The 72,089-nt window shown below is 46.7% G+C and overlaps 1 long non-coding RNA gene across 1 annotated transcript; it reads right to left on the minus strand.

Moving 5' to 3' along the window:
* Nucleotides 1–15,012: 15,012 nt before the first annotated feature.
* On the minus strand, nucleotides 15,013–22,106 carry LOC139050211 (uncharacterized). Its single transcript, XR_011508811.1, has 3 exons — nucleotides 22,086–22,106; nucleotides 21,774–22,031; nucleotides 15,013–15,106 (listed from the first exon to the last, which is right to left on the minus strand). It is a non-coding gene; the product is annotated as an uncharacterized lncRNA (long non-coding RNA).
* Nucleotides 22,107–72,089: the final 49,983 nt, after the last annotated feature.

Consider the following 72,089-nt stretch of genomic DNA (forward strand, 5'->3'; position numbering starts at 1 on the left):
TGTATCAATATAGCTGTAGTAAATAGCTTTATGATGTTTGACGAGCATCATCAGCAGCATCCAGAAGTCCCAGAATTATCGCGAAGTTCGCACTTCAACCAGTTTGCCTTCAGGTTAGAACTAATCAACCAGCTGCTGGGATATGATGAACCACATTTTGCGGACCCCCCAGTTGCGCCTGTTGTTCCCTCTCGGAGCGCACCTTAGGTTCAACAGCATAAAACACAAAAAAATCTAAAGATATAGAAAGTGTAAACTGTGCTATGAAGAAAGAAAAAACAAATCTGCGAGACATGCAGCTAACCTCTGTTTCACCTCATCCAGAAACTGCTTCGCACGGTGGCACGATAGACGACACTGGGTTTAATGTTTTCTTGTGTACCTGAAGAACTTTTGTAGATACAGAGCTAATATTTGCAGGCTGATTTCATATGGCCCTTTTGTTCAGAATGTATATTTCGATTTTTTTTAATATTTTTTTTGTGCAAAGCAGCATTGATGTTTTTATCGATCTTTCTCATTTTTGTTGCAATTTTTTCGTTTTGCTTAATTTTTTCGTACTATTATTAATAGTACGGCGTTGAAACAATGAACGACAATATTACGGCCGCCATTAGGGATGTGCAATAGAAGTAGGTGGTAACTCCGTTAGACAGGATACCAGTAAGCTATCGCAGGCGACGAACGATATGATCAAGAAATGGCAATTTATGAAAGCCCCTAACCCCACAGCTAGAATAGAACTGGCAGAACTTTCGAAGTTAATCAACAAGCGTAAGGCAGCTGACATAATGAAGTATAATATGGATAGAATTGAACAAGCTCTCAGGAACGCAGCAAGCCTAAAAGCAGTTAAGAAGAAACTTGGAATTGGCAAGAATCAGATGCATGCGTTAAGAGACAACGCCGGCAATATTACTAATACGGATGAGATAGTCCAAGTGGCTGAGGAGTTCTATAGGGATTTATACTGTACCAGTGGCACCCACGACGATAATGGAAGAGAGAATAGTCTGGAGGAATTAGAAATCCCACAGGTAACACCGGAAGAAGTAAAGAATGCCTTGGGAGCTTTGCAAAGGGGGAAGGCAGCTGGGGAGGATCAGCTAACAGCAGATTTGTTGAGGTGGGCAGATTGTTCTAGAGAAACTGGCCACCCTATTTGCGCAGTGCCTCATGACCTCGAGCGTACCGGAATCTTGGAAGAACATTAACATAACCCTAATCCATAAGAAAGGGGACGCCAAGGACTTGAAAAATTATAGGCCGATCAGCTTACTGTCAGTTGCCTACATAATATTTACTAAGGTAATCGCAAATAGAATCAGGAACACCTTAGACTTCTGTCAAGCAAAGGACCAGGCAGGATTCCGCAAAGACTACTCAACAATAGACCAAATTCACACTATCAATCAGGTGATAGAGAAATGTCCGGAATATAACCAACCCTTACATATAGCTTTCATTGATTACGAGAAAGTGTTAGATTCTGTCGAAACCACAGCAGTCATGGAGACATTACGGAATCAGAGTGTAGACGAGCCGTATGTAAAAATACTGAAATATACCTATAGCGGCTCCACAGCCACCGTAGTCCTACATAAAGAAAGCAACAAAATCCCAATAAAGAAAGGTGTCAGGCAGGGAGATACGATCTATCCAATGCTATTTACAGCGTGCTTACAGGAGGTATTCAGAGACTTGGATTGGGAAGAATTGGGGGTAAAAGTTAATGGAGAATACCTTAGCAACTTGCGATTCGCTGATGATATTGCCTTGCATAGTAACTCAGAGGACCAATTGCAATGCATTTTCACTGACCTGGAGAGGCAAAGCAGAAGAGTGGGTCTAAAAATTAATCTGAAGAAAACTAAAGTAATGGCTAACAGTCTCGGAATAGAACAGCAATTTACAATAGGCAGCGAGGCACTGCAAATGGTAAGGGAATAGATCTACTTAGGCCAGGTAGTGACGGCGGATCCAGGATCACGAGAAGGAAATAATCAGAAGAATAAGAATGGGCTGAGATGCGTTTGGCAGGCATTCTCAGATTATGAACAGCAGGTTGCCATTATCCCTCAAGAGAAAAGCGTATAATAGCTGTGTCTTACCAGTATTGACCTACGGAGCAGAAACCTGGAGGCTTACGAAAAGAGTTTTACTTAAATTGAGGACAACACAACGAGCTATCGAAAGAGGAATGATGGGTGTAACGTTAAGGGATAAGAAAAGAGCAGATTGGGTGAGGGAACAAACGCGAGTTAATGACATCTTAGTTGAAATCAAGAAAAAGAGATGGGCATGGGCAGGACATGTAATGAGAAGGGAAGAGAACCGATGGTCATTAAGGGTTACGGACTGGATTCCAAGGGAAGGGAGGCGTAGCGTGCATGTGGTGACAGAAAGTTAGGTGGGTGGATGAGATTAAGAAGTTTGCAGGTACGACATGGCAACAATTATTGCATGACCGGGGTTGTTGGAGAAGTATGGGAGAGGCCTTTGCCCTGCAGTGGGCGTACCCAGGCTGATGATGAATAAAATGGAGGCACACATCAGCAGCCATCATCATTTCTAAGTGCCCTATAAAAAAGATCTATGAATTATCTGAACCAAGCCTTTTATGCAATATTTTTGATAGGTTCATTGCCCTAATGGTATACATATTGTCACAGTCGGTAATGTGGAAAGAAGACGACGCTGATGGTGGTCTTAGAGACGACGAAAAAGTGTTTAAGAGTATCGATGCTCTACGCTTGTTGGCTCAGCCATTAAAAGCCACTTGTAAATAGACGAACGCTTCTTCCTTCCCGTAACATCATTGGTGGAGGTGCGGGGTAATCACTTGAGCAAGACGGAGTTCCACGGCGGACGTAACCTGGCCGCCATGTCAAAAGTTTAAGCCCTTGCTGAGTACGGCTATTTGTCTTTGACTTAATGTTTTTGAAATGTCTATAACATTGGAGCGGTTTAGTTCGGTGGAAATTTCCTTCCTGTCTGGTACTTCTAAGCTCGAGGTCCCTCTTGTCTGCGTGTGGTAACAGCGCCCACTAATCTACCAAACTTGATCGAGCCGAGGTCCTCAAGCCCCGCCCGAGGATCACAACAACAACAACGCCTCTTCTTACTACTAAATTCTCAAACGCACTCCCAAACGTGAATAACATCCTAAGTAAATACTACCCGATTCTCACCAGCAACCAGAAACATAAGAAGATTTTTCCCGACCCTCCCAGAGTGGCCTACAGACGCAACACTAATTTTAGAGATGTCCTTGTGCACGCCAAACTACAGAAAAAGAAGAAGTTGGGAACCAATCCCTGTGGCCGCCCCGGGTTCTCTACATGCAAACACATTCAATCTACTACTACAGTAAAAAGTACAGCGTCGAATTACACACACAAGGTAAGTTCGGCTTTCACCTGCACATCAAGCAACGTAGTCTACTGTCGAGAATGCGCCGCTTGTAGCAAACAATACATAGGTGAGAGTGGACAACAAATTATTACAAGACTTAATGGTCTCCGCGCGGACACAAAACACAATTTACCCAAAGCAGTAGCCAGCCAGTTTAATGAACATGGACATATGTTTGACAAAGCAAGACTCTATATACTACAAACAAATTTCCGTTCCCCTCGCGAAAGGAAGTATACGGAATCATACCTCATACACAAGTTTAATTGCCTACACCCGACAGGAATTAATTTGGCACGCGGCAACTTGGAATCTTTAAAAGCTGTAACTTAAATCTGAAACTCTCATATCATGAACCAATACACAAAACACATTAGGCCACCAGCCAACTTTAATTCTTTACCTCACCTACTCTTCCATTTCGAAAAAAATTTTTCCTGCCTACTACTCAATTTAATGTTCTCTTTCAGGTTTTTACGTCTATACCAACTATACGATCCCCTTCTTCCATGTACACTTGCCCCCGCCCGCTTCTGCGCGCGGCACCCTCCTGTTTGTTATACCGGTAAAAGTTTATACGGCAAAAGCGAGCGGCGGCGAGTCGGTGAACGAGATGAATGGCGATATTGCTGAGGTGACTTGGCGTACCGGGTTCCTTCCACAGCAACATTGGGTGCTGAGGAGTCGGTGTGGGGCAGATAGCGGCTTGCAGTGCAGAAAGGACTTGAGTATACGGAAAATGGGCTAAGGGACTAAAATGGCAAGTAGGTGGGGCAAGAGCGAGCAATGTGTCCAGCTTGATGGCAGTGGATACAAGTTTGTCATCGGCGGTCTTCAATCCGACATGTTTAGTAAACAATGAAGGGCTTACGGTCCGCGACGAGGCCTAACCACAGAGACTAAGGTTGTGCCACGAGTTTTCATTGCGCAGACAGTAGAGCAGAGGCCGAGGCGAACAAGGGCATGCGTCAAGGAAACAGCTGGCGTGGAGGCACCGGATACCATGTGTTCATAAGAATCTGGATAGGCGGCCTTGAGTTCTCGGTGTATGATGCGCGTCACGTCATCTTATGTAGACGGCTGACAAGGAGTTGCCTCGCAGGAAGACGTTGCAGCGCTATTCGGCAGACACTGGAGCTGAGGCGAGCTGCGCCGGCATTTAGCTTGTTCTGGACGAGGGAACTCTGGCAGCACCACACTGCAACGGTGGCCACGTTAGTGAAGACAAGCTGATTGAAGGCGTCGTCGAGAAAACTTTGAAAATGTGGACGATCTTGTCAGCCTCGGATATCTTCTGGTCAGCTGTTTTTAGGCAGCAAGCTGTCGACCAAACAGGTTTCCAAAAAGATCGCCGAGCTACTGCTTGAATGTGTCCCAGCTTGTAGGAGCGCCCTCGTAGGTTCGAAACCAGACGCATGGGTTTCCGCCGAGGTAAAATATGACGTTGGTCAGTACTATGGTTGTATCCCAGCCATTCTGTTGGCTGCTCGCTCGTACTTCCTGAGCCACTCATTCGTCGTCAACAACGTCCGCTCTGGAAAATTTTCCGCAGTCGTGAGGCTGTGTGAGGGCGACAAACTGGGTAGTGTTCGCAGGCGTAGCTGGCGGTGACGCGTCATCACCTGGAGGCATGGCGGTAGATTCCGGGATGTGTCCGCTGCCACACTCCGTCGTGAAGAGTAGCCGGCACCTACACCAAGTAAAAGTTACGTGAAAGCACAGTAGCGATACTATTCACAGATTATGTACAAGTGTAGCAAGACTGGCCCAGATGGAAGCCAGCGAACATGAAGGAAGGCACGTCGTCATGGTCAGGTCAGCAGTGCCCACTTTTGGCTACGTCACACTAAATCAGTTGGGTCAACATCATCGTCATCTAGTAGCACGCCACAACATATATATATATATATATATATATATATATATATATACCGCGCCTTCCCTTCCGCAATGCGGGAGATCTTCGTCTTCCTCTAAGTGCCGCGTATTGGGTGTGGCATTTTTTTTCCTCCAGAGACAGCATCGTCCCGATGCTCCCCTGGCGGTAGGCAGATCTGTCCAACGAGGTGTGGGCACTTCATTCTAAAGAACAGGGCTTCATGCGCACAATGTGCATGACTTCTGGTGAACGCTGCCTCGCCTTGGAGGAAGCAGGTCTGTTTGGGATAACCTCATAGTTCAGGTCGCTGAGGGGCCGTAAAACCTTGTACAGACCAAAGTACCCTCTGAGTAGCTTTTCTGAAAGCCCTCGCCGATGCATGCGACTTCAAGCCCACACTTTGTCACCTGGCTTATACGTGGTGTATCGGCGCCGTAGATTGTAGGCGTCGAGCGTCGTAGTCCTGATGTTGGGCGATTCTGACACGGGCGAGTTGTCTCGCTTCTTTAGCACGTTGAGCGAAAGCTTCAGCGTCCGTTCCTGTATCGCCGCAGTCATGTGCAAACATCGCATCGAGCGTCATTTTCACTTCACGGCCATGACGAAGGCTAAAGGCGCCTTTCACGTTGTTTCCTGTTGAGAAGTATTGTAAGCGAATGTGATGCATGGTGGAAAGCTATTCCAATTTTTGTGCTCCACGTCTACGTACCTGCACAGCCTGCCGGCGATGGTCATGTTCAAGCGTTCCGTTAGACCTTTTGTTTGCGAGTGATAGGCTGTAGTCTTTCGGTGAGCCATGCCACTGAAGCTAAGCATTGTCTTTAGAACAGAAGCCGTAAAGGCAGTCCCTCTGTCCGCTGGTGCACCGTGCCTCAGTACCATGTTTTCAATAAAGAATCGCGCTACTTTGACTACGGTGCCGCTTCGAAGGGCCTTGGTTTCTGTAGAGCATGTCGGATAATCGGTGGCAAATATTACCCACATATTGCCAGTATTGGAAGTCGGGAAAGGGCTGAGGTCCATCCCACTTTGGGCAAATGCGGTCGTGGGCAATTGGAGTGGTTGTAGTAGCCCAGCTGGTTTTATGTGTGAGCTTGCGTAGCTGACAATCGAGGCACGTGCGCACGTAACGTTTCAGAAAGGTGGCGATCTTCGGGCAGTAATATTTGTTTTTGACTCGGACCAGTGTTTGCCTGCTGCCCAGGTGGCCAGATGGCGGTTCATCGTGGCAGGCTTGCAAGATATTATGACGGAGGCACGTTGTCACGACGAGGAGGCGGTTGCTTCTGCTTCCAGAGTTTTACTTGTCGAGGGCATCATTACGGAAGCAGAATGACGGCAAGCGTCTTGCAGATGTTTTGGGCGCGCTTGCAATCCGGCCTTCTAAAAAATCAATAAGCGGAATCACTCCGCTGTTTTCCCGCAGCTGACGAGTAATCGCGGCCGTGTCCAGAACACAGATAAAAGCCATGTCTTCGTCATCTTCTGTGACTTCCTGCTCAATCGGTGACCTTGAAAGGCAGTCGGCGTCATATGCTTTCGTCCGTACTTGTACACAGCTGTCATATCGAATTCTTGAAGTGTTAGGCTCCAGCGCGCTGGTCAACCGGACAGATCCTTCCAGTTAGTCAGCCAGCCAAGTGAGTGATCATCGTTGAGAACACTGAAGGAACGGCCATAGAGATACGGGTGAACCTTCATATCTGCCCATACCACCGCAAGGCATCCCTTTTCTGTGACTCAGCACGTGACACTCAGCACGTAATTTGACTCATCACGTGAGAGCGTCCTGCTTGGATATGCAATGACTCTCTCGGCTGAGTCTTGTCACTGCACAATCATGGCGCCTAGACCTACGTTGCTAGCGTCCGTATGAATCATGGTTAGAGCGTCCTCGTCAAAGTTGGCCGGTACAGAAGGTGTTTGCTGGCGCAGTCGCAGATCATTAAACGCTGCTTGTTCTTCATTGCCTCATATGAAGCCAACATCTTCTCTAGTAAGGTGTGTTAACGGTGAAGCTATATGAGAACAATTGGCTATAAATCTTCGGTAATACGAGCAGAGACCTCGGAATCGCTTCACTGCCCTCTTCTCCGTTAACGATGGAAACTTTGCGATGGCTGTGATCTTGTAGGGGTGAGGGCAGACACCTTCATGACTCACTACATGACATAAGAACTGGAGTCCGCCGAATTTAAGTTGACAGTTTTCTGCTTTGAGTGTTAAGCCGGTGGATAGGATTGTTAGTAGAACCACCAACAGCCATCTCAGGTGTTCCTTGAACGCTTCCAAAAAAACTATGTCCTCATCGAAGTATACTAGACATGTCTGCCATTTCAGGTCTGACAGACCCACATCCATAAGTCGCTGAAAATTTGCTGGAGCTGAGCATAAATCGAAAGGCAGGACCTTGAATTCGTAAAGCCCCACAGGCGTTACGAAAGCAGTCTTTTCTCTGTCTCTTTCGTCAACCTCGATTTGCCAATAGCCACTCTTGAGGTGCATCAATGAGAAGTAGCGGGCATGCCTCAGCCTGTCGAGAGAATCGTCGATACGGGGTAATGGGTATACGTCCTATTTTTGTCACCCGGTTCAGCTTACCATAGTCGACACAAAAACGTAGACTGCCGCCTTTTGCTTTGAACATCACTACCGACGGTGCCCACGGGCTTTTTGATGGTATCATAACGTCGTCGTGGATCATTTTCTTCACTTGCTCTCGGATCGCTTCACGTTCTTTTAATGCTACACGGTACAGGTTTTGCCGAATTGTTCTCGCTGTCTCCTCCGTGGTAATCCGGTGCTTCGTCAGTGGCGTCTGACCAACTCTATATGCCAATGAGACGCAATCTCGAAACTGGTGAAGCAGGTCCACAAGGCGTTGCCTTTCCGCTGGTGATAAGCTTGCGCTTACGTCAAGAACAGGCGACGGTGCCGAAACGTCTTGCTCTCCTTGTTGTAATGCAAAGCATTCACCGAATTCCGCAATCTCGTCCAGGTAAGCGACTGCTGCGCCTTTTGCAATGTATCGTCGTTGTTTGCTGAAGTTTGTCAGCAGTAGTTCTATTTGCCCATGGATTACTTTGGCGAGACTACTGGGCGTGGCAATAGCTTGAATGAACAAAAGCGTAATTATCTGCTCGGCAGTACCTTCCCCATCGTACTCCGTGTCGCACCTGACGAAAACGAGGCGGCAAGAAAACGTGGGCGCAGTCACGTCGTCTATGATGCTCCAGGACTTGTGTTGTAGTTTTCCACTTTCGTCCCAAGAAAAGGTTAGTATACCTTCTGCTATGTTGATGACGGCGCCGTACTCACGTAAGAAATCCATACCTAAGGTTACGCCTATGCTGCAGTCAGCAAGAATAACAAAATTTGCAACGAATGACAAATACCCTATGTTGACTCTTGCAGTAAACTTGCCAGTCGGTGTCAGTAGCTGAACTCCAGCAGCTCTAATGTGCAGCCCTAACCATTCCGTTTTCACTTTGGGAAGTATGTCTGCCAGTTTTTCACTTACGATTGAAAAGTGCGCTAGTGTCTACTAGTGCCGTCACGTCGTGGCCGTCAATTGATACCGTAACATCGGCGCTAAAAATATCGTGTGTTGTCAAATAATCCGGCTGTATCGGCTTCTCGTTCGACGGCAATGAGGGAATTTTCAGCACATCGACGTGTGGCAACCTTCCCCCCTGAGGTCGCGGCTTTCAGTTTCCCCGACGTCGGCTGGGAGACCGCCCTCGGGCCACGTCTGTGGAACTGCGTCTTGCAGCTGGAAAAAAATTTCTCGGAGAAGGGGAGTGCGACCGGTAACGGGGAGAGTCAGCTTTTCAGCTAACCGAATTCGCGTCGATGTTCGCTCAGCTGCCGTCGAAAGTACGACAAGAAGCAGTGGATAGAACTGCTTGGTACTCTTCAACGCGATAAGGGCAATGACGGCAGATGTGGCCCGCATCCCCACAGTAGAAGCACAAGTACCTGTAGTCAAGTGTGCACCAAATTTCGGTTCTGCGAAGTGGGGGTCGCGTCGGTTGTTCCCTATGGCAACAAGGTGATGCCAGTGTTGATTGCTGGTGATACTGTTGCGTCGGCAACGGAGCTGGAGATCGACGGACACCATCTGCGTAGCTGGGGAGCCACGTCTGGGAATTTGGCTGGGGAGCCGCAAACGCTTGCTTTATTTCATGGCGCTCAACTTCAGCCACCGACGCAGGTGTGCATTCATATGGCGTGGCAGTGAGCTTCTTAATTTCTTCCCGAAGAATTTCGCCTATCAGCCGGCGCAAGGAACCCTCGTCCTTGACCGTCACCGCTGCGGCGCTTGCCAGTCCAGTGTTGGCGGTCCATACTGGCAGATGCGTAGGTATAAGGCGCGCTCTATGGCCGCCGATTGTTGAATAAATTCATCGAGGCTCGTTGGCGGGTTCCTCTCAAGACCGGCTACCAGCTGCTCCTTTACGCCGTGCATGAGGTGGCTGAGCTTTTTGCCACGGGCATATCGGGACCTGCACGAAGACTAATAGGAGCCATGTCCTCCGCAAACATGGCAATAGTTTCATTCGGCTTTTCAATCCGTGATTCGAGAAGATGGTGTGCGTAGTCTCGTCTTTCCGTGCTCCCGAACTTTAATTCTAAACTGGCAGCGGAACTCATTCCAGCTTGACCGGATTCCCTCGCGATTTACGAAGCAAGTGCGGGCTCCGTCTTCAAGAGAGAAATACACATGGGATAGTTTCTGTCCAGCACGCTAGCCATTATACTTGACTACGCGCTCGCGTTCCTCGAGCCAGTCTTCTGCATCCTCGCAGGCATTGCCGTACAAGCTCATGGGTGTTCGAGGAGTCAAAAGAGTGACTTTTGCAGGGCATGGGTCTGCCATGGCTTGGGCACTCGTGGTAACAGGCAGGCTTCATTGTAGGGGACCAAGTTCTGGGTTGATTCCAACTAGGCAACGGCTGGCGCGGTGAACGCGTGTTTCGACACGCGGAAAACATCCTGGACTTGAAGTGAGGCTGTTGACAGGCGTCCCGAACATTTACCCGTACCTCCACCAGTGTCACGATTCATGAGCAGCAGGAACTGATAAAACAGGGCAGGACACCTTAATTGCAGTTAAACTGAAAACCGATCGCGCAGGGACCTCGTCTTCTCTTCCGCAATGCGCCAGATCTTGGTCTTCATCTACGTGCTGCGTGTTGGATGTAGCAACAGGCAGGGCAGGGCAGGGCAGGGCTGGGCAGGGCAGGGCAGGGCAGGGCAGGGCAGGGCAGGGCAGGCAGGCAGACCGACCGACCGACCGACCGACCGACCGACCGACCGACCGACCGACCGACCGACCGACCGACCGACCGACCGACCGACCTACAGACAGACAGACAGACAGACAGACAGACAGACAGACAGACAGACAGACAGACAGACGGACGGACGGACGGACGGACGGACGGACGGACGGACGGACGGACTCAACACCGCTGAAGTCGGCAAATAGCGTTTATCGGACTAAAGGCAAGAGATAAGTTATTGGGTTGCATTCATAACTTCCGCATGTAACAATACAAGGTCTTCACAAAGAGAGAAAACATAGAGGAGACATCGGCTAAATGCTAGATAATAAATATAAGTATAGTTGTTGGTTGCCTATATCGAAGCCCCGTATGTGGACACGAATGCATAATTGCCATACAATAATATTTGCAGCAACATGCTCGAAATTGTCGTGTTATTCTTATGGGTGATTTTAACCTTGCCGACCTTAACTGGTCTACCATGCAGTACACAACAAAGGCTTCAGAAGCCCTTCTCGATATGATGTTAAATTTCAACTTGCGCCAAATAGTGCAATACCCCACAAGGGTGCAAAACGAGTCTCGGAGTATACTTGACCTCATCTTACTAAGTAGTAACTTTCTCTTAGAACAAGTGAAGTTAGAAGTAATAGAAGGAATATCCGATCACAATATTCCGATGTGTATCTTACCACTAGATTACAAAATATCAGTGCAAACCACAGCCCAAACTATAATCAATTTCGACAAAGCAGATGACGCCCACATGCAAACCTATTTATCTCACGAATTCCAAGAGTTTTCTGCATTGGCCACAGATCCTTTGTCAGATATAAATGTTGTCTGGATGCGTTTTAAAGACATAGTGTCCCACTGTGTAACCCATTTTATTCCTGTTAAATCGAAAAAACCCTTGAAAAATAACCCATGGATTACTCGGGAAGTAATACATGAAAAACGCCAACTCGAAAGGTTACGCGAAGCGAGCAAGGCTACAGGCAATACTCCATCTGAGACCCCTAGGCTAGCGCTTGCAGCAAAAAATTTCAAACAGAAATCTAACGATGCGAAACACCATTACTTCAACACCGTACTCCCCAGCTTTATAAAGAACAATCCACATAGATTCTGGAACCACTTTCGCCAAAAAAAAACACACTCATAACTCAGCTCTCGTCAAGTGAAAAAGTGGATAAAGCCAACAGATATAACCAATTCTTTCGTTCGGTCTTCACAAAAGATAATGGCGTCATGCCGGACTTAGTTCCACGGACTGTTTCCACTATCGACCCACTCGTTATCACAGACGCTGGTGTTCTTAACCTTCTTCTTGCCCTAGACACTAAAAAAGGTCCGGACAATATACCCAGCCAATTTCTTAAAAGGTACGCACAGTGGTGCGGCAGATACCTCGGCTTTATTTTCCGTAAATCCCTATCGACATCAAAATTACCCAAAGATTGGAAAATAGCTAAAATTATTCCGATCTACAAGTCGGGAGATAAATCCGTTGAATCAAACTTCAGACCAATATCGTTAACGAGCACGGCATGCAAACTACTCGAACATATAATTCTAAAACATTTAACAATTTTTTTTGAAAACGAAGGCATCCTGTCCCCTAACCAGCATGGTTTTCACAGGGGTTTATCGACCATAACTCAATTAACAGAAGTCATACACGATCTCGCGCTGGGTATTGACAATCACGACCAAACGGACCTAATCCTACTTGATTTTTCTAAAGCGTTTGATTGTGTTTGTCACACCAAACTAATAAATAAACTAAAAAGCGTTATCGGAGACGCAGAAATTGTTGCTTGGGTTCGTGGGTTTTTGTTTAATAGGAGTCAGTTTGTTAATTTCGAACATACAACATCAGATATAGTATCAGTTACGTCAGGAGTACCACAGGGCTCCGTGCTTGGGCCCTTGTTATTTCTCGTGTATATTAATGATATAACCACTAACATAGACTGTAAAATAAAGTTATTTGCGGATGACTGTATCATTTATAGAGAAATTAAAAATAATCAAGATCACTACTCCCTTAACAAATCACTTAGTAGTATTACGAAATGGTGCTCAGACTGGCAGATGATAATCAATGTAAAAAAATCAGCATGTATGACCATAACGAGGAAAAAAATCTTCAGACTTTAGCTACACCATAAATAGTACAGTTTTGACTAAAGTACAAAAATATAAATATCTAGGCTTAACAATAACGTCAGACCTAAGGTGGGACGAGCATATTCACCACATTACCTCATCTGCTATGCAAAAGGTATTTTTCCATCGCAGATCACTTCAACTCGCACCCTTGTCAACAAAACTCCTAGCATACAAAACATTCGTTAGGCCGATCCTCGAATACGGAAACACTGTATGGTTCCCTTACACCCAAACTAACATAAAGAAAATAGAAACAATAGAAAGGAAGGCCATTCGATTTATCCATAACAAATTTAGACGTGAAGACTCTCCCTCTAACCGTCTAGCAACTTCTGGGCTCCTTACGCTCGAAGCACGAGCGAAACAGGCACGTTTGAAATTCCTTTATCAACTTCTGCATAATTCTTTCAAAATTGACATTTCAAATTAAATTTCTTATTCACAAACACGACCTACCAGGCACAAACACACAAACACCTTAGTAGAATATAAATGTAATAATAATGTGTTTAAATATTCCTTTTTTTCCGGTTGCCATCCGCGAATGGAATATGTTATCACCTCTCACCACTAACACAGTCACTGTCTCAGTTTGAATTAGAAATTGAAACAATTGTTTAGCAGGTTAAAATTGCTAGTGCTATTATTGATCGTGCAAACCACCATGTACTTGTGCCCTGTGTATGTAGTCGGGTATGCAGCGTAGAATACCTCAATTGCCATTTCTTACTTTTATTTTTTTTAAAGTCCGCATGTACATGTGTTTGGTGTATACATTTTGTAGTAAAAATTGTTTATGTTTTAAGGTGCAAAACTGACGTTATACATGTATTGATACTTAACATTATCAGTGTTCTTTGTTTATGTGTATATATATAGTGCCCTCCTGCTATGGTCTCAGTAGAGACTGGCAGTATTGTAAATAAATAATAAATTACCTGAGTATCCCAAGCCGGCAAGGATACTAGTTCACCACTGCGTTTACATTAGCAAGTGGCGTCTAATTGCGTAAAAAATTTCGCCAGAAAATTCTTAAGGTATGATTTACGCACAACCTTCAGACCTGATAGCGTCGGATTGTTATTTGAATAAACGAGACACGAGAATTCTGTTACGCGGAAACTCAAACACAAACCTCTTTTTTTAGCTGACGTTTCATTTCTGCTTTAGTATGAGCTTCATGAGGTGCACGGTGCGCGATTAAAAGACGGGACAAATGAAACACACAAGGACACACAGCGCTGTGTGTATCCCTGTGTGCCTTTTTGCCCCGTCTTCTAATCTCGCTACCGTACACCCATTGAAAATGCATTACCAGCACGCCCACATTGAAACCCTCGTGTACTTTAGTAGGAGCGCCGTCGCCTGCTCGGTTCCTTGCAGCACCGTCCAGATGACGCTCGCCTCCGAGCATCTGCGGCAGCAGCGGCGACCACCTTAGGGGGAAACAAAAAGAGAACCACAATGCTCGCTTTCGTGCATAGCGTTTGCCGCTGGAGCTTCCAAGAAATATTACTGTTAGATCGGCTGCAGCTGTTAAGAAGCGCGAGAAGCAGCCAGGGATCACTGACTGCTATTGCGTTCCACTCTTAAAGGCGAACCTTAACCATCCTCCAAGTTTTTGATTGCAGGCTCGTTTTAAGCCCAGTCATGACGCTTTCCACTTCTAACCTACTCCTTCAAATATTCCTTATTCAACACGCCGAGTATTTATCTGCCATGAATAAGTATTTTCAAAAGCAAATTATAGGTTGCGGTCACCTCACAATTTGCGTTAGCGCATCGCGGCGTCAGCTTGCGCCGCCGTGAACAAGTGGCACAATGCTTACGCATACTTAGACAACTCCCGAACGAGGTTCTGGGTTAATTACTTATGCTGTCTGAGTAGTTTCTGAGTGTAGATGGAAACGCATATATCCGATCAAGTATGTTTCTGAAAATTGGGTTTGATTACTTTCATCAAACTATAAATTTAGCATATAAATTTACTGTACTTTAGATCTTAAGACGTTACAATGCTTTATTTTAAGGTTCGGCAACAAAATAGTCTAATCAACTCTTGACGTCGCGCCAGACATGTCTAGGCACGTCACGATTGTCCTTGATAAACATAACATCGCCGTGCTTCTTCGCCTGGCGGTTCTCTTGCTCGACACACCGCGCTCCAGTGCCTTGTGCTCTGCTGGGGTCACTGAATTATATAGAGAGGAGTGCTGACTCGCCTGATAAGACCTTCCGCGTAGTGTCCAGCGCGGCCGTGTTTCTGCGATGAGGATCATAGATCACGCTTGGATTCATTTGTCCTCGTCTTCAGCGGTGCCGGCTGCGGCCAACTGCAGCGGCTCGTCTCCTGGTGAGGATGATAAGTCGACTGTATGCTCGATCACCAGGTCGCAAATGAAGGTATGCACGCTTGCCGCTGTGATACTCTCGCCACTCTATGCGCTTCCTCGCTGTGGCATCGCGCATATGTAATCCTTCATCTTTAGGCCGTGCACAACTACTAATACACTGAGTGGAACACATTGCGAGTAACAAACCTGATCGACTCCCCTCGCTAGCTCTCGCCATTTTGAGCTGCCAAATGCACTGGAAAGATTGTGCGTTAATGATCATGTATTCTAACTGGTGCACACCTATGCCCTGCGGAAGGAGCTTGAATTTCAAACTAACGGCTGCGTGCCCTTCTAGTTGCGGACGCCGCGCTCCTAGCCACTCAATTGGTGTATTCCCATAAGTAAGCCTACTTAATAGCAGTGTTGTGACATCACGACAGTCACAAGTGACCTCGAAATTATTCAAGCAAACATGCGTTATTCTTTTAATCAGTTTCTTCAATAGACCGTTTATATTGTTTATAGAAATAAATATGCACAAGGAGCGAATGTCTCAGTTGTATCACCTTTGGGGGGAGGGGGGCCTCAGCTGGAACTTAAGTCAACCAACCTCGATGTCCTATTTCCAGTAAAAAAGTGCAATGTATTTCACTAGAACTATGAAAGACGCAAAGCCTTCAGGGACGTCTACGAAAATGGCGAAGAGTAAAACGCCTAAGAGCTGCTGGAACTGCTAGTTCACAGGAGGCATGAAGACATCGAGGGAGAAGAACCAAGCACTTTGCTTGTGAATGAAAATGAGTCCATCTCACTTCTAAAGGGTCTTGATAATTTTGTAGGACCCTTATGATTCGCCTTTAAGAGTGAAACATGGTAACATTCAAAGGTCCCTGACTGCTTCACACACTTCCCAGCAACTGCAGCTTATGTAACCGCAATGTTTACAGTAAAACACTGGCGGCGAACGCATGGACGAAGGTGAGCTTTCTGCCACAAACACGGGATCTTGCGTCGGCCGCGAATGAGCTGAGGCGAGCGCCGTCATGACGGTGTCACTGCAAGGAACCGAGCTCAGCCCACCACTGTGTAAATAGTAGAAACGCTGGTGAAGGGCTTCATATTTGAGTTCCCGCGTAACAGAAATATGTTTTCTGGTATATCCAAATTACAGTCTGACGCCATTAGATCTGTAGCTTTTAAGTCATGCTTCAGTGTTTCTCTGGTCCATTTTGCTTTCAGAAGTTCAATTAGTTCAGTAACGCCTTTGCGCTACAGGGAGGGCCAGCGTGGTTGGTTTTGCGTCGTTCGGAATGGTTTTTGGATCACATGACGGTGAACACGGCACACGGAACGGCACGCCAGACTTTCTGCGACACGGTGCTTTTTAGAGCTATCCCATTAATAATCTACATGTTTGCGACACGTGCATCAAAAATTGCCGCAACGTGATCTAAACTCTTTTCCGCTAAGAACGAAGCCAACAATAAAAGAAACCGCTTAAAAGCGCGCAGCTTCCGACCGACCGACCGACCGACCGACCGACCGACCGACCGACCGACCGACCGACCGACCGACCGACCGACCGACCGACCGACCGACCGACCGACCGACCGACCGACCGACCGACCGACCGACCGACCGACCGACCGACCGACCGACCGACCGACCGACCGACGGACGGACGGACGGACGGACAGACAGACAGACAGACAGACAGACGGACAGACGGACAGACAGACAAGAAACTTTATGTAGTCCTAAGGGACTACGTAGCAGTAGTCGCGGGCCATACCCATGTCGGGGGCGGAAGACCATGATCTTCAGCCCTGTCGCAGGCCCTTTGGACAGCCCGACACCGCCGCTTCCAACAGAAAAAAATTTTACCAATGAATAGCGCGAAAACCGCTAGATATACGAGAAAACCACTCCAGTTTAAACGCTGACCCAGACTAGTGTATGCAACACTGCATGATGTGCACAAAGCAGCTGAGAAAGACTAGCCCCCGTATTCTTAAACACGCCTTCACTTGAAGCTCCTCCTCGACTCAGCCAAGTCGAGGCGACGGGGCTTCCTTCACTCAAGGCTCCGTTGCGCTTCATGAACACTACTTCACCTTTCCTCCGCCAAGGAACGCCTTGAAAATGCGCCCTCGACTCAAGTGAAGTGTATCGACCGAGAAAAGCGTCTGATATCGAGACTATTCTTTAATGTGCTTATTAAAAGTCCCATTAGTTAAGACAAATATGTGTTTCACTTCATTCGTCTTCCTAATCAAACAACTACATGGCGCAATGTACAACTTTAGCTCGGCAACGCTGCCACTGTGAGCGTTCTACTGATAGAGCAAGCGGGAGCTGTGTTTGAGGTCTGGCAACAATCGCATCCCAACAGCTGAGAGCATGGCGTAAGGCTGAGATCCAAGATAATTTGCGCCGGCATTAGTCCGCTGCTCTTTTCTCCCTAGTGTTTCATTGGTGATGGACGTTGCGTTTGGTAATCGCGGTTATGATGGGTGATTTTGTTCTTGTGCGTATGGTGACCGAGCCTGAATGACTTCTGAGGCCACAGATGGAACGGCCGATGGGCAGCTTTGTTTACCTTCAAGATCGAGTGGTGCTGTGAGTTTGCTGAAAGCAACAACAGGACAGAAAATATGGGTGAGTGAGCCATTCTTTCATGGAAGCACAGTGTGTCAATGCGGTTTTCTTTAGGTTGCCGCTGCGCTGTCGATAAACCGTTTCCGATGTATTTATTTATTTATTTATTTAGTTTAGCCTACAGGCTCGGAGGAGCATTGAGTAGGGGGGGTTACAGAAAAATGACAAATAATTAACGCAAAGAAGGGAACTGCATAGTAAGAGAAACAAATACGTTTGTACATTGGAAAAAAAAGAACACTGTTAAACATTGGGAAAATACATACAAATTCAAGGAAATACAATGGAAAACAAAGTCCAAAAACAATACAAAGGCGAATACAATAGAGTCGTACAAAAAAGTCAAAGGAACATGTGAAGTTCCAAATGTTCACGAAATTTCGCAGGATCTTTTATTGAGACAATATTATTTGGAAGGCTATTCCAAAGTACGATGGCGCGCGGTAATGCAGAGTTATTGAATGACTGTGTGCGGCCAAAAATGCGCCTGAAACTGAGATGATTATGAAGTAGAGTAGATGTGCGAGAAGGAGTTTCAAGCGACAGGCGGCTGGACCATGAGTTATAGTAGTATTTATGAAAGAGGCATATGAGAGCAACGGAGCGGCGGGAATCCATGTCCGGCAGGAGAACATCGCGTTTAATTTGGGTAATGCTAGATTGACGACTGTAGTTAGAAGTTATAAAGCGGGCAGCACGATTTTGGATGGATTCCAATTTATCTATTAGGTATTGTTGATGACGAGACCAGATCGAAGAAGCGTATTCAAGTTGAGGGCGTACAAAAGTTTGGTAGGCCTGTTGACGGATGGTAGATGGCGAGAGGTGCAGATGACGACGTAAAAACCCTAACGTTCTGTTAGCTTTAGCGCATATTTTCTCGATGTGAAAGCTCCAGGCTAGGTTAGTAGAAAAATGAACGCCAAGATATTTGTAAGTAGAGTCACGGGGAACTTCCGATGAGCAGATTTTGTAAGGGAAATTAGGATATGATTTCGTACGAGTGAAGGAAAGAACGCAGCACTTAGATGTGTTAAGTGTCATTTGCCAACGGTCGCACCACTGATTAACTAGGTGAAGGTCATTTTGCAAAGTTAGGTGATCATTATGACAGTTAATTGTTCTGTAAATGACACAATCATCCGAAAAGAGTCGTATGCAGGATGAAATGTTGCTCGGTAAATCATTTATAAAGATTAGGAAAAGAAGAGGGCCTAGCACACTACCCTGGGGTACACCTGATGTTACAACAGACGTGGAGGAGTTAAAGTTATTCACAAATACAAACCGGTGCCGATTAGATAAGAAATTGCGAAGCCAAGATAATGTTAATGAGTCAATCTTAAGAGCACTTAGTTTAGCTATTAGACGACAGTGAGCCACTCTGTCAAATGCTTTTGCATAGTCGAGAAAGATGCAGTCAATCATTTTGCTGTTATTCATGCCATAATGTAAATCTGATGCAAATTCCAAAAGTTGGGTGTCACAAGACAACGCTTTACGGAAACCATGTTGATTTTGAAAGAAAAAGTTATTAGATTCAAGATGGTGGGATAAATGGGAGGCAATGATGTGCTCGAGAAGCTTACAACAAATGCATGTTAGTGAAATGGGGCGGTAGTTACCAGGTGAGTGCCTGTTTCCATCTTTGAATATAGCAATAACTTTGGCTATCTTCCAGTCAGCAGGTAGAAGACCTGTTGATAAAGACTGCTGAAAGATGTAGCACAAAATCTGACTGGATATAGCTGACGTGTTCTTTAGAATTTTAGAATTATTATTGTCAATGCCACATGATGTAGACACCTTTAGATCGCGTATTAGTTTTGAAATGCCTTCAACACTAATATTTATAGGGGACATGAAGCGATAATGAAGGTCGGAGACACAGGGAATGGAAGAGCAGTCTTCATTGGTGAACACAGAGCTAAAGATCCAATTGAAAGTTGAAGCACACTCAGATGCAGGGACAGGAACATTGCCAGCGTCATGTAATGTTACTGTATTACTGCCACGATCAGTAGAGATAGCTTGCCAAAACTTTCTAGGGTTAGTGTGTAGAAGTGAGGAGAGATCTTTGGAAAAATACTTCTTTTTGGCTTCACATATTGCTAGGCAGTAAGATTTTAAACAATCCTTATATTTAGACCATGCCGAGGGACACGATAGCCGTTTAGCAGAAGCGTATAACCTTTTCTTTTTATTTCGGAGTGATCTAAGTGATTTATTAAACCATGGGTTACGTTTGTCATTAGATATAGTGAGTAGTGGCACATATTTGTCTACTAGGAGTGAAATAATATTTGTAAATGAATTCCAATTCACTTCAACAGAATTATTTGTAAATGATGGAAGAAACGTTTCCTGAAGGAAAACCTCAAGTTCATTGTTCATTTGTTCGTAATTAGCTTTGTTATAATCCCTTATAATCTTACGTTCAGCACCAGCGAATTTCAGTAGAATATAAATTGAGAACTGCAGTAGGTTATGGTCACTAAATCCATCAAGTTGTATGACAAGGCTTATGCTATGTGGCTCAGTTGTGAGAATAAGATCTAATATGTTAGTACCGCGGGTAGGCTCAGAAACAATTTGCGTAAGATTGAACTCTAAACACAGCTCAATAAAATCACCTGAATCAGTGCTCGATGAAGACAAGCGAGACCAATTAATATGAGGGAAATTAAAATCCCCAAATAGGTATATTTTATTAGTGGGAAACTGTTCAAGGGCCCTGGTAATACTTTTATGAAGATCAGACACGAACAAGCGGTCAGTGGCAGGTGGGCGACAACACACGCCCATCAGTAACTTCCCGTATAATGTAGGACAAGCCACCCAAACTACCTCAAGAGCAGTGTCAGTGTCAACGAGAAAAGAAGGAATAGTTTTATTGATGGCCACCAACACGCCGCCCCCCTTTTTATGTGAACGATCATGGCGATAAATGGCGTACTGATTAGAAGTATGAAATAACTCGGGGTCACCTACATCTGCATTAAGCCAGGTCTCGGTTAACAATACAACATCAGACATGCTATCTTCAAGATATGATTCAAGCATGACACGTTTTGGCAACAGACTGCGGATGTTGGTAAATGATACTGAAAGTGAAGGTGCCCGTGTAGTTGATAGCCGCTGGACTTTAGCACCGCGCACATCGGCAACTAGCTATCGAGCAGGTACTACGGAATCAGAACAACTATCGTAAATATACGTGGTATTATTGATACGAAGTTTGTCAACATTCAATTTGTAGGGACAATTACGTTCTCTGGCGAATTGAAGCAATTTATTACGTGCCTGTCGAGTAGCTAGTGAAAAATCTTCTCTAATAGAGATCCCAGTATTTTTCAGCTTATGTGCGCTAGTGAGAATTTCCTGCTTATCCTTAAATAACGTAAACTTGGCAATTATTGGTCTTGATTTATTTGAAGCAAATTTTCCCAGCCGGTGCACACGTTCAAACTGAGAACTGGCAGTTGTGATATCCAACTTATCTGAGCATAGGGCAATAATTTTTCTTTCTGTAGTCGACCAACTCTCTTTATCCTTGTCGGGGATTCCAAAGAACAACAGATTGCACCGACGCATTCTGTTCTCAGCATCGTCACACCTTGACGTTACTGCCCGAAGTTGATCGGCAAATGAGCCACTAGCATGATCAGAGCTGTTAGACAGTGAGGTGGCATGTGAAACAAGCTTTGCCTCCAAAGTGACCACTCTCTCGGTCAAGCTTTTAATTTCTTTATCGGTAGCATCTTGCATCTTGCATGTATTCTGACCAGCTTCTAGCCTACACACAGTTTCAAGAACAATGTTAAGTGTTTGTTCGACGGTAGGGCCGGGATTTGATTCAATATCGGCCGACAGCAACAACAACAGACATGCAGAATTTTTGCGCAAGAATGAAAAGAACAGCAGCAAACGCCGCATCTTATCATACAGTTCGGTCGGGCACGACACCGCAACAAGGCAGTAATGGCTGCATTTTATACAGGATGCATCTTTGAAGTAACCAACCTGGAAAAACAGCATCGGTAAGCGTCCCATCCTTTCAGCGGCGTCGTGCCCAACCGAAGTGGTGCCTTGCTGGCCTTTATATCCCGCTTCATAGCTTGCGAGGGCGTCAGTGAAGGGACCATGTTGCCAGCCACCAGTAGAAGAAGGAACCGAACTTGGCCATCCTTGCACTTTTGGAAACCGGGACAGGAATGCTTGATCAGCCCAGCGCGGCCAAGGTTCGAGAACCCGCGGAGATAAGGCACCGAGGAACGTAATCTGGAAAAACATCATCGGTAAGCGTCCCATCCTTTCAGCGGCGTCGTGCCCAACCGAAGTGGTGCCTTGCTGGCCTGGCTTGCTCACAATCATGCTTGCTCACACAAGCATGATTGACTCCAGTTGCTCATGCTGCGGGCATTAATTAGTACCTGAAACATATTCGGACAGCATAAGCTAGTCTAAAACATATATTATTATTACTTTTTTGCTAATGGGAACTTGTGGAAGATTCGGCACGACAATCTGTTGTTGGTTTCGCTTTTTTAAACGATAATGCAGAAGGTACGTATCGGCGCCTGCATCCAACGATCATTCCAGTATCGCGTATGAAATCTTTCGGTAGAGGAGAAGCAGTTATAGTATACATGTGGCAGAATGCGTATATGGTTGAGTGCGTAGCTCCGGCAAGTTGAAAAAAGAAACAAGCGTCTTTTGAGTCCTGTAGTTTGTTTTAGAAGCCGTGGTGGTCAGTCGGCTTGCTCAAATTGTAGCACATATGGTCAACGAACCAGCACTGGTGCCTGCATTTCCTGTGCTTCCTCACTTCACATATACGCTACGCAATGTTTTAATCTTCCGAAAATTCACTTGTCAATACTTCATCACCGCCATTTGTTTTTTTGTCCTAACTCTTTCAATGTGCTATGTGGTAGCAGCTGATGCACGTTCCAAAAACTGGGCTTTCAAGTTCATGCAATGCCGACATATTTTTAGTTGTGCTACGTTTTTTTTCATTTCCGTTGCTTAGGTATACTGTATTTACTTAGCGCGCGAGCGCCCTGTCTACATAAAAGTTTTGGCATTCTGGTGTAGGATGTGGGCCTTGGAAGGACCAGCTGATGAAAAAATCAACGCCTGTGCTGCACAGTAAGGCTTCTGGCAGACCTGAAAGCATTGATAGCTATGGTGCCTGCCTGTTGGAATTGCACCAGCTTGCTTCCCTGAAAGAAGCTAGGTGCTGAAGAAGTACTTGACTAGCCTAGCCGGTAATTAGTCTGTGCTTATTTTCATAAACTTTGTAAAAATATTCATGTTACGTGTCCCCACATTCACAAAATGGCGAAATGGACACCCTGTTATTTAGAACCACAAACATGAAACAGCCATGTTAATGAAATCAAATTAATTTTTTATTCCCCTTCAGCTGTCATATAATTTTTGTTTTAAATCGCATGAATATGATGGGCGAGGTCATCAGTTGTCCGTGGTGCTTTGCAGCTGCGACTTTTTGCTGCGCACAATTTGTGAAGCAACACTTCCGTAGTATTTGTAGCCAGCACTTCAGTATTTTGTGGCATGCTGAAGCTACTTTAGCATGAGCAAGTGTAGATTAAAAATATGCCATAGTTTTGATGGTTTATCTCAGCTTTTCTGAAATAACGGTAGTAATGCGCTCTATACTGTATTTTTCAGCATTGTCATTGTGACAGTCTGCAACACCATTTGGCCTATTTTGGTATCCCACAAGACACGCTGCTACCCTGGGTGTTGTACCTCGGTCAATTGCTGAAGTTCTGCAAGCCCCATTGAAGCCAACTGTCATCCGCATCCAATGGAAGAAACTCATTGTTCGGGTTGTAACAATTTATTTTAGGTTGAAGCTAGAAGCAGGGTAGAAACAGAATATATTCTACAAGAATTTACCACTGCATGCCATCGGGTGGCTACACCCGGCAGACTACTGTCTTGAACAGAGATGTTTTATTCTTGAATATATTTGTCAGCAGTACTACTCCTTCTGTTTATATCCTTGGAAACAAACAAGCGAAGACACCAAAGACACCAGAGGAGAAATTATTTCTACTTACTAATTGAATTAAAGAAATGACAAATTAATGGCAATGAAAGTGGTTGAGAAAACTTGCCATAGGCGTGCGATGCTCTAACCAATGAAGCTACCGCGGCACGGTTTTCCCATGCACTTTTTTGTGTATTTATATTTTACTAGTAGAACTAACTACTACTACTAGAACTACATCATTTCCCACCTGCGGCAAGTTGATTTTTCATCCACTTTCATTGCCATTAATTTATCATTTCTTTAATTCAATCAGTAAGTACAAGTAATTTCCCTTATGTTGTCTTTGATGACTTTGCTTGTTGGCTTCTCATGATATGATTATTAAAAACCGCGCCCCTTGGTCAACCCCCTTTCTTCTCCTTCATACTGTTTCTGTTTGTAGGAGCAGAGTTCACGCAGTATTGCATACTATCAAAGTACACAAAGGCGAGAATAATGTTAATTTATTGTTTTAGAAAAAAATTGGCACTTGAATTGACCAGAAATTATTAAGCGGTACGTACTGACTTAATAGATATGACTGAAGAAAGGTCATCTGGATGAAAAATACAATGACCTCAGCTACAACGTGTCTATGAAGGCAAATACATGAAGTCAAACTGCTTTTAGTGGTGACGTTTGAGCTGGTAGGATATTAGAAAAATGATAGATGTCTTAAGCAGAATATTTCGACGGCTATTATAGTGCAGCAGGACATTGACTGGACCTCTCCTCCACTTGCACACCAATGCAAGCGCAGCACACACAGCACAGTTGGAAAGGCAGTTGCTCTTCGTGCGTGTGTTGGCAACCTGGTTCCTGCAAAGAGAAGGGGTTGGTAATAAACATACAACGATGTTAAAGAAGTTCCATGAAACTAGCTTAGGTACTGTATTCGTTTTCTTTAGTTTGCATTTCGTAATAGTACATTAGTTTAAGAAGTTTGTGTTCTAGAGCGCAATTTTTTTTACATTAATTAGCTCATACTGTTTTTATTTATTTTTATTTGCAAAGAAACATTTTTCAGCTGGTCTACCGCTTGCTCAGCAAGACCGACAACAGCGATCTAACACTTACATAATGAACTCTATAGAGAGCTGGGATGTTCGCAATAAAGGTGTGCGAGATATATCTGCTACCACTTGCTAGCTCTGCCTGTATTAGGTGCTGTCACTACACTGCTACACCTTTATTTATCGGAGTAAAAAATAATGTGATGCACAAAACTCTACTCTGTTGTATTGTTATTCTGTCTCTTCTACTCGAACAAAACATTACATTAACCTGTGTATACGTGCAGGTATAATTCTGAATGCCATTTCATAGTTGGTGACTTCCTCGTTGAGCTTGGATCTTCATAGGGATGACAAGCTAATTAAACTGAATTGTTTGAAGCAAGGATTACGTAATTATTGCTTATGACTTTAAATTGCACCAACTGCACACGGTCCGCGCGAAATTACAGTCCATTTCTTATTTTCCTTAGCGCAACTAGCCGCATCAAATTAAAGAAAATTGCAAAAATTAAAGTGAACGCACCTGCTCGTTTACAAAGATGCTCGCTTTGCTGCGGTGTGTTTCGCCGTCCTTGGATTAGCGTAGGCAGTGACGATCTGCCCGAGTAGAAACAGCGCCGACGGGGCGACTGCCGCGCTCGCGCAAGCGACACACGCGCACAGGCAATACACCCACTGGTGACAGGAATCTTCGTAGCTGTTTTCTTTTTGCAAGTTCGAAGTCCACCGCAGTTATGTATCGCGCCGTGCTTGAACTGATGCTGCTTTCTACGATGAGCCGCGAGAAACACGTGAATGCACTGTCGCCGATAGTAGGTTCGGAGCACTGGCACGAAGAATACCAGTGTGCAGGTCATCAACTGGCTCAGCACGGAGTAAGACGACAATCGCTGCACTAGCTCGCAGTCTTCTTGACAGGACGGCCGATCTGTCTCGGCGCTGCAGTGGCATAATTCCGGTGCCGAAGCGCTCCAGAGGACTGCAACGGTCCCTAAAACGAAGCCCTTGAAAATGCGCAGCACGGTTAACCCAAGAAAAGCGATGGAGGCAACTGGCGTCCATCGGAAAATGCTGACGAGGCGAGCGACAGATCGCAAGGCAGCCATGTTTACGCACTAACTTCACTCGAGGAGCGATTCAAGGTAGCTGCGAGGCTACCTTGAGATTCTCGAGTAAAGCGCTCGAGCTTTCCTTCACTCAAGGCGCGTTTCAAGTGGAGGGCGATTTGTGAAATGAAAAACCGCCATCAAGGAGCATTTCGAGTGGAGGGTCAAGTCGAGGTGCGTTTGTGAATACGGGGGTAGGAATGTCTTCGGACGCAACGCTATTTACGAGCAGTGCAAGCCAGATGCATGACGGAACGTCCACGTGATCATGCTGGATTGCGCATCGGAAGTATCCTAGCGTGTAAAAGGCCGGTCAACGTAGTGGCTTTGCACGTGATGAACACAGGCTCTGGCGATTAGGCCAAGCCACTGCATGCAAAGCAATTGTGCCGGTTACCGTGCGTATGCCGATGATTGGCGGTGACGGGACCATACCAAGCAACTGATGGAGAAGAGCTTGTCATAAGCGACGCTAGGTAATATGGCAAGTAGAGTTGCTGTCGCTCACAATTCACTGCTTCTGCGTACACAGGGGCGTGGCGACAAGCTGTTGCTGAGCGGGTACCGACAGGGCCCCAGCGATCTTTTCCTGAATTGTAGGACGGGTGATAGGAGCCAGAAATGCGGGCTGCTGTTGCTGTTGCGGCTCCTGGCACTCCATGGATGGCACAAAACGTTCTTGGCGGACCACCAAATGGTTTTATTTGTTTGAGAAGCGGTGGAATGACCAGGCATGACTGCTAGCCTCGCCAGTGGCTCGTTTCGTCAGTGAGAACGTCGTGCCAAAGATTGTTGCTTAAGCGATTCTTCTTAAGCGACAGATTCTGATACTATGCGAAGTGAATTGACGCGAAACATCTTAAAGACACCATCGTGGATACCTAGCGTTTTCCACTGAATATTTTCAAGCTCTATCGTGGAACTACTCACACGTTTGCAGAAGTTGACGACGTCATCGACATAGCTTGCGAACACCTCGCCAGGCTCTTTTGTTCGAGCGCACCAACGTTGCTCGGCGCACATCTTACGTAGAATATGACTTTACTCAACCTCGAGGCGGCATCTCATTCGTTGTGCCTCGTTACCGTGTCCTACCTCGAGAACTAATCCTCGACGGCGTGGTTCTCCGTGCCATTCAACACAGCAGCGTCGCTCTGAGGCACTGTACCTGTACAAATGATGGCCGTTGGTGGTGGCAACTGCAGGTCTGCATCGGTTGTCATAATCAGCTGCATCGTGCTGGATTCGAGTTTCGGGGAACAGACGTGGTTTTGTTCCAAGCACTTCCACCAGATAAAACGAGGTGTGTTATACTGTAGAATACAGCAACAAGACTGCGAGTAACGAAACAGATTTATTGGACGAGCCCCTACTCGAAGAAGCAAGTGACACTCGAAGCACAACGATAGTGGCTAGCGATGTCGAGAATCGTCGAAGTGTGATCTGTGGATAAAATGACCATCCGGTTTCACACATGACTCGTGGAAGGTTCCAGTGTAGTTCATGCTCGCGTGCCTGCCAGGAATTACATTTAGGAAGATAGAAAAGTGAGCGAGCTGCTATTGATTCATTGCAAATAAGCAACACTGCATGCACTGAGAACGAAGACAAAAGAAAGCGCATACAGCGCTTTCACTGTTTGTATGTCTACCTTCAGTTTTGTTTTTATTGCGCTGTTGTTTATTTATTTACCTTCCGAAAACACTACGCAAGTAGCGTTGAGGAGATTCTCGCATCGCACGAGGTTCGGTGACGGCAGAGCATGGAAGGAACCATTGTTAAAATCATCGAAATTTCCGAGACATGAAGGCATGTCCTGCGAAGAGCGCTGACATTTAACCTTTCTTTCTTAGTGAAAGCGGTCGCCAGAAAAAGATAAATGCCTACGTGTGTAGGCAACAAATATCAAAGCTCAAGGAAAATGTACTCGTAGAAAAGGAAAAACAACAACAAAGCAACAAAGAAACAGTCGCAAAGTTCGTCAGCGGGCGTAGAAATGTTTAGGATGCACGAAGCAGGCGACTTCAGGTCGTGCGCTGCAGTTCTATGATTGCGAAACGCCGTCTGGCACGACCTCGTTGTGGAGCGCCCCAATATTGTCACGTGGTTGTGACGTCAAAGAACCCAGTAGCAGTACTGTGAAAAGGAAAACTAGCTTTTATAGGGCGAACCTGTGCCCACAAAACAGGCTACACTTAAAGCACAACGAGAGCGGCGAACACAGTCAGCGATCGTCGCAAATCTGATCAGCGGGTCAAGCGCGTCGGCTTTTATAGAGCAGTCGTCGAATGTTCCAGACTAATCATTCGGACCCGCGTGCCTTCCACAAAGTTCTACACCATTCGCGTGAGGTGATGAAATCAGATAACATAACGTTCGGCGACAACAGACAGCGGATAGAAGCATCGATAACGTTCCAGAAACTTCGGATACATAAAGGCGCGTCCCACGCTGTGCGATTACATTTGTTAGGCTGCGAAACGTGGTTACCCGATAAAGATAAGTATACGTGTCAATACCCCCCTCTTAAAAAGCATCGACCCGATGCTACAAATATAAGAGAGCGAAACACAAAAGGACACTTATTAAACATTAACAAAACTACGAAAAGAAACAAAGTCCAGAGGTCAGTTACGCGAAGCCCCAAAGTTCATTAACGCTGGTAGTACGGCTTGAATCGCACAACGTGGACTATTTCAGGTCGTGAGCGGCGCCACTGTGATAGCGAAATGCCGTCTGGCCCGACCTCATAGTCGAGCGCGCCAATACGTCGGATGATCTTGTACGGTCCGAAATAGCGACGCAAAAGCTTCTCGCGCACTCCTCGTCGGCGTATAGGGGTCCATACCCAAACACGGTCGCCGGGCTGGTACTCGACGAAGCGTCGTCGGAGGTTGTAGTGTCGGCTCTCGGTCCTCTGCTGGCTCTTAATTCGCAGGCGGGCGAGCTGTCGGGCTTCTTCGGCGCGCTGGAGGTAGCTAGCGACGTCAACATTCACTTCGTCAGTTACGTGCGGCAGCATAGCGTCAAGCGTCGTCGTCGGGTTCCTGCCGTACACTAGCTTGAATGGCGTGATCTGTAATGTTTCTTGCACCGCCATGTTGTAAGCGAATGTTACGTTTGGCAGGACCGCATCCCAGGTCTTGTGCTCGACGTCGACGTACATTGCTAGCATGTCGGCGAGGGTTTTATTCAGGCGCTCCGTAAGACCATTCGTCTGCGGATGGTAGGCTGTTGTCCTCCTGTGACTTGTCTGGCTGTATTGCAGAATGGCTTGCATAAGCTCTGCTGTAAAAGCCGTTCCTCTGTCGGTGATGAGGACTTCTGGAGCACCATGTCGCAGCAGGATGTTCTCGACGAAAAATTTCGCCACTTCGGCTGCGCTACCTTTCGGTAGTGCTTTAGTTTCAGCGAAGCGGGTGAGGTAGTCAGTCGCTACGACGATCCACTTATTTCCGGTTGTTGACGTCGGAAAGGGTCCGAGCAAGTCGATCCCGATCTGCTGGAATGGTCGGCAAGGAGGCTCGATTGGCTGTAGTAATCCGACTGGCCTTGTCGGCGGTGTCTTGTGTCGCTGACAGTCTGGGCATGTTCTGACATAACGGGCGACGTCGGCGGTCAGGCGCGGCCAATAATACTTTTCTTGTATCCTCGATAGTGTCCGGGAAAATCCGAGGTGTCCAGCGGTCGGATTGTCATGTAGGGCGCGCAGTACTTCTGGATGCAGCGCCGACGGAACGACAAGGTAGTTGGCGCGGCCTGGTGAGAAGTTCTTCACGAGTAGATTGTTTTCAAGCGTGAAGGAAAATAATCCGCGCTTAAATGCCCTGGGGACAACGTCGGTGTGCCCTCCCAAATATTCGACGAGGCCTTTTAGCTCCGAGTCTGCCCGTTGCTGTTCAGCGAAGTCTTCCGCGCTTATCATTCCAAGGAATGCGTCGTCATTCTCGTCATCTTGCGGCGGCGGGTCAATGGGGGCGCGTGATAGGCAATCGGCATCGGAGTGTTTTCGTCCGGACTTGTAGATTACAGTCATGTCGTATTCTTGTAGTCTGAGGCTCCACCGCGCCAGTCGTCCTGAAGGATCCTTTATACTCGCTAGCCAACACAGCGCGTGATGGTCGCTGACGACTTTGAATGGACTGCCATATAGATAAGGGCGAAATTTAGCTGTAGCCCAAACGATGGCGAAGCATTCCTTTTCGGTCGTAGAATAGTTGCCTTCCGCTTTTGACAGCGACCGGCTAGCGTAAGCTATCACCTGTTGACTCCGTTTCTCCTGAAATTCTGAAAAGGTCCAGCAAAGTCTACGTGAACACGCTGAAGTCGGCCATGACCACGGGTGAAGAGGTGCGTTGATTGTTGGAGCGTTACGTTGCTCTTTACAACTAGTGCAGCTTCTGATGCAAAGTTCGAGGTCCGCCTCAAGAGTTGGTCACCACACGTAGCTGCGTGCTAGTTCTTTGCTGCTCACGATGCCAGGGTGGCCATTATGGAGTTCATTCAGATCGAACCCTTGCAGCTTTGCAGGTACGACTACTCTTGCGCCCAGCATGACGCATTCCTGATGCACCGTCAGTTCGTTGCATCTGCGAAAAAAAGGCTTCAACTGTTCATCCTTGATCGACGCGGGCAATCGCTTATTTGTGAATTCCTTCACTTGACAAAGAATTCGGTCTTTACATGTGGCAGCCGCGATAGCTCGACTAGAAACAGGCAACGAGTCCAATCGCAACGAATAAAATGTTTCTTCTGTTTCTTTAGGTTCCGCTTCAAGATCTGGCAGCGGCAGACGCGACCAGAAATCGGCTTCCGCGTTCTCGTTCGATTTCTTGAAGATAAGATTGTTCGAGTACGCTGCCAACGTAATGGCCCGGCGTTGCAAACGAGCAGCCGCGATGGTGGGAATACCGGTTGTCGGGCCCAGTATTGTTTGAAGAGGCTAAAGATAAAAATAGAAGTGGAACTTCTTTATACCGAAAATAATGGCTAGCGCTTCTTTCTCCAGTTGACTGTGTTTGTTTTCCGTTTCAGATAACGTTCGTGAAGCGTAAGCAATGGGCTGTGCCCTTCCGCCATCGTAGACATGAAATAGGAATGCTCCTACACCAATACGAGACGCGTCGCATGACAGCCTAAGTTGTCTTTCAGGGTCATAGTGTTCGAGTGTAGGTGGTTGTGCCAATAGCGCTTTCACCTGGATGAAAGCTTCTCTAGCATGCTCGTCCCAATGCCACGCTACCTTTTTTTGCAGAAGTCTGAAAAATGGTTGAGCTACCGTTGCTAACTGGGGCACGAACTTGCTGTAATAGTTGACAACGCCCAACAAAGACTGAAGCTGCTTCTTTGATTTCGGCTCTGGTGCTTGGAGAAGTGCGTCAACTTTATCTGACAATGGGGAAATGCCATCAGCGCTGATTTTGCGCCCAAGGTAGTGAAGTTCGCTTTGAAAAAACGAGCACTTCTCTTTCTTTACCCTGACACCTCGGCTTTGAAGACGCTCCAGCAGCGCTTCGAGATTAGCTAAGTGGTCTTCTAGTGTTTTCCCAGTTACCAAAATATCATCTAGGTAGCAGCAAACACCCTTGAGGTCCTTCAACATCGTGTCCATTATCGTTTGAAAAATCTCCGGCACGGAAGCGATTCTAAAAGGTAATTGGTTGACGACAAACAATCCCTTGTGCGTGTTCAAGGTTAGGTATTGCTTTGAGGCATCAGACATGACCGCTTGCTGATAAGCGCGGTTCAGGTCGATCTTTGAAAAATGTGTGGCTCCAGACAGAGCCACGAATAAGTCATCGACCTTCGGCAACGCGTAACGTGTGACGTAAAGGCACAGATTCACTGTCACTTTATAATCGCCACAGAGGCGCATGCCACCGTCTTTCTTGATAACGGGTACCACTGGCGTTGCATAATCCGACGTGGCAACGGCCGTTATGACGCCCATTTTTTCCATCTTCGAAAGTTCAAGCTCAACCGCCTTTTGCAGTGCGAACGGCATGTTTCTTGCTCTGAGAAACTTGGGCGCCTGATTAGTCCTCAAATACAGCTCGGCCCTTTCTTCTGTACTCATACCTAACTCATTTTTAAATAGAGAGTCGTACTTTGCGATCAAAGCGTGCAGCCTTTCCTCTAAACGACAAGAAAAAGGCAGCTCTGACCTTGGCAGATGGAGGACGTTTCAGATTTTACTCCACTCCAGCTTAATTGCCTGAAGCCATTCCCGACCCAGCAACGCCGGTCCCTCCTAGTCGACGACGTATAGATGAAAGCTCGCCGTGTTGCCACCGTGCTGCACCTCGACTTGTAGGATGCCTTTTGGGATCACCAGGGCTCCTGTATAGGTGCGGAGCATCACTTCCGTCGGGTTGAGCCTGGCTGATGAAAGAAATTGGCGGTATTGTTTGAAAGGCATGACTGTGGCGGTGGCACCTGTATCTAGCTCCATAGGGACTGTCACATCATTTACTTTCATTGGTACCATGATGGGCTGAATACTGTTTGAATAGTTGTTTCCCACGCGACGAGCCGGGGGTGCTACGGCAAACTCGTTGTAGGTGCCCCCTTTTGTTGCACTTATAGCATTTGTCATTTACAGGGGACACGCTTTGCCGGAATGTTTCGGCGACCCGCAGCGAAAACATGCCTGCGACTGGACCCTCGAAGTCGCCTGTACCTTATGCATGGGGTTGGCTGTAGGCACCTGTACGGGCTTCCGCAGTGCATTCCGTTGCCGCCTCCATAGCCACAGCGCGCTCTACCTCTCTGAAACGTAAGCTTGCTATCCTCCGTGAACACCACTCGCTGTATATCCTCTCTTAACAAGCCGCAGACGAAGCGATCCCGGAGGGATTCATCTAACGCGCTTCCAAAATCACAGGTTCGTGCTAGCTTCCGTAGCTCAGCGACGTAATCGGAAATGGGCTCGCCTTCGACTTGCTGCCACCTGTGGAACTTTGCTCTCTCGCCAATGAACGACGGTTTCGGTGACAGATGGTCCCCCAGCATCTTCTTTAGTACCTCGAAGCTCTTGGCTGAAGGCAGCTCCGGGGCAACCAGCGATTTCAGAAGACTGTAGGCACTGGGGCCTACGAGGCTCAGGAATGCATGTACTCTGTCACCTTCGGGAATACAGTTGACGATAAAAAACGACGTCAGTCGTTCTTCGTACGACGCCCAGTCATTCGTGCAAACGTCGAATGGTTCCATCTGGCGCAGTTGAGCAGCAAACTGCGTCCAACCTGCACTGGCTTCTTCGTTCATGATATCAGTCAGCGAAGAAAAGAAAAAGCAGCACGCTTCAGCCGTCGATACTGAACTGAGGCTGAATGCCGAGTACACTTGCCTTTCTTTGACGCTGCGCAACTATTCAAAATTCCTTCCTCGTCGCCAGGTGTTACGTTTTGCGCCAGGCGTGCCGAAAGGATCAGACAAGTTCCGGGTGAATGACGTTTATTGACCCATGCTTGTGGGTTGAGGCTCGGCAAGAAAGGGCCGCTAACAAGGGGCACTCTGCTTTTAGCACTTAGTGGCGCATGCGCACTTCACAGAGTTCTCTTATCAAGATGGGCGCCAGCCGACACAACAGTATGAGCATGAATAAAGACGATGACTTGTCGAGAAGGGCGTGTGGGTGCGGGGGTCTGTGCCTGGCCGGTTCCGGTGCCCTAAGGGTTCCTGTGCTCTCAGAGTACCGGCACTACAAGGGTTTCTTCGCTCTCGGAGTTCCGGCGTTACAAGAGATCCTAAGCCGCTAGCCCAGCGGCTGTTCGCCGTGTCAGCGCAACTGCCTACCCATCCCAAGTCGTCTCCGCCGCGTATAGAGGGTCAATCATGATTGAAACCACACGTGGGCGAACTCAGTAACCGAAACCTCCGACGGCGGCACTTTGCGCGTTTGTGGGCGAGGAACGGGAACTGCGCAGTGAGCCGCGTCGTAGGATTCCATGCATTAAAAGAGAGAATTATTTGTGCTAAACTTTTAGCTATGTAAGAGTGCCGGGATGCGATTTCGTAGAAATGCCTTCTTATGCCAATATCTATTCGCGTGAGGTCAGCGAGTTTGGAAATGGTGGTTGCGTATGCACGATGTTTTTCGGATAGTCCAATCAGAAGCTCGCTTCATTGGCCGGATGATTCTTTCGTGTTCTGTTCTCTTTTTCCGGGGCTGTTTAGCTAATGTGTTTTGTAAAAGGACACCTAATAAACACGGACGTCCATGGTGCGTAAAGCTAATTCATTTTTTACCTTACAAAAAAACGAAACCCATGCGTGATGATACGAGGCAGCAGCAACAACCGGTCACTTCTCTCTGCTTCCAGCTACAATGCGTTTCCAGAGCTTGCTGAGCTATGGTCACGTGACATTCGACATTATAGCTGCGCGGGAACAGCGCTCACAAAGCCACAACCCACCGCGGCGTATGTAGGCTGCGTGCGCCGCATCGGCGGAATTCCATCAGGAGTGTCCCTTTGATTTCCATGGCAATAATAAAAATAAATCAGGAGAATTTCCGCTATAGAGCTTCACCAAGAATACAATAACAATACGCGGAGGCAACAGTCTCGCAATCTTTTACTGCACGTCGCGCACATGTATGCTAGAACGTACGCTGGCCCCGGTGATAGCAAATGCGGGAAGAAAGAAAACTGATGCAGCACGGTTGGTCAACCGCCCTGTGTAATAGGTGCTGCCATTGAGATACAAATGCCTGCGATATTTCAGTTATTAGGCTCTTCCGCGATTTTACAATTGCTCTCGCAGTTACGGTTCCGCAAAGAAAACTCAAACGGCAGACGACACTTAAACGGCACGATAAATCACCTCAGGCGCATGACAGAAATTTAGTTAAAAGCCAACCAATACAAAGGCTTTCCAATAATAAAAAAAAATGGCTGTGGCTTAGCTAAGGTTAAGCCCAGGATACGAAGCATACTAGCCTTTTTTTTAGTTGTTGAACCACTGTTTAGCCTGGTAAACTGCTGTTGCTTGGCTATATTTGGTTCGGCTAGACGAAGAAACAACTAATGCGTTACTCTGCTTCGCCTTCAAGAGTGGAACGCGACAGCGTTCTCGTCGACCCGCCAAGGGCTACAGCGCAGCGACTACGCGCCCCGCATTGGACGCGGTGAGCGTCGAGCAACGCAGCGTTCGGCGCGTCAACGAAATGTGCGCCTGAGCAAGCGACGCACGCCTGAGCCTTAGAAACAGCTCGTTTCTAAGGCAACCCCGCATTCACTAGAGGCGCTTTTGTACCGCTTTGAAGCATCGTACTCGTGGCTCAGTGGTAGCGTCTCCGTCTCACACTCCGGAGACCCTGGTTCGATTCCCACCCAGCCCATCTTGCAAGAGTTGAGCCAAAGCCACCTAGAAAATCAGTCTCTGTAGCACGCCGCAACCTTCGCTTCTCATTCCAACGAGCAGCTCTGTCTCCAGGAGGCATCTCACCTCGTGAGTGTCTAGCAGAGGCAAGCGCAGCTGCTTATATACCGCCGCGACGGCGCGAGTTGGAGCCCCGTTTCTCCACTGTCGTGACGTCACGGTGTCACGTGGTATTCAAGGCGACACCGCCGCGCCTGAGGAGCTGAGTTGAGCTCTCGTAATATGCTTCGCATAAAATACAGAGAACCTGCGATCTAAAATAGTCTAATATGTAGAGTAAACGTTTTGGTCGTTAAATGCTGCAGAGACGTAAGCTTGACCTCGCCATCATATTTGTATGCCCATGACGACGCGTCCAAAAACAACAGTTTTAGAAGTCACTTAAAAGTTTCGTTACTTACACGAACGCACATGTACGGCATTGTTTGGCAAGAGCAATATACAGGCAGAAAAAAGGCCGTGGAAAAGTTCAGCTGCGCGGCCGGCCAACGATCACGTGCCGAAAGTGGCCTGATCGTGATACCACTGCCTATAATAGTTTAGTGATTCTAACCTTTCTTGTTTTACGATTACTGTCGGAATCGAGCCTATAGAAAGAAAACTCAAACGGTAGAAGAAGCTTAAGCGACAGAGTAAATACCCGAACGCGTGTGTCAGAAGTTACCAGCCAACAAAGGCAAACGCTTTCCATTAATAAAGATACGACAACCTGCAAACGAGTAAGTCTAAAAGTAGCGTAAACCCTTCCATCGTTACAGGCAGCCGAGACGTAAGCTTAACCTGACCACTGTACTAGCATGCACCTGATTACACACAATTAGGCCGCATCCTAACAAGTCGTCGAAAATTTTTTTTTATTCAGAGAAACGCGCATGACACTGTTTGGCACAAATATACTAGCCGTAAAGACAAGTATGGTAAAATTAGGCAGCGCAGTCGGCCATTTAGCCATCATATGCAGCAACGCAAACATTTGAGCTCTATAGAGATAAACCATCAAGTTGACCTTAACGTCCTACTAGCATGTATCCGTTCGCGTGTAAATAACCAGAAGTCTAAAGATTCGCCTAAATGTTTCGTTATTCCGATAACGTCCACGACACTGTTTGCCGAAAACAAACACTGGCTCTAAAGTCACGCGTGGATAAATTCAGCAGCGCTACCTGTCATCCCGTGCAGCGAGTTCGCGGATCGTGATACAAAAACCAAGAAAATTTCTGTTATTCCAACCGTACACTTTCGCAATCGCGTTTCGCAAAGAAAATGCCAACACGCACAGGTACGAAGCTTAAGCGACACGGTTAATCACTACGATTGCGTGACGGGAACAATCAACTGTGGAAAACTGTCCCTGTTACGTGCGACCACGCAAGAACGAGCAATTGAGTGCGCACAAACCTTTCCATCGACACAAACAACTGAGGGGTAAAGTTGGTCTCACCACCATACTACCATCTGGCCGCGTGTACATAAGCAGAAGTCTAACCACTAGTCCAAGAGTTTCATTACTCCAAGAAACGCGCATGGCACTGTTCGGAAAGAACAATATTCCAGCCCTGAAGCCAAACGTGGCAAAATTCAGCAGCGCGGCCGGCCATTATGTACAGAAAGTGCTCCGGCATTGATAGATATGGCGGTAGGTTCCTTGTTGGCGTTGTATAATTGTCACACTGGTGCGGTAGCGCAGCGTCACGAGTTGGTGCCTGGTTGTGAATATTTTTCTTTAATAATTTACACTTGCTAGTTGTAAGAACGTGTCTATATTTGGTGTTATTGGTGGCGTCTCCAGGGCACTAAAACGGCAACGGGAACACCAAAAATAGAACCCAGGCTGGTCTTTTCGTTGGGCCCCGCCGATACCGGAGTGTGCCAGGGGGGTGCAGCTGTCCGCTAATGGGGTGCAGCTGTCCGCTTATGACAGGGGTGAAGCTTTCCGCTAATGAAGACGGCCAATTTTCTACTTTAACACTCTCTCGAACGCTCCGGCCTCGGTGGTCGCAACCCACGGACCGCCCTGCTTCCAGCTTTGATCCCCCCACTGTCCCTTGGGTGCCCTGAAGATCCGACGCTGCCTGATTTATTATAATCTCAGGTGCACTCCTGAGGCCTCCGTTTCATGGTCACATATTCTCTCTTGGAGCAGTACTGATAAAAAGCGTATTATATTGTAGCGTCGACAAAAGCACCCGCAGCGAAAAAGGCGCTCCGGGATTTCTGCAGAGCTATCGCGCCTCTGCGGCGAGAATGACTGAACGCCAGCGAGGAAACAGCTCAAATGCATACGAATGTTCAGCAATTACAACCGCGCACAGATGTACGATTGCATTCGCAATCGAATCGCGGTTGCGCACAGGAAACGCCAGCGAAGCTCAAGCAAAGCTCTTCCGGGCAGTGCGTGTCGGGAATATTTGTTCTTATTTGTTGGAACGACATTTATTTGCCCCACGTTTTCAGCGTCGGACCAGCAAAGCCACACACCCGATGATGATGATCCCACAGCACTGGCGATGATGATTCTTCGCCTTGTAGCGAATCAAAGGCGTCGTTAATGCATGGCATATAAATCACGTCATTTGGAGTGATCTCATTCAGGGCCATGTAACCGACTCAAAAGCGCACAAAACGGTCTCCTTTGGTGGACCAAAATAACCGGCAATGACGAAATGACCAATGGCCAGCTAAGACTTTCTGCTGACTTTCTGCTTGCTTCAGCAGAAATGACTTTCTGCTGAAGCGCGTCCTCGACAATTCTTCGAATATTTTCAGCTCGGCTAGAGATACGCGATATGGGCATTAACGTGTTATAGACGCTTTGTCTGTCTGGAGACGACGCGCTGCAACTTTGGTTTGGCCTAGAGTCGACGAGCGGAAATAAAAAGAATTTGTTCAACAAAGCAAGCAGCTGCTGCATCTGCGAAGGAGGCAAGTGACTACGGTTGGCTGCATACTGGTGAAGGGCAAAGCAGTAGCAAAAGTAGGTGGGTCAGTGGCGGATATAGCTTTTAGGGACGCGGCGTATACAGGCCCTGCGCCGGCCGCGCAAGCAAATGTGGTGCGTCGCGGGGGTAGAATTTTCCCCATTTTATTATTCGCAGTGGTGACGAGCGCAGAACCCTTGTGAAATTGAACCACATCTGGTGCAAAAGCCATACTTTATCAAGGCATCACTTCTCACTGCCTTTATGAAGGCAACGGAAAAAAGGTGAGACCAAGACTTCACCATAGTCGATATCGTGGGACAGAATGGTAACAATCCGCTGTCGGCCGGGATATAGTTCGGTATTTTCCACAGCGATCAGGTGCATCGACGTGTAGGTTTCTTCCCCAGGTGAGCAGTCTGTGTCCGTAAGATGAACGACGCGCTGCCCTCCACAAATTGCCGCGGAAGTAGAAGAGAAAAAATCCCACGAAGAGTACGTCGATAAGCGCACAGGGTCAACACTGCTAACTGTACTTGGTGCAGGATATCATCGATTAGGAGATGGGTAGTATGAACAGCAGAAGGGCGAACAGTGTTCCTTTGGGCTGCAATTATCATCGGTCCATCGGCGACGTCGTTTTCTTGAGGCGGGAACATAAATCAGCATAGATAATTATAATTGTGGTACCTGTTGTCATGATATATGGTACGCGGGAATGGAAACATAAACATACGAAGACAGTGCGCCGTGCGGGGGCGAAGAGGACAGTGAATCTTGGCAAATACCCGCAAGAGAACCATCATCATCATCGACGCCGACTTGGGAGCGTAGGCAGTGGCGCCTCAAAAAGCGTGGCGCGAGAGTGTGGCCCGTGGCAAGTGGCGTGAGCAGTGCGCGAGGTTCGGCGGTCGACGGAAAGCAGCTTCCTCGCTGGGCGTCTGGCCCATAGGAGCTATCGCCGGCCGCGCCAATACGCCACACCTGAAGCAACACTGTCGCCCGCTGGGAGGTTACCTCGCCCCGCTCTTCCGCTGGGCACTGGTCCAGGAGGGCTGGCGGTCCGGAACCGGGGCGCTCGAGCGTTCGGGTGAGCGGCCACAGGGCTACCCCGCCAGCTGTGGACGCGACCCAGTGACTGCGGCCGGCTACCTGAGCGCCGCGAGGCGGTCCGACCCGGCCGTCCAACCCGGCTGTCCGACCCAGCCGACCGTCCCAGCCGTCCGACCCAGCTGTCCGACCCCGCTGGTCACGGCTGTCCGACCCGCCGGCCGGCACTGTTGTCCGACCCCGCTGGTCACGGTTGTCCGACCCGCCGGCCGACACTGTTGTCCGACCCCGCTGGCCGGTACCAGTTCAACGAGGACTCAGACACGGCGACACACGCTTACGCCGGAACTGTAGGCCAAACATAATCCACCGTTCCATAGATATAGTGCATGTCGCCTATGAGGCATTTTGGGACATTGTCACGTGTGTGTGCCGTTATCTGTGTTGTGTACGTCAATACATGTCTGATGTGTGTTTTTGCTTTGGCGTGCTGCTTCTCCCTTTTTCTGGAGTGATCCGGCCCAATAACATCACAAACTGGCGAGCCTGCCAGGATTCACTCGTAAATACAGTGAAAGGGGGCAGTTTCGCTTGAGCGCAGACACACATTAGTAGACGGCACCATGGATTTAGAGAAAATCACGGCTATAGGACTTCAAATAGGATTGTCAGGCGCAGAACTTTGCAGATGGATTGAGGCCGAACAGGTAAAGCAAAGGGACGAGAGAGCTGCGGAGTGAGAGGCAGTGAAGGAAGCTGCTGAATTAGCGCGCTTAGCTGACGAGAGGCAGCGTGAGATCCTCCAGCTAAAGCTGCAGCTTCAGGAAGGAGCTCGGAATGTGCCGGCAGCGGCTTCTGAACTTTTGACTGCGCCCAGCACCTCCTCGTCATCCCTCAATCCACAGAAGTTACTTCCTTTGTTCGACGAGAAACGCGATGACTTACACGCGTATATACAGCGATTTGAGCGCGTAGCAACAGGGCAGGACTGGCCACAAGAAAAATGGGCTCTTGCTTTGAGCATGTGTCTGACTGGGGAAGCGTTAACTGTGATCGGTCGGATGACTGCCACCGATTCATTAGATTACCCGAAGGTAAAGAAAGCTTTGCTACAAAGATTTCAATTCACGGCTCAAGGCTACCAAGAGAAGTTTCGTAAAGCACGAGCAGTAGAGGGCGAAACTGGAAGACAGTTAGCAGCAAGAATTTCAGCCTATTTTGACCATTGGATTGAGATGGCTAATGTGCCTAAAACATATGAAGGTATACGAGATCACATGATCTCTGAACAGTTTCTGCGTTGTTGTGAGCCAAAGCTAGTCATTTTCTTGAAGGAGCGAGAGTGCAAATCCCTTGACGAACTTGCTAGCTTGACGGATCGCTTTCTTGAGGCGCAGAACTGGACAAACCTAGGAAAGGGTCCCGATAACACAAAGGATTCTGGTGGAAAAGACATTGAAGCTCCCAGGAAACCGCAACTTATGTGCACCCTTTGTCATCGGCTTGGACATTTGGCTCCTGACTGCCGTGCCCCACCTAAGCGTATGCTGAAGTGTGAGTTGTGCGACAGAACGGGACACACAGCTGAAAATTGCCGAACTCGGTACGGGGACAACAAACCAAGTTCTGCGTGTGCATGCACCGAATCTCGACCAGTCCGGACTCGTCCAGTGAAAGAATCAAAGCATCCAGGAAAGAAGATTCGCCAATCAAGTGACAGCGAGGACAAGAACCCTGGGACTGCTGTAACTTTTCCCATCGACGGGATGCCAGTGGTTGAAGGCCGGCTGCTGGGAAGAAGTGTTCGTGTATTACGAGACACCGGTTGTAATACCGCAATTGTCAGACGGGAACTCGTTCCAGAGGTATATATGACGCGAAGAAAGAGGAACGTTGTTCTTCTGGATGGCTCAACAAGCTACCTGCCTGAAGCTGTCGTGCCAGTGAACACGCCGTATTTTACAGGCAAGTTAACAGTGGCATGTATGGACGAGCCGCTCTACGACCTTGTTCTGGGAAATCTTCCAGGCGTCAGAGGACCATACGATCCGGACTCTGACTGGAAGCACCCCGCTGCTCCCTACGCTGAGTCGTCGCCGATAGAAATGAAGCTGAATAAGGCGCCTAGGAAGCCTCAGCATGTATCGAGCGTGGCTGAAGCCAGAACTGAAGAACAAGGCAAGATTCGTCCCTTGTGCGTTCCGACAATCGTCTTACGCGACGTAACAAAAGGACAACTCATTGAAGAACAGCGGAAAGACCCGACGCTGAAACATATTTTTGCGAAAGTAAGCAAGTCGTTTAACTCGGGAAAGGGCCACAGCTACGAGTTCGTGGAAGAAAAAGGATTGTTGTATCGCCTTTACCACCGGGCCACTGGCAGAACCTTTAAGCAGGTGGTCATACCAAAAGCATTTAGATCTGGCATATTAGAAGGGGCACATGGAAACATCATAGAAGGGCATAAAGGTATCAGGAGAACAACCAATCGTATCCTACAAGAATATTATTGGCCAGATGTACACAAAGACGTAAAACGCTTTGTGAAGTCGTGCGACAAGTGCCAAAGGACAACAGCTAAAGGGAAAGCACAGGCCGCTCCACTTCCTCGTCAATGTGTGCTTGTGTGTGCGTGCAAGAATGCGACAAGTTCGTTCGGTCCTGAAGTTTTAAACACGCCGACACAAAGGCCGCCGAAGTTGAAAAAGCACCGGAGACCAGGCCAGCGAAACCAAGCCCACAGAGGAGCACGCCAAGAACGTCAGCAACAGAGTGTTGCGTTGGAGTCTCCTTTTGCAGGAGTCTTCTTTTACAATTGACTATATAAAAGATTGTGACAATGCCGGAGCTGACTACTTGAGTAGAGTCACACGTGGTCACCTGTTCGTATATCAAAATGTGATTAGACAATGCGACCATTCAAGCGCTTAGTGTTTAGTACAGACTTGTGTGTTAGTACTTTAACTGGGCGCAACGCCCTGTGAACAGTGTGTTGTGAGCTCATATGAGCAATCGGACAAAAGTGCATGACAATTTTCCTTTTTCTTTCTTTTTTCATCCCGCGTCCATGTGTTAGAATAGTTGTAAACAACTTTCTCGAAAAGGGGGGTATTGTCATGATATATGGTACGCGGGAATGGAAACATAAACATACGAAGACAGTGCGCCGTGCGGGGGCGAAGAGGACAGTGAATCTTGGCAAATACCCGCAAGAGAACCATCATCATCATCGACGCCGACTTGGGAGCGTAGGCAGTGGCGCCTCAAAAAGCGTGGCGCGAGAGTGTGGCCCGTGGCAAGTGGCGTGAGCAGTGCGCGAGGTTCGGCGGTCGACGGAAAGCAGCTTCCTCGCTGGGCGTCTGGCCCATAGGAGCTATCGCCGGCCGCGCCAATACGCCACACCTGAAGCAACACTGTCGCCCGCTGGGAGGTTACCTCGCCCCGCTCTTCCGCTGGGCACTGGTCCAGGAGGGCTGGCGGTCCGGAACCGGGGCGCTCGAGCGTTCGGGTGAGCGGCCACAGGGCTACCCCGCCAGCTGTGGACGCGACCCGGTGACTGCGGCCGCCTACCTGAGCGCGGCGAGGCGGTCCGACCCGGCCGTCCAACCCGGCTGTCCGACCCAGCCGACCGTCCCGGCCGTCCGACCCAGCTGTCCGACCCCGCTGGTCACGGCTGTCCTACCCGCCGGCCGGCACTGTTGTCCGACCCCGCTGGTCACGGTTGTCCGACCCGCCGGCCGACACTGTTGTCCGACCCCGCTGGCCGGTACCAGTTCAACGAGGACTCAGACACGGCGACACACGCTTACGCCGGAACTGTAGGCCAAACATAATCCACCGTTCCATAGATATAGTGCATGTCGCCTATGAGGCATTTTGGGACATTGTCACGTGTGTGTGCCGTTATCTGTGTTGTGTACGTCAATACATGTCTGATGTGTGTTTTTGCTTTGGCGTGCTGCTTCTCCCTTTTTCTGGAGTGATCCGCCCCAATAACATCACACCTGTTTCCTCGAAAGCATCACTGGGCACCTCTTGGACAAACATCGAAAGCATATAGGGCACACGCGCTGCAGGAATTTGAATCCTGTTTACGTATGCAGTTCTTCCTCCAAAAGCTGCATCTCGTAGTTTTCCGGGTGGACGGTGGAGTTGGCTGAGACGCAAACGGCAGCGGCGTCTGGCTGAAGCTGTAAGTGCTTCGCTTTACCTTCGGAGAGGGCGGCAATGTAGAACGGAGCGGAGGTGAAGAGAAACGCTGGCTGTGGGAAGAAGCTCCACTGGATAAGTTGCGTTTAGACATGTCGTACTCCGGATGCTCGTCCTGCTGGCACTTGCGGCAGGAACGTGAAATATGGGCGCGATAGCATCACTAATAGCACGTGGGACGTTACGGAGGCCGAGGTGGGTGTAAAGAGTTATGGAGCCAGTGCAGTCATAGCGGTCGATGAAAGCTCTGTCGGCATGAATGGGATGTTCATGGAGGAGCGGCAGCAGAGGCCATGTACGTCGGTAGCAGCGTCGTTGAGTATACCTTGCCAGGAAGTGAGGCCGAAACTTACGCGTACTTTGGGAGGGAATGAGAGAAGGAGTGCTGTACCTTCACGCAGTACATCAATGTCGCCAGTTCATCCCTGATAACGTTGTACAAAACCGCGCCACAAGGCGGACTGGGGCTCACCGACGGCGATGACCAGCCCATTGCTTGTAATTCTTCACCTATCATTGTTCTTATCATGATACGCAACGGTAACTCCGCCGTAGGAGCATATTTGCCAAGGTCCAGCAGAACGCGCACTGACTCAAGTTCATCCAAGCGCTGAGATGTTTTGATGATGTCAGCGATGATAGCGGGTTTCTTTATTGATGGCAAGTTCATTGAAGGTGACCGTTTAGTACCTTTCATAATGTAGCGTACTTTGACTCTGTCATATACAAACTTACAGGGTAGCAGAGCGCAAGGGCATATTTGATATACGTGTAAGACTACTGGCTTTTTTGGCGAGTATCGAGGGTTTTCTTTGCGATGGTGGAACGAACCACCGGTGCGTGAAATATTTTGTGGAGCTCCTGCTTAAGGGCAGCGCAGTCAGTAAGGTGTATCTCGTGGTTGAAGAACCAAGTCTTCGCCACACCTGTCAAGTAAAAGGAATGTGTACTTCAACAATGCCAAGGACCATCAAAGTAGCCCTAAGCTACAAGCACTGCCGCCGAATCAAGGACCTTTGCTTGACACGGCCAGAAATATCGTGGTTAAATCAACAACCACAATGACAGCTTCAGCGTCCCCCATCCTGCTTCAACAACCCAGAGAACCTCCTATGTTCCATGTATTTTTGTTGGAGGGCCTGCAAACATTCTTTGAGCCTTTCGAAAAAATCTCAGCCTTCAACAACTGGACATCTGAGGAAAAGATACGTCAAGTGCACTTCTCCTTGGAAGATGCCGCGAGGACGTGGTTCGAGAGTCGGGAGTCCCCCCTGCATCGTGGGAGCTGTTCTGCAGAAGCTTCCTGGGAACCTACACGAGTGTTCTCCAAAAAGAAGGGGCCGAAGTTCTATTGGAAGAACGAACAAAACTACCTAATGAGAAAGTTGTCATTTAATCTGCCAGACTTACCTGGAAATGACTGAGTAGACGAAACTTCGCCTACGCATGCGTTTTGTGAAGCAAGAACTTTTCTGCCAGCATGATACAAAACCAGCCCAAAACCATCTAAGCAATTACGTGATAGATTCCAAAATATGGACCCTTACGTGAGGAATGGAGGTAGTCGCCTAGATAAGAAAGCGAGTATCTGGCACACGGCAGAATAATGTTGATTTTCCTGGTAGGTACACAAATACAGTATTACAAAGTATGGAAACAATAGTTTAGTGAAACTGGCACCGAAAGAACACGCCTGGAGAGAGTGTAGTGTACTAAAATAATAAAGAAAACGAGAAGCGAAAACAAAAAACTTTATAATCATAACTTGAGACAAGAAAACAAGCTAATAGAATGTTACTATTTTAATTGTATGTGTAATTAAACACGAGAAGGAGAAGAACACGATTAGCTGATTTTTCAAAAATTTGAGTCAAGTATGTAACCAACACTACGTCGACATCCCTACCAAATGGTGTGCACACCAGGCACAGCTGAATTTTTTATGCTTGCGTTCGGCCAAATGGAGATAGAACAGTATTTACTATTATTTACACGGATATAAGTGCGATATGACCGGTTCAGCTTTAGTGAGTTTGTATGGTCGCCGCCTAATATTTTATGCACTAAGCAGGTAAGTGAGAAATTTTACGACGCTCTAAACATGGTAGTTAAAGTAATTACAATAACAATATATTTTCGCTTTACTAGAAAGTCTGTCGTAATCGCGAGTATTGAAGCATGCAGCATATCTCTGGACATATCCAAGAGATTTGTCGAGAAAATCCTGATGAAGTGACCAGATGACAGATGCGTATTCGAGGTATGAGCATCCAAATGATTGGTAAGGGAGCTTTCCAGTAGATGTAGGTTGGCTCTCAGTTTCATTTGAGGTAGAATAATCCTTGCGAAGCTTTGGCGTTTATTTTTTCTTTATGTGAATCACGCAATGCTCCGCATCAAATGAATTCAGACGTTCAAAAAGGCAGGGCGACAGGCCATTCGATCAGCAGAACTTTTTTGAGTTTTTGGGTTTTTGGTTAAACGCAGTCATCAACAGTTATGAACGCCTTCATCGCCAGACAATGCGAAAATGAATCAGTGCTGAGAATTTGAGTGAATGAGAGCACGCGCCAGGTCATATTCTACGAAACCTTGATCCTAGCGATGGTGAAGCACATGGCACAAATTAAACCCCGACTGTCCCTCTGCGACTGTCCCTTCATTCGTTTTGGCGAAACGTGCATGTGCGACCTGTCTCGCCCAATTTCACTACCACCATTCGAAGCGAAAATCGGTAAGGAGCAACCACAGTGCTCCTTACCAAGTGCATGAAGCGTTATTACCTTAAACGAGCACAATGGAGTCGGTGCTTTCATTCTTGAAATAAACTGCCTTTTCTTGCGGATGCCATATATCTCGGTAATTTTAATGTAATGAAAGAGTGTTTAGAAGCGTTCACTAGTCAACGGAGGGGTTTAGGCTAGCTGATACGTCACGTTTGTTTTGACATTTTGTTTTTCTTTTGCTTCATGCTACCATTCTTCCGTTGGAAATTCTAAAGCGCATGAGAACTTGCTAGGAGTCCCGGTGAACAGAGGCTCGGCAAAAGTGGTTTCTCAGCAGGACCGCTCTTGTAGATACCATCCGGACGGATGCGCAAGCGCGCAAAAACCAGCGCGTATGTTTTCTATAATACTCGTATTTGGAGTAATATGCAATGGACTTTAATTATCCACTGTGCGATCAAGGTGAGAGTTTCATTCTTTCGTCCGGAATAGCCGTAGGGTGAGGATCGCTGATGCAAGCAGTACACAGGCATTTCACACCTATGCCAGGCAAGATGCCGTACGCTGCCACTGCAAACAGATTATTACGCACTTTGAATATTCCTTATTACTGGTGGAGCCTACCCGGCTATTCTGCCCTGCAGGATACCGTCGCCACCACCACCACCCGTATCATGAATTCACCTGCTTTCCCTTTGGATGCTTCTACTTTGGCATGCTCCCACCTCCCTGCACTTTTTGGCCACCACTTGCCCTTACGCCAAAAAACCCTCTACAACATCATCACACTCATTACTAAGTTTGATCCTTCCAGCACGAAAGCGTGTGCAATGCGCATCAGGGCATGATTAAATATATTCATGCTATTGGGCTAGAACCATTACGGTGCTAGCATTCGCAGTGACCGTCTTGGAAAATTCTGATTTGCGAACTGCGTTGCCTGTAAATCTACCTTATCTTGTACGCAATTCGTTAGCAACAATTTGAGCTTGGTTGGAAAAAAGAGCATGAGTTGGCTAATAAAACAGGTTTATAATAAATCTTAAAACCGTTTCTTTTCTTATAACATAAAAAGGAGGCTTGATCGCAGTCGTCAATGTGAAACTCCAAGAACACTGTATGTTTGCAATTGCAGAAAAGAACCTTTTAGGCATCCATCCAGAATGAAAACTACAACGCCTAATCGAGACAAAAACTGTTCAAAGACATGTTCAAACACTAACCTACAGGAAGAAACCTTCTCTCTTCGTGCGAGAGAAATAAAAAAAAAACAGTGAACATCTCTCTGCTTGACTATTGACTAATTGGTGTAGCGATGCTGTTAGCATGGTGGCGGTGGAAACTTGTGAAAGATGACATTTGTAGAAGAGTTACTGCCCCATTCCACATGTACACATGCGAGAGCACATTCTACCGCTTTCACGCGCCAAATTCTCATGCCGTCTTTTTGTATGACGCAGTCCCAACGGCTTTCTCGGAATACCGCATTATGCGCTCGCAAAAAACAATGCTTTCGACTAAAACATATTCTATATTATTGGTGTTGAAACAAATCAAGAAATTAAAACTACGAAAGACAAGCACACCTGCAGACTATCCACGTGTTGTTCTATGAGGATACGAATTATGATAACAAAAGCAATTTTCTGCAGCTATGTGCAAATAATGCATCTAGCCGAAGTGTCAGGTTATGTTGGTTGCCAATGCGCACAGCATTCGCTAATATACTTGCAAAGCGCGAGAGTCATAGAAACAAGACGAAGCGGTTTTACAGTGAAGGTGTAGTCCTCTCGGTGGTTCTAAGTTTTGTGTCCGTCCGAGGGCAAAAATTATCCTCAGCAATAGGTCGCGCCCCCCTAAGCAAGCAAAAATGCAATGGTTCATCCCCCTCGTATTGCGGAGGCAGCAAGTACATAGAAAATGAAGCAAAAAGTGCATGCATTCATTGGAATCGTGTATAGAAGGTAGCGAACAGCGTAGGTCTTAATAATTAACAAGATCAAAATAAGCACACATCATCGTCAGCAATGACATATACACCCGTAAGCAAGCAAAAAATGCAATGGCACATACCCCGCAAGCAATGGTTCTTACCCCTGTAAGGAAGCGAATGATGTAATGGCTCATACCCCCGTAAGGCACAGGTAAATGCGATCAGCAATGTAAAGCGAACATTGCATACATTCATTGAACCCACGCATACAATCAATGAGCTGCATACACTTTAAACAAGAATCCGAACCATCAATAAAGCCTTTAATACCCCCTTCAGCAGTTTTGTGATGGTTTCGCCATAGCATCGATGGGCTTCGAATTTTGCAGGGCCGAGATAGAGAGGCAATTTGTCGCATTGTTGCACCAGGGTTGTCACTGAAAGCGTTCCACAACAAAAGAAGTAAAAAGGTATTGGCAATGCTTGTGCGATCCTGAATCGTTAAAGAAGTTCTCTGCTATTGTGCTACAGTAAGGAAATTGGCCACTGGTAAGAGAAAGTTTTTGCGTAACTCATGTCACGATGAATTTCGATGCTAACTCGTAAAGAATTCATGCAATGAAGTGAGACGCCGTATTGCTTAAGTTATATTTTTAACACTTATCTTAATAATTCTGAAGCACTCCTTGCTTTGGGTATGTGCCACAAACTCCAATATTGTCCGATTTCACAGTGAGTGACTATCCAGCGCTTTCCAACCATATTTTCCAACTATAAGCGGTTTCCAACCCCACAGCTATTTTACGTGCAGCTCAGGACTATTGTTTTGTGGCACGTCTCGCCACTGAGAATTTGTCTTTGAGCGAAAGTCTCCGTCAATGCAACCTCCTCTCATCCGACCGCTCAGCCTTGCTCGGCGCATCAGCACCAGTTTTGTATCATTGGGAAAGACTACTCCGATGCATGAGACAGGCACCCGAGACCACGAACCATCTGGCGTACCTCCCTCCAGACAAGACTAGTGATTGAGCGGTAAGTGCTGAAGGTTTCTTCATTTTCAAATTTTCTTTTTTCCACACTAGCTTTGTGTGCAGTTTAATTCCACCGAAAATAAATCGTGTATCTAGCCGCGTTCACGGCCGCTTGCGTACGGAGGCTCCAAAGTCACGGTGTTAGAACTATTGAGAAATACTATGCCATGCCACCTGTCGCGGTCATCAAAACCCGTATACTGCGGATAATTCAAACATTTTTCAGGCATTTCAGATATACTAAATGGAATGAAACTGACTACCGACATGCATCGTGCTGACTTTCTAATGAGAGCCCCTCCCTCCACCAATAAAAAGATTGCAGCGTTCAAGCAATACAAAAAGTGATGAGGTTTGGAGCAGCAGGCAAACAATAAGAAATGAATAGCATAACGTCAACAGCTACAACGTTCACATACAGATTTTCAGCAAGTAAAAAAAAAGTTGTTTGTGTCTAGTTATTTCTTCTACATTTGCACTTATATTCACTTTCGCGGGTTTCCGCTTGTACTCCTGTAGCTCACAAGCATGTATTCGAAACTGTGAATGGTCGTCGGTACGCCTGTAGGGTTTGCCTAGCCGAGTTCATGGCCGTCTACGCAAGTGTGATTCCAGAACTACGAGGCAAGGACCATTTAGAAACTGTTCTATATTGAATTACCCATCGCGAACAGGAAAGCACAGCTCTCGCAGATACCTCAACAAGCTTTTAGGTAAGTAATATTTACGAAATGGGTTGAAGAAATCTCCGAAACGCATTACCGATATCTGGCTACAGAGATGCCCCCCTTTTTGTAGTCGAAGCGAGATGATCGTGTACATTGTTATTATTTTAAACGCGAGTAGCGGTATGAGCTCTGTGTCAGAGAACCCACTAGCGGAGTCTTCCGATTTGTACTCCTGCAGATATGAGCATGTGTTGGCAAATGCACGTATTTCAAATTCGGCGGCGAAGGGGGACCTCAAAATTCTTCCCTTGCGAAGTGCACAAACAATCTCTAACTGATCACAGGCAGAAGCTTACACTGTAGAAGCTTACATTGTAGGCGTCGAATATGTACTTTCCATCGAGAGAGCAAGGCCGCGTGCAAGGTTGCCTATTTATGCGCGGCTCAGAAGTATTGTTTGGCGACTGTTTCGCCACTGAGAATTTGCCTTTGAGTGAAAGTTTTCGTGACTGCACCCTCCTCATATCGGACGTCTCAGCCTTTCGCGGCCAACCGGCACCAGTGCCGTCTCGTTCGGAAAGTCTTCTCCGATGCATGAGGCAGGGAGCCGCGACCGCAAACTGTTTGGTGTCCCCCCCCTCCAGACGCGACTAGCGAATTCGCGGTAAGCGCAGACATCTATCGCGGATAAACCAAAAATTTTTAGGACTCTAGGGCTCTCTCGGCTGTACTTGTCGGCGATAAGGAAGCCTAGCCGCCTGTGGGATTCTCTGACTGAGCTATGCTGAATGCTTAGTTGCCATGTTCGAATCTTTATATAACGCTTTTTTTACGATGGTGAGTTTAAAATTCACCTCCTCCAGTGCACGACACCTGCAGGCTTGCGATGACGCCTGTCACCAGCAAAAGATGCCGAAAGGGAGTGGGGCAATACTATTCCAGGTACAACCAAATTCGGAAGGCCCCCTAAGCTTCAAAAAGACACTCCCTCTCCAGAACAGGAATTGGCTTCCCGAGTGCAGTATTCGGCCACTCCCTCCCAAATGACTCACTCAATTACCGAATGGCGCTCAGTCCCTAGCAGCTACGGAGCACCGGAGAAAGGCGGCGGTCAGACCTGCAACGGAGCCGAGGGTGCTAAGAATCTCTAGGTCTGGACAGGCCGCCAACGGAAACTGATCCTCGCAACGTTTAACACCCAAACCCTCTCGAGTGAGGTTAGCTTAGGAGGACTCTTTGAGGAACTATCAGCAATTGCTTGGGATATCTTGGTCCTTAGTGAGATTCGAAAAAAACTTGTGAGGCTTATACATACATTGCTGAATAACGGACATGTGCTCTGCTATAGAGGTCGCCTAGATAAGAAGCAATACAGGGTAGGATTCTTAATCCATAAGGACATAGCGGGCACCATTGACAAACTCTACGGCAACAACGAGAGGGTAAGTGTAGTCGTGATCAAACTTAATAAGAGGTATAGATAAAATAGCACAAGCTTACGCTCCGACATCTAGTCACGATGATGAGAAAGTAGATCAGTTTTATGAAGATGTAGAATTAGCTATGAGGAAGCTGAAACCTCAGAATGCTGCAGTAATGGACGACTTCAACGCATGAATGGGGAAAAAGCAGGCTGATGTACATGCAATTTGCAACTACGGCATCGATTCAAGGAACGCTAAAGGATAGATGCTGGTTGAATTCGCAGAAAGGAATAAGCTTCGAATAATGAACAACTTTTTCAGGAAGCCTAGTAACAGCAGGTGGACCTGGAAAAGCCCTAATGGTAAAACAAGAAATGAAATTGACATCATACTTTCTGCTGATCCATGCATAGTGGAGGATGTAGAAATGACAGGTGGCGTGAAGTACAGGGATCGTAGGTTAGTGAGGGCTAGAATTCACCTGAATTTGAAGAGAGAAAAACCAAAATTGGCCAAGACGAAAGAGGTCAATCTCGAGGCAGTAAGCCTAAAAGCAGACAAATTCAACGTGGTACTTGTAAACAAACAAGCAGCCTTGGAACAGAGAGATGATGATGACATAGAGCTAATGAACGAAACCGTAACTAAGTTGGCTTCAGAGGCAGCAGCTGAAATAGGAGGCAAGGCACCAAGGCAACCAATAGGCAAGCTCGCCCAAATGACAAAGGATGTAATAAAGAAAGGACAAAGAATGAAAGACTCCTACTCAAGAGATGATTGAATTCGCGGAACTGTCAACACTCATCAGCAAGGCGAAAATTAGTGATATTTAATACTGTAACGTGAGAAAGACTAAAGCAGCCGTAATAGATGGACGCAACCTTAAACCAGTGAGAAACGTAACATAGGACAAAACAAGATGTATGCGCTGAAAGGTAAGCAGGTTAATATCATCAGCAATCTCGAAGATATAGTAAAAGAAGTTGAAGAATTTTGTTATGACCTGTACAATACCCAGAGGAGTCAGGATACCTCCATTGGAAACAGTAATGAACAGTACACCGAAACTCCTCCTATAATTAAAGATGATGCCAGAAGGGCCTCGCAAGACATGAAATGAGGAAGAGCGGAGAAGAAGATGGAATAATAGTCGATTTAATCAAATGTCGAGTGGACGTAACGCTTGGATAACTGGCGGCTCTTTCTAAGAAGTGTCTATCGACTGCAAGGGTCCCAGAAAACTTGAAGCATGCATACATTATACTAATCCACAAAAAGCAAGATGTTAAACAGTTGAAAAATTATAAGCCCATTACCTCACTCCCAGTATTATATAAAATATTTACCACAATAATCTTCAATGAAATAAGGGCAACACTGGACTTTAGTCAACCAAGGGAACAGGCTGGCTTCAGGAAGGGACACTCTATGATGAATGACGTCCAAGTCATCATTCAGGTTATCGAGAAATCCGCGGAGTACAATAAGCCTCTCTATATGACTTTCATTGATTACGAAAAGTCATTTCATTAAGTAGAGATACCAGCCATCATAGAGGCATTACGTAATCAAGTACAGAAAGCTTACATAAATACCTTCAAAAATATCTACAGAGCTTCTAGAGCTACCTTAATTTTACACAAGAAAAGCAGGTAGATAGCTATAAAGAAAGGGAAAGACATGGAGACATAATCCCTCCAATACTATTCACTGCGTGCTTGGAAGACTTATTCAAACTATTAAACTGGGAAGGCTTCGGAGTAAGGATTGACGGCCAGTATCTCAGCAACATTCGGTTTGCCGATGTCATCGTTCTATTCAGCAACAATTCAGACGAGTTAAAGCAAACGCATCAGGACCTTAACTGAGAGAGTGTAAGAGTAGGGTTGACGAATAATGTGCAGAAGAGAAGGATAACGATTAATAGCCAGGCAATGAAACGATTTCAGGATCGCCAGTCAGCCTCTAGAGCCTGTGAAAGAGTTTGTTTAGCTAGGTCAATTAAATACAAGGACCCCTGATCAGGAGAAAGAAATTCATAGAATAAAAATGGGCTGGATCCCATACAGCAGACACTGTCAGCTCCTGACTGGAAGCTTACCATTATCATTGAGAAGGAAGGCGTACAATCAGTGCATTTTACCAGCGCTGACATATGGGGCAGAGACATGGAGACTGACAAAGAAGCTTGAGAACATGTTAAGGACTGCGCAAAGAGCGTTGGAACGAAGATTGCTGGACATAACTTTAAGAGACAGAAAGAGGGCACTTTGGATCAGAGAACCAACGAGTGCAGACGATAGTCTAATTGACATTAAGAGAAAAAAATGGAGCTTGGCAGGTCATGAAATGCGCCGGTTAGATAACCGTAGGCACATTATGGTTACAGGATGTGCGCGAAGAGAAGGTAAACGAAGTCGAGGTCGGCAGAAGACTAGGTGGAGGGATGAAATTAGGAAATTCGCGGGTGCTAGTTAGAATCGGTTGGTGCAGGTCGGGGGTAATAGGAGATCGCAGAGAGTGGCTTTCGTCCTGCAGTGGAAATATAGCCGGCTGAGGATAATGCTGATGATGATGATGACTATCCACGGTCACCTGTGAGCACCGCGGCATGACAACTATATGACACCGGCGTACTGTTCTCGCATGAAGAAAAATAAATGTGAAATCGTGCCTCTCGGCTCTACCACGTCTCGACCTTTCACCGATGCCATCCTGGCCACCCGCTTCAAGCAATACCACTAGGATGGTCTAGGAAGCACTGCGACAGCGCTTTCGTTGCCGGGGGTCATGTTACAAAGGGCTGCCAGAGAGGAAGCTGAGAACAATACAGACGACGACGATGCTCACTGATTTTGTGCGGACTGCGTAGCATTTTGCATGCCTAATATGCAAGTGGTGGCTTTTTAAATATTCTGATATTTTAAGCCTCTCTTCCCACGTATTAATGTGATAAAGCAAAAGAATCGTTATGACGACGACAGCAAGAGGACAATCAAATGACGTTTCCCAAATTGTCGCGAGAGTGTAATGGCAATAACGTGAAGATGGCGAACTGAGAATAACAAAATGACGGCAACTGTATCATGCCGATTGTATAACAACGATGATGTGACGAAAATCGGATGATCGTCGTCATACCTTTGTCTTCCTTTACTAGTTTGGTGCCAACACGCCAGGACAAATCCAAGACATCAGCTGCCAGTCCATGTAGTTATACATTTTGTGTAGTATGCCTGACTTTAACATTGTGTGCTGGCCAGAATTCAACAAACGCCGAGTAGCATTAACAACTTCGGGAAAGAAAAATTTTGGGCCAATTGTTATGCATATTAGAGTAAGGTGAAGTGAAATAGATGGGACAATGCGAGGCCAGAGAGACGGGACCAGCTTTACTGGCAATGGTGAACATTTGTTGGAGAATTTCACTTTTTGGAGAATTTGTTGGAGAATTTCAGACACCCCGAAACCTGCAACAAACAGAGCAGGCGCAAGAAAACAGAGAAATACCGCGGAAATTAATAGCGTTACGTGCACAATCTCTTTATGAAACAAGAAAATTGGGAAGCATGTGTACACTGACAACTGCGAACAACTCGCACAAGAGGAATAATGAGCAAAACAGAAGAACTAGCTTAGCTGTGACTACCAATCAATAGCGCGTCTTTGATCAAATTGTCCACGAAGCCATGCTTACGCACATATCAATTCTAGAATATTAGACTCACAGTGCTTCCAAAAGATCACTTTCTAATTTTGTATTTGCACGGCCTTCAATTTGTACATTCTTCAGCCAGGGATAGCAACCGGAAATTTTGTAGTGTAAGGCAAGATTGAACACTTCTCCCAAATTCAAACACATTAAGTGCTGTCGAAGCCTGTCATTGAGACACTGTCCAGTCTATCCCAAAGAGATACGACCGCAGCCTAAATAAATCTTGTACGTGACAAAGTAACGCATGGGTCATTCTGATACTCGTACTTCATCGTACAGTATTGCCTTACTTCACTACCCGTGACGCGTTTGCACAGTTGCGCTAACTTTCATGGCGCAGAAAACTCGAGATTCAGCCATACTTCCCTTCGACTTTACTTAAGTTGTATGCAACCTTACGGTCACATGGCAGAAGATCTGATAAACGAATCTTCTTTGCGAATTCTATAACATCCACCGCAGGCTTCTAATTCTGTAGGTTATTTTGCATTGTCGTGGCTCTATAATTGCTCGAGCGAGGTTACAGAGGAAACCAGCCTCCTGCAACCTTGCTACTAGGTAACCGGATCTTTCTGTTATACTGTGTGGGCGGGACTTCAACAGAGCCGACCTGAAACGTGATATTGTGAATCCTCTTTCAATACATTTCAGATGCGAGGAATCAAAAGACAGAAGGGCTTCCTTGGATCTCTGTATGTTAGCCCAGCAGACGTGGTCACTTTCATTAAATGGTCTGAAAATATCCAGAAACGGAATAATGTAATGGGCCTTCTGGAACTGAAACAGGAACTTCAGTGAGGAAGAACACTTGCTAAATTGTTCTATAACCGACTTAGCCACCATTGTTAAGCAAGTCGGTGCGTGTGAATTTAAAACGACTGAAAAGTCTAATCACCTTTGCTATGCCTAAAAGTCTAATCTAATCTCCTTTTCTCTGCCTATTTCGGCTGCATCGAGCTGTTTGAATCGAGGGTGAAAGCTGGGGAGGAAAATTTCACGGAGGACCGGAGCTATGCAGGAGCGTATACAAATATCGTACTTCTGATTGCGCAACTTATTTTCAAAAGAACGTAATGTAGCGGCAAGATAACATCTCAGCAGATCGAGGAATTGCTTTCTGGACATGACGCATTCGTTTTGAAAGGGAACGGTGCTGGTAAGGTCGATGAGTTCAGATCACAGGTGGAAACAGCTCGTCTTGTTGGACGGAGTAAAATAGTTCCCGAATGTCGATGGACATACCGCACTTTGCTCCTCTGATGCCGGAGAACATATGTCACACATATTGAGTTCCTGACCTTGAAGGGATCGACTGGTGAAAACTTGTTCAAATGCTTTATCAGGTAGCTGCTGTAGACACATTGCTAGCTCTGTTTCTAAGAGAGAGTGGTTCTCCAAGGACACAGGTCCTTGTGTGTTTTCATCGAAAAAAAAAAGAATTTTAGAGCCCCTGACATTATACGCCTCACTTGCTTCTGCAATGCATGGAGATTCATTTTATCAAGGCGTATCAATGCAGCTGTTTAACCTTGGTTGACTGCAGTTTCGTGGGTGCGAATTTCTCGCTGACACATTTGGCAGCTTTCTTACAATAGAGCTCATAGGGCAGGACCGTGAAACCTCGCTCTTTATGTGAAAACGCCAGTGCCACTTCTTTCTCCTTAAAGTATTGTACCACTTCCTGGATAATCGCGCCGCTGTGCTGCATTGGGGTAGAATCATAGCACTCCATCTACCGACTCAAGGTGACGACGTTTATGTGCCTAAAGTTTCGCACAATATAAAGAAAGTAGGAGTGAAGTATGGGGAGGATCTTGTGTTTTCTGCAGCAGGCAAATTGGCACAACTGGGCAAACGTGTCATCGGTTGTCAACTAAGGAAGTAGTACTTACGACGAAACATGGGTATCAGTATGTCCCATGTATTAGTTCTGTCATGGCAGAATTATCTTATGCTCCTGTCGTGTTTACTTGGGACATAGTCGCCAGTGCCTAGAGTTTGGTCTTCGACAGAAATTTAGCTGTTTGAATTCAGGAGAAGGGTCAGATCTTGCCTTGCACTGCAAAACTTGCAGTTGCTTTGCGCGGTTGAAGAATGCGGAAGTTGCAGGCAGTGGAAAATCTAAATTAAAGCATGAGCTTTTGGAAGCGTTATTATTGAACATTGTGGATTTCATATGTGAATTAGCGTGGTTTCGCGACACTTTTAAAGAAAGCTGGATTGATGGGTAGAAACAGCCAAGTTGGCTCTACTACTTCTATAAAATTTTTATCACTCTTGTGCCTTTTGTGGGCAGTTGACAGCGTTAACATGCTTCCCAATTATCACGTTTCAGGAAAAGATTGCGCACGTGTTGTTAGCAAAATCTGCCATATTATCCTGTTTTTTCGCCTGCACTGTTGTTGCTGGTTTCGGTGTGTCTTTGGCACATTCGCACATTGTTATGCTGTAGAAACATTTTCCAATAAACATTCACACTTCTCAGTAGCGTTTGTCCTGCCTATTGCACTTCACCATACTGTAATAGCAGTAAGAACAGTAACGAACTGACCCAAGCAGTAATCACAGCCCACAGAAGTAGAAGGATAAATGTTTCAGTACAGCATCTCGGGCGCGATCGAAGATCTTTGTTCTAAACACGCGTTCAGTATGTGTTCAATTTCGTGTCACACGACAGGCGTAGATCGCACTGGCAGGCGCGGATCACGACGTTGGCGTGCTCTAGGCCAGTGGTGTGAATACAAAATGAGGCGAAACCAAACGCAAATTGAATGCGCATTTCGAACAACAATCTCCGATCGTGCCCCTGTTTTGATAAGCGATAAGTAGGTGAACCTTGCAACGTTTAACGCTAGAATGTTATCTAGTGTGGTGAGCCTAGCAGTGCAATTGGAGGAATTAAAGGGCAGTAAATGGGATATAATAGGGATCAGTGAAGTTAGGAGGACAACTGAAGCATATACAGTGCTAAAAAGCAGGCACGTCCTGTGCTACCCGGGCTTAGCGGAGAGACGAGCACTAGGAGTCGGATTCCTGATTATTAAGAATATAGCTGGTAACATACAGGAATTCTATAGCATTAAAGAGAGGGTGGCAGGTCTTGTTGTGAAACTCAATAACAGGTACAAATTGAATGTCCACGCTCTTACATGCAGTCATGATGACCAGGAAGTCGAATGCTTCGATGAGGACGTGGAATCGGCAATGCGTAAAGTCAAAACAAAATACACTATACTGATGGGCGACTTCAATGCCAAGGTAGGCAAGAAGCAGGCTGGAGACAAGGCAGTGGGGGAATATGGCATAGGTACTAGGAATAGCAGGGGAGAGTTATTAGTAGACTTTGCAGAACAGAACAATATGCGGACAATGAATACCTTCTTCCGCAAGCGGGATAGACCAAAGTTGACGTGGAGGAGCCCGAACGGCGAGACTAGAAATGAAATAGACTTCATACTCTGCGCTAACCCTGGCATCATACAAGAAGTGGACGTGCTCGGCAAGGTGCACTGCAGTGACCATAGGATGGTAAGAACTCGAATTAGCCTACACCTGAGGAGGGAACGGAAGAAACTGGTACATAAGAAGCCGATCAATGAGTTAGCGGTAAGAGGGAAAATAGAGGAATTCCGGATCAAGCTACAGGACAGGTATTCGGCTTTAACTCAGAAATAGGACCTTAATGTTGAAACAATAAACTACAATCTTATAGGCATCATAAGGGAGTGTGCAATAGAAGTCGGTGGTAACTCCGTTAGATAGAGTAACAGTAAGCTATCGCAGGAGACGAAAGATCTGATCATGAAACGCCAATGTATGAAAGCCGCTAACCCTACAGCTAGAATAGAACTGGCAGAACTTTCGAAGTTAATCAACAAGCGTAAGACAGCTGACCTATGGAAGTAGATAATGAATAGAATTTAACATGCTCTCAGGAAGGGAGGAATCCTAAAAGCAGCGACGAAGAAATTAGGAATAGGAGTGAATCAAATTTATGCGTTAAGAGACAGAACCGGCAATATCATTACTAATATGGATGAGATAGGTTAAGTGGCTGAGGAATTCTATAGAGATTTATACAGTACCAGTGGTACCCACGACCATAACGGAAGAGAGAATAGCCTAGAGGAATTTGAAATCCCACAAGTAACGCCGGAAGAATTAAAGAAAGCCTCGGGAGCTATGCAAAGGGGAAGGCAGCTGGAAAAGATCAGGTAACAGCAGATTTGTTGAGGGATGGTGGGCAGATTGTTCTTGAAAAAGTGGCCACACTATATACGCAATGCCTCATGACCTCGAGCCTACCGGGATCTTGGAAGAATGCTAACATAATCCTAATCCATAAGAAAGGGGACGCCAAAGGCTTGAAAAATTATAGACCAATCAGCTTACTGTCCGTTGCTTACAAAGTATTTACTAAGGTAATCACAAATAGAATCAGGAACACCTTAGACTTCTGTCAACTAAAGGACCAGGCAGTATTCCGTAAAGGCTACTCAACAATAGACCATATTCGCACTCTCAACCAGGTGATAGAGAAATGTGCGTAATTTAGCCAACCCTTATATATAGCTTTCATTGATTACGAGAAAGCATTTGATTCAATCGAAACCTCAGCAGTCGTGGAGGCATTACGGAATAAGGGTGTAGACGAGGTGCATGTAAAATTGCTTAAAGATATCTATAGCAGCTCCACTACCACCATTGTCCTCCATAAAGACAGCAAGGAAATCCCAATAAAGGAAGGCCTCAGGCAGGGAGATACGTTCTCTCCAAGGCTATTCACAGCGTTTCTACAGGAGGTATTCAGAGACCTGCATTGGAAAGAATTGGGGATAAGGTTTAATGGATGAAATCTTGGTAACTTGCGATTCACTGATGATATTGCATTGCTTAATAAGTCAGAGGACCTATTGCAATGCATGCTCACTGACCTGGACAGGCAAAGTAGAAGGGTGGGTCTAAATATTAATCTGCAGAAAACTAAAGTAATGCTTAACAGTCTCAGGAAGAGAACAGCAATTTACGATAGGTAGCGTGGCACTGGAAGTGGTAAGGGAATACATCAACTTAGGGCAGGTAGTGACCCCGGATCCAGATCATGAGATTGAAATAATCAGAAGAGCAAGAATGGGCTGGGGTGCATTTGGCAGGCATTCTCAGATCATGAACAGCAGGTTGTAAGTGTATAAGTGTAAGTGTATAACAGCTGTGTCTTACCAGAACTCATGTACGGGGCAGAAACCTGGAGGCTTACGAAAAGGGTTCTACTCAAATTGAGGACGACGTGACGAGCTATGGAAAAAAGAATGATAGGTGTAACGTTAAGGGATGAGAAAAGAGCAGATTGGGTGAATGGACAAACGCGAGTCAATGACATCTTAGTTGAAATCAAGAAAAACAAGTGGGCATGGGCAGGACATGTAATGAGGAGGGAAGATAACCGATGGTCATTAAGGGTTACGGACTGGATTCCAAGGGAATCAAAGCGTAGCAGGGGGCGGCAGGAAGTTAGGGGGCGGATGAGATTAAGAACTTTGAAGGGACGACATGGTTACAATTAGTACATGACCGGAGTTGTTGGAGAAGTATGAGAGAGGCCTTTGCCCTGCAGTGGGCGTAACCAGGCTGATCATGATGATGATGACGATGATGAAATTACTGATTGCATATTTGGCACTCACTACAACGAAAGGTCACTGCACGCACGATATTCAACTAAACATGAAACCCATGCTGAAGTATCTGCGCAGAACACAACTCATGGACTATTATAGAATAAATAACTATGGGCACCCTGTTGGGAACTATGACAAATCTAGGTGTAAACTAAAGGGCCAGGGATTAAGTCCTTGCCACGGCGGTTGAATATCGATAGGAGCGAATTGTGAAAACGTCCGTGTAATCAGATTTACAAGCACGTTAAAAAACTCCAGGTTATCCGAATCAATCCGGAGTGCCTCGTTATGACGTGCCTCATAATCAGGTGGCGGGTTCGGTTCGTAAAACAGTGATCATCATCATCATCATCATCATCATCATCATCATCATCACCACCAGCAGCCGATATTTAGGCCCACTGAAGGATGAAGGCCTCTCCCTGCAACCTCGAATTATCCCTGCCCTGCGGACACAGATTCAAACTTAGCACCTGCGAATTTGCTACTTTCAGCCCACCTAGTCTCCTGCCGTCCTCGACTGCACCTCCCTTCTCTTGACACTCATTCTGTATTTTTAGTGGCCCACCAGTTATGTGTCTTCCGCAATAAATGGCCTGTCTAGCTTCATTTTTTCTAAAAATGAAGCTATCCCTGCTTGCTCTGTGTTCCGCACCGCTCTCTTCTCTCTCTGAATGTTACGGCTAAGATCCTTCCATCGCTCTTTGCGCGGTCCTTAACTTGTTCTCGAGCTTTTTTGCATTCTCCCAAGTTTTCGCCCTATATGATAGCATCGCTTGAATGCGCTGATTGTACACCTTTCTTTTTAAAGACAATGGTAAGCTTCCAGTCAGGATCTGACAATGCCTGCCGTATGCTATTCAACCCATTTTTATTCTTCTGTAAATTTCATTCTCATGACCAGGGTCCCATGTAAGTAATTTACCTAGAGAAACGTACTCCTTCACATACTCTAGAGGCTGCCTGGCAATCATGAACTCTTGTTCCTTTGCCAGGGTATTGGTGATCATTATCTGTTTCCTGCATAATAATCTTCAACTGCACTCTTACACTCTCTCTTTTCAGCTTCTGAATTATTGTTTGAACTAATATAAATACGACGAGATAGCATAGAATATTATAATTTATTTTAATAGCTGGGTCGGAATTGCTGCACAATAACTAGACTACTTACTTTAGTTCCTCTGCGATGAGTGCTAATTTCTTAATTTAGTACCTCGGCATTTATCACCGTTTTATTCTCATCTATGCAAAACATCACTGATATCGGTCTCATCATGCAATACACGGTGAATTTAGGTGGCTTAGGCTTGCAAGCTCATTATATAGGCGGTGAAAAAGTGTGTAATATCTGTAGCATGTAGGAATTGAAACACATTGGTCTAATATACAGCTCAATCTGGGACGAGATAAGATTTTTTTAATTAGCTTTTGCTTCGTTTCCTAATTTGTGTTACGACATGTGAAACACTTGTGGCTGGCATGTTTAAAATATGCTGGTCTTTCTTTAAAATCCAGACAGGTTTTTTACTTGTGAACAAATGTTTTTATTTTTTTCAGAAAGTGGACACATTAAATTTGTAACATTTGGTGATTATATTAAATTCTCTATTCTTTCAGTGTGTGTATCGTCTATTTTCCCTTTCAGCAAGTAGCAACTGCTCTCGAAAGCGTTAGCTGGCCTCGGAGGCACCGCCGAGAACTAGCACTTTCGTGAGGACGACTGCATGGCAGCGCAATGTTTGCAAAGAGAGGCTGTGTGATCAGTCAGAGGGAAATTTGTCGAAGCACGGCGACGGGATGATTCGTTATTAGACGACGTGTGCACACAACTTCGTCAATTGAGCGATGGCTCCTAGCCATCGATTGGCAAACGCGTGGCGACCTAGGTGTGGAAAGCTTTGTGGCGGGACGCTGCACCGAACACAGTGGCCGACGGAATACCGTAGGTCAGGCGCCGGCGATCGCATCGAGCAGGTGCAAGGCTTCCTCGGGCGGCAGCTCCATGGACGGCCGAGTTAGCTTGAGTCTACATCGCCGGCTACAACATAGTGGCCTGCGGCGCTGCGCATGATGCTGTATAAGTGCGTGACGCGCTCCACCAATCATTTCGCTTTCTGCTTTTAGAACGCAAACAAAATACCCTTTATTCCTTCATAAAACGCCCGTTAAGGCCTGCATAACCTTCCATACAAATAAGGGTGAAGTGGGCATATTGCGGTATTCCCGTTGTATGCCGAAGAAATGCCCACCTAAATGGGTGTTTATCGAATCCCTTATTCAAACAAAGCAACGACTTGTAGAAGTGAGAATGTACAAGCAAAAATGCCTATCTGGTTGCTTTTATGTTTGCAGTCACCACTTCTTGAGGTTGAGTTGCCAATCGTTATTAGTTAGACATACAGAAACGCGATTAAGGTGAACAAGGTGCGTAGCAACGTAAGATGCAAAACGACATCATCGAGGTAACAGTGAATCATGAAACGCTTGAGATCACGCAACGCATTTCCCATGCGTATTTCGAAAGTTCAAAGTTGCAGTAGCCTAATGAAGTGCAAAGGGGGTAGCGTTGAATTTTCATGGGACGTATACCGTATGAATTACAGTTTTCTGCCGATCGCCCTCTAGCATCTTAGTATGAGAGGAATTTTCCCCCGTAAAAACTGTTGAGGGTGTTATCAGTTCACGGTAAAGCATAGACGTCTTCGCGAACGATCTTATTTAGACGATGGTCGTCGTAGTAAAAGCGATATTACCCTCCTTTCTTAAAAACAAGGTTAACAGGAGTGTGACAGGGACTGTGTGCTGATTGCTTAAGAATGTAACGAAGCACATCGTCCAACAAGAATTATTAGGTCAGAGCCCTCGTACAGAGACACAGTACGGTCTTTAATGACTGGTGAAAACTAGTGCCAAAATGACGATCCATTTCGAAAGGGTGGCCCAAGCGTGGCTGACAAACATCGAATGAATGTTGAGAGTAAGCGATTGTGTTAAGCTCCTCTCTTAGAGCGATAGCTTGACTATTCCATGTACAAACCCAGAAAATGCCTCATTCCTTCAGGGTGACGATGCTCAGCCACAGACAAACTGGGGCTTAGCTTGCGAACACCGGTGGCGTACGCTTTGTGGGCGCCAATATCTTGAAAGCGATCTGCGATGTCGAAAACGTGCGGTCGCGCGGGCCTCATCCTCAAAGTTAATGTGATGTGCACAAAGTGCACTGAAAGATGATAACTACCTATGCGATGTGCTTTCGACGCTTAGTTCGCGCTGAAGCGAGAATCAGCATGGAGGTCAATTCGCTCGCTTCTGTTGCCAAGCTTCCTCATTCCATTGTTTTGACAGCGAGTTGTCAAGGTGGTCGAGTGAGATGTGTTCATGTTTACCTTTGCAGGCGTGGCACCACACTTGCATAATTTAGTTAGTAAGCGAATGTAAGAACTTTACGCAGCCGATAAAACTACTAGTATTTTGTCTTATAGCTGTGTACTAATTTGCTATCCTAACCGATGCATCGCCTTTTGGGTGAAACTGTGAATTTTTCTTCGTAATCATCCTCCTAGCACTGGGCTTGTGAAATATGAATATCGAAAGGAATTCGCAATTGATGCCGAAAATGAAACTCGGAGCATTGGACGCGGATGAGGGTGTCGGTGAAGGAAGTTCAGGACGGTCACTGGACGAGTCTGCGAGCGCTGAAAGGCCGTACAGTTTGAAGTCTTTACACAAAATGTCGTCCGGCACGCACACGAAGAACGAAGTATCGATGTGTTGAACGTGGCCACGACATTCCCCTACACAAACTACGTTTTGGGTGCAGAAAAATACTTGTAGATGAAAATATTCTGGAAGCCAGCTTAGACGTCAGGCATTGTAAATGCCAGCGGAAGAGCTTTACGACTCATTATGAGGTAGGTTCGTGTGGCGAAGGCCACAGCGTCAATGAAGGGGCCGCAGGAGAATGGGGCAAGCACAAAAGGATACAGGAACAAAGTGGTGCTTTAGCTTACAACCAGTTTAGGGGCTTTCTAAGAGCTTCAAGCATTCCTGCGTTGCCCTGTCGCAGAACTCGACTTCATTGCTTGCGTAGTCGATGATAACGTTTCGACACCATAAAAGCTCCCGACCTATAGTAGGCTGATACGAGCACAAGGAAGGAACTACGAAGTCAACGAGGTATACAATATGGGTTTAATAAGCACACGCATAGAGGTGTAATAGAGGTGAAATAGACTTCTAGAGGTGTAATAGAGGTGTAGAGGTGCTACAGGAGTAATGTGCTGCACGCCTTTGGTTTGAGACGACAATCCAGAGCAGGAGTAGGGACCTGTCGCAATGAATGGCAAATCAAGCAAAATACAACAGAAATGGTGGTGCCGGTATCCAAAAGTTCGAAAGTAGAAATACATTGGACAGATATCACCACCTCATTATAAGGCCTTGGGTAGTACGGAGTTGGTACACTACTCCTCCTGACCTGCGGCATTCAATTGTTCTGTTCCTGTTGCAAATGCACAGTTCGCTGATCCAATGGGGAGAGCGATCATGTACCCCGAAAATGCGTTCGTTATAAGGGAATGTTTCCAATATCACTAGGCAATAGGGGACTGCATAGACCCTGAAGGGTGATGACGGAAAGGCCGACTGCCGTAGCTGAACGGTTTGGCAGCGTTACTTGAAGTTTGAGGAAGCAGTGACAGAAACGAGTGTCGTTTCCAGGGACACCTCAGGTGTGACAAATAGGATGACTGTCAGGTGTCCATCATGGACTGCCGTGTCTACGCATGTCACAAGTAGGACCAGGTTGGAGACATGATGCATGTGGTTGTTTCCACAAAATGTGGTTGTGGAGGCCGACGCACTTCCTGCGCATATGTTACAGGTGGGGTCATAGTCTACTGATGGTGTGCGCCGGGAGCAGCATTGGCGACCACTTCAAGAACGACAGTCTGCAGCGTATGACATAGCGCGGGCATGTACCTGAGTGAAGAAAATGAAGAAAAAATTGTTGATGGGCAGGTTCTTCGTGCACGAAGTTTTTGATCATCGAATCAGTGTAGACTGGTTGGAAATGGTAATAATAATGGATAGCCAATCTTCTTGTGGCACAGATAGCGAGTGTCAAAAAGCGGTCTTTCGTAAGCTTTCCTTAGTAACCTCAGTGGTGGTGCGTGGATTCCTTGCGATGAACATATGGAATGCGCAACAGTCAATGTGTTGAATTATGGGGCGTGTCTTTTCAATTTGGGGCATGCAGACGCTTACACCTTTACCATGGTCCCACACGTCTCCAGTGTAACTCTTGAATGGTGTGCTTTATTTGTATGTTGAAGCATTTTTCGGTTAAATATTTTCTGACAAGAGGGCGATCAGAAAAGAGGGAGATCGCTCGTCCTTGTGGGAATCGATGTTATGCGAAGCAGTGTGCGGCGAGCCTACCAGGTGAGCAAAATGACCATGAGATCACCAAGATATAAGTGGCTGTTCGATCGCGTACAACACATATGAGTCGCGATATTCATGTCATGACCAATCACTTATGTTCTTCATGCACTTTTGTCTTGCTATGCAAATTTTGCTACATTCAAAGTTAACGAAACGACCCTGAGATCACCAAGACGGACGCATTTAGATAGATGCTGTCAAAGTGGCATACGTTCGCCAAGAAATGCTACGCAATTAAAAGTACTGTGAAGGACATCTTGAATATTGACCATGTAGATGGGGACGCGTCCAAGGCATCGAGGAGTGTGGACGCACTCGCATCACGCTCCGCAATTTCCATGTTTTTCGTGTGGTCCAGTTCTTCGAACCTACGAAAAGTGCACCTCAACGTTTCCGGGAAGTCAAGTGGCAGCCAGGGAGGCCAGAATTTTGGCCCTTGGACCATTTTTCACGGAAATACCACGAAGGGATTGCTACCTCCCCAAGTGAGCCAGTGTAAGCCTACCGACGAGTAGCGAGCGGCGGCAGCCGCGACGCCGGCGGCGACTCCGCCGCGACGCCGACGCTGATGGCGTCTCAAACTCCAGCGCGTTGTGCGAAAAGCGGTTCAGTGGGAAGAGCCTCGACCAGCCATGATTCCAACACCGAAGAGCACATGGATTGCACGGACATCCGACCGCACCAGGCGATGACCACCGACGCAGAGATAAGCCCATCACCGTCCACCGTCAACAGCGGTGAGAATACGACCGACAAAAACGCATTCAAGACGCCCAAGAGGGATGGACCACAGTTGTGTCCGTCAGGGAAAGAAAAATGCAACGGAGAGAACGTGCGCAGGAGCACCGGAAGAACGAATCTCCAAAGAACGCAGACAAGCCAAGATTTTGCCCGCGACGCAACGGGAAGAAACTACCACCCTTACCAAAGGACGATTTCAAGGTCATTGTGAGACCGCATCAAGGACTCCCGCTTCGAGCAATTACAACTCCCGTGTTGGCCCGTGCTATTATAGAGGCTTGCAATGAAAAGATCCAAGGTGAGCAGTTTCTGCTACGTATTAAGCCTGGATCGAACATTGCAATTGTTTCAACCCCAGAAAAGGAAGTCGCAAACACATTGCGCCAGATTACATCACTCAAGATAAATGGAAAACCCCATGCGGTGAAAGCGTATGTAGCTCTGGGGGACGGAGCAGTTCGGGGGGTAATCCACGGACTCACCCCACATACGCCCTCAGACGTCCTTAAATCGAAAATCAGAGTGCGCACGCTAAATGTGGAAGTCGCTCACGCACGAATGCTGGGGGACACTAAGAGTGCCGTCATTGTATTCTTCGGAAACGTAGTACCAAGATATGTGTACTACGAGGGAGGCGAAATGGCCTGCTATCCGTATCGAAATACAGTGCAAGTCTGCAAAACATGTCAAAGGGTGGGTCACAGAACTGATGTGTGCCCACAACCGGAACTGTGTGTGTGTAGGATTTGTGGAACGGAAGATCCTGCAGACGGACACGAATGTAACCCGAAGTGTGCCTCGTGCGGTGAAGCCCACCTAACGGGGGACCGAAGCTGCAGAAAGCGTCTAAAACAGGTTCGCCGACCAGAACCGTCGTCAGGACGCCAACAATGGAAGCCATCAAAGGAATGCAGCCTCAAGCGTAAACAAAGGTGGTTCGAGTCGGAGGAAGAAGAGCACGGATATACCACGGAAGGATCTATTCCCTTCGACCAGGAAAATTTCCCGGAAGTACACCGTCAAGAAACCGGGCGGGGACCAGAGAAATCTAAGATGAAGAACGCAACACCTCAACACCCTCAGTCCAGGGAAACCATTGGCCAACCACAAATGGCGGCACCAAAGGTAAGCTGGGCGCAAGTTGCAGCTCCCACTGCACAACATCATACGAATCACAAATCGGTCGCGGATCAGAAACTTATAGAAGAAAATAGATCACTAAAAGCCAGTCTGGCAGAATTGAAGAAGGAGATGGCTGCCCTTAAGCAAACAATGCACGACCTCGCAAACAAAACAAACGAAGCGTCTACAACACATGTTAGTAAACCCACACCAACACCAGAAGAGCCCATAGGAAAGCAGCTGGAAACAATCACACATCAAGTACAGATGATGTTCGCAGAACTGCGTGCTCTTAAGAGACACGTAGACGACTCCCTAAGCTGCATCAAAGTAACCACACGAAAACGCCTTAATGATAGCCCAGGAGCTCCTACCCGTCGTCTTAAAGTGATAGAGACGACGGATAGCGATAGTACCATTCATGGCTGACACGACACAGAGAAACATTGAAAACCTTGAGGTATGGCAATGGAATTGCCGTACATTACGTAACAAACATGCTGCCCTTGCACAATATTTACAGTCAGCGCCAGTCCTACCCGACATTATATGCCTACTAGAAATTGGGCAAATTACACAAAGACTAAAAGGATACGAGACGTATTCCAATCCTGATTATCCTAGGGTCGCCAGCTTTGCGAGAAAAGACCTGGCCCTCAGCGTCACGTATATGCCACAGCACGACACACATCATCAAATACTAACGGTGTGGCCATGCAAAAGGAATAAAGCCAAGACTGTAATCGTGAATATATACAGTCCTCCTCGAGAGCGAGCACCATGCTTCGATACACTACTAAGTTATGCAATATCAGACATGGAGCGAAAAGACAAGCTGCTAGTGGTTGGTGACTTCAATGCACCACACTCCACCTGGGGTTACAGCAAAGACTCAGTGAAGGGGAAATCACTAGTTGAGATGACAGATCGATACGGGTTAGAACTCATTACAATACCGGGGTGTTACACACGTTTAGGCAATAGTGTAGCGGCGGATACAACCCCAGATCTAGCTTTCTCGAGCAATCCAGGGGAGACGCGGTGGACAAATTTGGAGGAAAATTTGGGCAGTGACCATAACATTGTCTCGATAGGTATCAATTCCCCCAAAATCCGTCGCTCCATAGGGAGGGCTTGCATTACAGACTGGACTGTATATCGAGATAAACAAGAGCAGCTCATTTTCACAGAAGATATTGAAACCTGGGTGGAGCAAATACGCGAAACGCACGAAAGCGCAACGAGGGAGATTGCTACAACATCGGATATAACAGCGGTAGACAGCCGCCTCATACACTTATGGGAAGCACGCAGAAGCCTGACGAGACGATGGAAAAGACAAAGATTAAATAGAAAGCTCAAAATACGTATAGCTCAACTAACACAGGAGGCTAATGCTTATGCACAAACACTAGAAAACAATAATTGGCGCCAATTTTGTGAATCTCTACAAGGAACCTTACACACAAAAAATACATGGGCCATTTTGAGAAGCATGATAGATCCTGCAAGTGCAAAAACAGCGACGAACCAAGATCTGCGATTATTTGAATGCGAATTTCAAGACGCTGACACCCATCTCCTAGACACACTAGAAGACATGTATATAGGAGCAAATTCCATGCAAAACCATGATACTCCCACATATTTAGGAGAGAAGAATGAGGAACTAGATGCATCTATATCGGTGGCAGAGGTTTTTGCGGCAGCGCAAACATTCAAGAAAAATACGGCACCTGGACCGGACAAAATAACAAACGCCATGATTCGCAATCTTAGCCTCAATGCTTTAACAGGGCTAACAGATCTTTTTAACAAACATGTATGGACTGAAGGAGGTCAAATCCCACAGGCATGGAAGCATGCAGAGATAATTCTAATAACGAAACCAGGGAAACCTAGGGACATAAAAAACCTCCGACCCATATCCCTTACCTCATGTCTGGGTAAACTCTTTGAGAAGGTTATACAGATGAGACTCACTAGGTACATAGAAAACAGCAACCTTTTCCCGGAAACTATGTTCGGCTTTAGACAGCATATGTCGGTACAGGACGTGTTTCTCCTACTGAAAGAAGAAGTATTAAACATAGAGAGAGGAAATGCAGACAGATTCATAGTGGCATTAGATATCAAAAAAGCTTTCGATACCATCTCGCACGAAAGCATTTTAACGGAACTATCGAACATGAACTGCGGACAGCGCACTTATGAATACATAAAATCCTTTCTAGACAACCGCACCGCCACGATAGGGCTAGGATCCACCCGCTCAGATGTTCTACAGACCCCCAAAAGAGGAACGCCGCAAGGTTCAATTCTTTCACCGCTACTATTCAATATAGGGATGAAAGGACTAGCGGTGAAACTACAACGGATCCCAAACTTAGGACATGCGATTTACGCGGACGATGTAACTCTCTGGACCGCAAAGGGATCTTTAGGGGAACGTCAGGAAACCCTCCAGAAGGCAATTAGCATTGTTGAGGATCATGTAACAAAAGCTGGCATGAATTGCGCCCCGGAGAAGTCCGAACTAATCCGGGTAAGAGCGCCTTATACACGAAAGGACGATAGACTTCCGATAAAGCTTGCTCTGGGAGGTCAAACAATACAGGAGGTATCTAAAGCTCGGATACTCGGACTATGGATACAGGAAAATGGAGCAGTAGGGCACACGATCGCAAATCTCCGGAAAACGGTTAACAGCGTGTCTAGGATGATTAATAGAGTAGCAAGAAACAGAAAAGGCTTCAAGGAAGAAGAGACGATAAGGCTCGTACAGGCTATTATCATAAGCCGTGTAACCTTTGGCCTTCCTTTCCAAAAAGTATCAAACTCAGAGGTAACGAAAATAAACGCCCTTATACGCTCAGCTTATAAGGCGGCGCTTGGTCTACCGCTTTGCACTAGCACGACCCTTTTTAATGCAATGGGTATTAGCAACACATTTGAAGAACTCGTGGCTGCAACACTGATTGCACAACGAGAAAGGCTCAATTCCACGAAGCAAGGTCGAACACTTCTTTGTCGATTAGGGTATCCACTCAGACCGGCACATTGTAACGACCAAACAGAACTCCTCCCACCGAACATACGAGCCCAGATCTCTGTGTCCCCAATCCCTAAAAACATGAGCGAGAAATACCACAGACAACGGCGCCTTGCACGGGCCAGGACACTCGAACGCAGGTTCGGTAGAAATCCGGAGGTTTATTACACGGACGCGTGCCAACAGGATAGCAAAACTTTCACTGTGGTAGCCACAAACGCACAAACTGCTATTTCCGCAACAGTCAGAACAGGGTCGGTGGCCACAGCAGAGGCTACTGCGGGTTCTCTGGCTATACGTGACGCTGAAAATAGAGCACGTTCTGCGTTAATACTAACCGACTCGCAGTCGGCATGTCGCCTTTTCATGGCAGGCACCCTGCCCAAACTCACCATCAAAATCCTAGGAAGAAATCTCACGGAACACCACGCTATTACGTGGTGTCCGGCGCACGCCGGAGTGACGGGTAACGAGAGGGCGGACCACCTCGCTCGAGAATATAGCATCCGAGCGACGGAACGCACTCTCGTAGAATCCCCGATCACAGCAAAAGATATCTTAGAGGCACAGAGACGAGGAAGGCAACAATATAGCTTTCCAGACACATCCTTGGACTCAGCGCAAATGCGGGACTGGCGCCGACTACAAACCCGTACATACCCACACCTACTCCTACTACACCACATACACCCCACCCGGTATCCCAACACTTGCCCTTGGTGCGGCGGGCGGCCATCTCTTGACCATATCACATGGTCGTGTCAGAGTCGGCCACGAGAAATCCAATCACCCCTTATGGGGCAAAACTCCAACAGTAGGCAGTGGGAGGTGTGGCTAGCCAGCACGATGCGGGAGGACCAATTGGCCCTTCTCGACCAAGCCCGGCGTGCCGCGATCGCCAGTGGGGCCCTGGACTGAGGGACCCACCCACTGGACCTGAATGAGATTTTTTTTTTAAATTAAAGTTTTATACTACTACTACCATGTAGATTTCCGTGATTGCCGTAGCAGAGCTTGGCTATATCAGTGAGACAGGAAATGACGTTGCCGAATT

The sequence above is a fragment of the Dermacentor albipictus genome, chromosome 9 (genome assembly GCF_038994185.2).
Source record: "Dermacentor albipictus isolate Rhodes 1998 colony chromosome 9, USDA_Dalb.pri_finalv2, whole genome shotgun sequence".
Taxonomy (NCBI): Eukaryota; Metazoa; Arthropoda; class Arachnida; order Ixodida; family Ixodidae; genus Dermacentor; species Dermacentor albipictus.